This window comes from Solanum dulcamara, chromosome 1 (genome assembly GCF_947179165.1).
Source record: "Solanum dulcamara chromosome 1, daSolDulc1.2, whole genome shotgun sequence".
Classification (NCBI taxonomy): Eukaryota; Viridiplantae; Streptophyta; class Magnoliopsida; order Solanales; family Solanaceae; genus Solanum; species Solanum dulcamara.
Window position 1 is genome coordinate 8871511 of NC_077237.1, and position 72089 is coordinate 8943599.

The following is a 72089-nucleotide window of genomic DNA, read 5'->3' on the forward strand; positions in this document are numbered from 1 at the left end:
TTTTAAAAAAATACATTTTTATAGATTTTTTATCAAATAAGTAGAGCTCAACTGTTGATAGCATTATTAAATGATTATCAAATAAAAAAATATTCTTTTCCAAATTAATTTTTAAAAAATGAATCGTATAATTTGGAACAACAAAAAGTATGCCGTATACTCCCTAAGTAGATAATTTATCTTTTCCATCTAAGTAATGTTGTAAAAGTCCCATTTTTATATGCACTTTAGACCACACATTTAATTGCTTGGACTATAGTTGGACTCCAACCAAACAAATACAAACTCATTGCTAATGTCAAATCAACCATGTCTCAATCCCAAAATTAAACATCAAATGCCAACCAATTTAAATTCAATCCAATCAAATCAAATACTTAAAACTTTACCATCTTTACATCAAATCAACCAAATACCTCCATTTCACTTCAAATCCAAAAAGATCTATCCACAAAAAATATGAGGCTATTTTTTTCTTAATTAGAAGTCTCGAATTTGAATTTTTAAGTACGAAAAAATCATTGATTGGGAGCATTTTTCTACACAGCTCGAATTTGAATTAGTTGGACTTCAATGTAGATATCTAACACCGGATATAAATATATATATATATATATATATATATATATATATATATATTCAACCTTCCCTTTCTATATGGGCTCTCTGTTATGTGGGCCAAGATTTGACATTTGGATAAAAGGCTTCTGCTTCTAATGGGCCCATTTTCCTTACTTCTATGAGGCCCAAAAACATTCTAAACCATGCGTTATGATTACATCCTTTTTCACTTTTACCTTTTTATATCTTTTAATGTTTTTAATTATCACCCCTTTAATTTCTCATGATGTTTTACATTATGATTTGTTACTGTTAATTGTTAATACTTTTCTACCATCATTTATCTTAATTTATTATTATTACTTAATTTTGTTGGTGATTATGGAAGCAATAATGGATTTGGCGGTGCAATTACTACACACCAATTGAATTTCATTATTCAAGATTTTCTTTCACGCGTAATTTTTTGTTTTTGTTCTTATTTATACTATTAAAATATTCTTTCCAAATAATTGATTGACAAGAATATTGTCAATCAAATACCTCGTGTGTATGAGCATGTGTGTTTGTTTGTGTGAGTACGAGAAGCTTGTCAAGTGCATCTGCGAACCTAGTAGTTCACATGCAAATTCGATCAAATCTAGTAGTTTTTCTTTCGATAGTATATTTGTATTATTAGATTTATTAAATATATATAAATATTAAATTTACAATTTAATTATTATTACTTAAAATTCAGTACTTATAAAATTAAAATTCTAATTTTTCTTTTATTGTCAACAATCAAAAATTTAGAAAAAAAGAAAACCATATGTACAAACAAAATTGACCTTTAACCTAACATTTAAAAATGTTCAACAGGGACCAAAGTTTGAATCCAATTGATTTCTTTTATTCACCAATATCAAATGCTACTAATTAGAACAATACCATAAATGGTTTCACTTAAAAATAAATAAATGGTTTCACTTAGATGGTTTTCAAAACAACTTAAACTTATGGTTAAAGTTAAATACAAGTAGAAGCTTCAATACAAGGGGTCGCATAGTTTGGGTCCAATGAAATTCTATTTTTTTAGATTCAACTTTTATCTCTGTAAATTAATAAGTTTGATATATCATTTGTAATATGCACATGCAAAACAAATCATGCATAGGGTATTTATGAATATAATCAAGGCCGGAGTCAGATAAGAATACTTATTCATATATTTATCTTTTCATATTTTAGAATTTCTCGTTAGAAATTACGACTCCGCTATCATATATATATATATATCAAACTACTTGAGAGGGGGGGAATTATAGCTTGATTTAAGTCATTAAAAGTAAAGTTGGTAGTGTGGGAATAATAATGATGATGGTAAATTATCAAAAAGAGGAAAAGTTCTATTTCTTACTTTAAGAGAGTGTTTAATTTAAACTAAGAACTTTCCCAAAAGTATCTACTTATTGTTTAATTTTCACCCCATCCCATCATTTATTCCTCCACAAATAGTTGCATAATATCAATCACCATGATTTTAGGGCTTGAAAATATGCAACTTTACATTAGAATCTATTTGGTTTAAGGTTAAGGACAGGTTACTACACCTTTTCATTTCTTTTTCTTGTTATATATGTTACCACTTTATACTAAAAAGTTAAGGTCTTGGCCATAATAAATAAATAAAAATCAGGTTATGTAACTTAACATTAGAAATTTAGGATTTAGAATTTAAATTACAAAATTAGGGTCTAGGGTTTATAGAATTTTGCATTAGAAAGTTTAGGGTTCTTTTACTTTAGATTACATTCAGGTTTTAGAAGTTTGGCTTTGGGGCTTGTACAATTTTACATTAGAAAGTTTTAGTAGCGCTATTAGTGGCCCTTTTTGTAAAATATAGCGAGATTGTTTTCCTTTCAAAATGTAGCAACATTTTCTTTCAAAACGTAGCAAAATACACTATATGTGCGCATAAAAAAAACTAATCCTAACTGAAATCACGCGGATACAGTTGCTGATTAACGACTTTATCATCTAGCATTTCATCTGCAAGATCAAGACCATGGAATATCCTTGGCTTAATCACAACTACCTAATTGCCAAAAGCGCTCTCTCTATATATACACTATAATTTAGATTTCACTATTATGTTTTAATAGTTAGTAACCTTTGAGAGGCTTCCAAGTGATGTCTATGACAATATCACTAATTTTTACATGGTAATGTAACAAACAGGCAATTAGGTTAATGGCCTAAACCTCACTTTTTTAATAAGACGCCTTTAACATTTTTAAGAGAATTTATGTATATACAAATATATGCAAAAAAATAGTTTTATTCTTACTCGTACTTCTTATTTATAATATAATGCAATACTTTAATAATATATAATGTCCTTAAGCTTACAACAAACACCTGATAGTAGTTACTTATAACGATGAGATCTAATTCAAGTTAATAAGATGTTACTTAGAAGGTGTATCCGTATAACTTAAATCCTTCTGCAGCAAGGCTTCAGATGGCAACACTTGACTCCTTCCACTGATAAATGAATTGTATTATCTTCAATGTGCCCCCTCGATGAACCACTTCTTGAACTAGATGCCCACGCAGCAGACAAACTTTCAGCCAGCTGTTTCGTGAACCCGTTATTACTAAGATCTAACAGTTGCAAGTTCTTTGCCATTTGAGTAGCAACCGAAAGCTCTTGAATGTACTCAGATTCTGAGTCAAAATGATTCTTTATACAACTCTGATTTGTAGCTCGCGCTATAGCATCTCCCTCCACTTGCTCATCTTCACTATCAGGAGCTTCAAGCAGATTATTATCTGTATTAATTGTACATAAATCTTCTTGACAACCTTCTTTTGCATTAGCTGCAGATACCTCAGACGTATGGTCTAAAAGGTTGATATCTGTTTGGAAGACATTTGAGCATTTATTGAGAGAGCATGAATCATGTAGTAAAGCATGAATTTCTTCTCGATCTGCATTTTCAGCCACGTTGAGCTCTTCCAGATAATAGTTGTCTGATAATCCCTTTAGTATCCAAAGAATGCCAAGAAGTCCCAGTTGACATTTCTGTAATAGTAGGACTCGAAAACAACACTGAGGATTACTCACTGCTGCTGCCAATGCCCTGCCACCCTGCATTCATACACAGTTTACACATTTTCAAATTGCAAAAATCAGAGTATTGTAGTTGACTATTCCAAGTTAACTAATCCAAGTTTAAATATTGAGAACTCTACCATACCGGGGTCGGGTGAGGGAGCATAAAGCTTTCCACAACATACATATTTTCAGAAGTCGAGAATTAATCCAGCTATACATTAGAATGTTATAGATCTATCCTCTGTTTTAAGGTTTAAGTATAGCATATTTCTTCTAATTCTGTCATAATTAAGCAATTTTTCTTACTCAATAATTCTCCTTATTTACGATAGTCTAAACTCATGTAGAAGGAGCCTCTTGTACATAGAGACCTAAGTAGTTTTTGTCTACAAACAAAATAGCCTTATACTGCTTCCCAACCAATGGTCTTCCGTCTTTATAATTTACTAATCTCTTTTTTGGTGACTCTTTTAGTAGTCCACTCTTCTTTCAGATGAAAATTATGGCATCATTGTTCACTGTTTTGGTCTTCTCCCGCCAGCCTTTGCAATGACTACAATTGTTCAGACACATATTATAATCAGAAGGAAGGGCATCAACTATGTTTCAACTCAACCCTTTTTCTGATAGGTATCATTTTCCAAGAAGCACACACAAGCAAGGAACTGAAGTAATGAATAATAAGAGAGTGAACCAGACCTCTTGCTTGAGCTGATTACCCCCAAGGTCAAGCTCAACTATGCTATTAAATACAGAAACTTCTGCATTTAATCTGACAATGCAATCAGGTGTCAGACCACAAGATGAAACGTCAAGCTTTAGTTCTCGACTTTCTGTGGACAATGATTGCATCAATTTTAACATTCCATCCTGCAGAGACATTCCAGTGTTATCAATTTTACTTGAAGGAAAAAAAAAAGGCAACCCCGTGCACGAGGCATCCCACAATCAGTGTCCAAGGAAGGATCGCACCCTAAGGGGTGTTGTGTAGGCAGCCGACCCTGACACATGTGTAAACTGATTGCACGGCTCAAACCCAACACACAGAGACAACTTTATCGTGCTCCAAAACTTGACTTTGTTTTAATTAAAGACCACATAAAAAAGGTAAAAAGGAATATGAGTCACTTACGGGCCCTATACTAGTGCTTCCAAGCAGTAATCCAGACAAGCAAGAGCTCTTGATAAGTTGGCAAAGACTCTCTATTACAGGCTTGCTTAGCTTTATTCCCTTCAAACTAAGCTCTTGAAATCTACAAAAGGAAATACTAGATCATGCACTTCGTAATACTTGAAGCAATCTTGAGTTTTTACTATGTATAAAGAGGAATAAAGCAATTCAACGAAGTTCAAGGACTTACCTCTTTAAGTTGGTTAGTGTAACCAAAAGATTTATCACGGCATTTGCAGCTATTGGGTGGTTGTGTCCTATACAATGAAAGATTGAGACAAATAAGTAATGCATCGAAAAGGAAACATTCTTTCAAACTATCGTTCAAATAGACAATTATGAGTACCTAAAGAAAGATGTGTAAGCACTGATCCAGAAGTCAGTGAGTCAGCAACCTTTTGAATTGTTCTGGATGTGATTGAACATTGTTCAATATTTAAACTATAAAGAGCTGCAGAAGAAGAGCTATGTGAGAATAAGCTGATGAACACTGCAACTGGAAGAACCTGTAACGAGCCGTTAAATAAGGAGCCTACTCAATATCTTGCCAGTTTTAAGCTAATCAAGCACTCATCCAATTCATGCATAACGGGATACTATAGCATACTCACTTCATGAAAAGCAACTAGATGATAGCTTGAAACTTTTTAAAATATACAAGAGCGGGAATCTCCATACCTTTGCAATTCTGCAAGAGAGTTGAAAGATATGATGCACATGCATCAGTTAAACGGTTCCCAGATAAGTTGAGTACTTCCAATCGGGCATATAGAACATGGCATTCACAAATCTGTAAATTAGTACAATCAGATTCTACTGGATCAATTCAGAATGTTGTCTTTCATTAGCTAAACTGCAAACAAAAGAAAAGATCACAAAAGTCTGGTATGTTGATGATCTCAAATCATGAGTGACTTTACTGTGTCTCCCTCAGGATCCGATTAAATAAAACAGTTTAGGTGCCACCTAAGTTACAAATCTGTCTACACAACTAACATTGTCCGCATTACATATTTTTCTGCCATCTGAAGCATAAAAGACCATACCTGGAATTGCCTAAGAGTTTCTCATGAGAGATAATTCAGAGTCTATTCATATTCTGAAACTTCTACAAATGATTCAGGATCAATTTCATGCCTCAAAAACAAATAATGGCAAAGAATATTTCAATTTTAAATCTTAGGAATTATCTTCTGAAAAGTGGAATTGTTCATCAAAGTTCTAGTGCAATACCCGAATGGAATATCTCTGTGTGGGTGGGTGGGTGGGCGTGGGGGGGGGGGGGATTTTTGAGATAGTTAGATCAATCATGAACCAGTAATGATCCAAATCAGTTATCGAGGGAGGCTATCTTAACAGCAACTTACCAAATCAATAAAGCCCTCAAAAAAACTAGAGATTCAATTCACCAGGCCAGTCGTTCTATAGAAGTTTTCCCCAAATTGAGTCGTTACAAATAATACCCTAAAAGCACTCAGGTGTTTTGCTATTTTCATGTTCACTCCCATCAAGATTCGATCCAATATCAGTCAAATACTCAAATATCTCTTCCTAGATTACTTCCCCTCCAAAAGGATTACAAATAGTACTCTCCTTATGCACGAAGTACTTGCAAAACCATGAATTCAACATTCATAAAGAATGTATCTTTATCCCAAAACTGATCATGGAAAGAAGCCACTGTGTCGAAAAAACCTATAAATTTTGGGATTCCCATCACTCTTGTGACAACACCACCCAAATAATTCTCTACATTTGAGGTTCAAACACGTCTCAAAGGGTGCACAGTAACCGCTCTCGTCCTACTCCTGGTCCTAAGTAACAGAACAAGGAACCTAAAGTTTGCTCCAGACGTCAGAAGGATCCTAATGCAATACACATTTCCATGAAAAGATCTAGAGTCCAACTACGAGGGAAGATATTCGAGGTAACACATATTCTTATTCTCTACCAGTGTTGTCAAAGGCGCACTTAAACCCTGAAGCAAAACTCAAAACATGTTGAGCGTTGTGCTTCGCTTAATGTGCGCTTCAGTGTCGTCATCAAGGCTCTAAGACATAATTTTTCCAACCAATGAGTGCTTCATGAAGAGGCAATACTAAACAATTAATCTTTCACTTAATGTTTTTTTCAGTTTCTTTGTCCATATAGAGTATCTGTTATTCATGCTAATAATTATTAATCCCGGACTAAACATATATATTTGCATTTATTCTCCATTGAGCCTTTTTCATTAAAGCACACACGTTAAATGCATATCAGGCTTAAAGCACCAACGGACCTTAGAGCTTTTTTGCACTTTTCGCTTTTGATAACACTGTTCTCTACAAAAAAATTATTTAATTAATGAGCTTTGTATTCTTATTGCACAAAGAAAGGGAACCGAAGCCTGTACTCGGGACTATATTTTACACTTCGTCACCAATAAGAAGTTGTCCCATCTATAAACTTCGACAACTAATCTGAACAATATAAGATTTTCTTAGCAGATACAAGATCTACAACAGCCTAACAAGAGGGAAATTGTGAATGAAGAATTTCAAGCTACAAAAGAATAGTACTTTTTTTACAGAAGAAAAAAAATAGTAGTACTTGATAACTAACTCAGCCTCCTCAGGGAAAACATCCTGTGGGATGTAAGTCAATCTTCACTTTAAATACAGGATTAGATGGCAATATTTTCCCGCATAAGTCAAGACTAGTAGCAAAATGTTCCACAAAAACTTATGGGAGTGATTATCATGAAACATTTGCTCCTGTTGCAAAATGCCCTATTCTGGTTTTGCTATCCTTGACGGTTAATCTTGACTAGGGTCTGCAGCAACTGGCTATTAAAAATGTTTTTCTCAATAGCTATCTTGAAGGGAAAGACTACATATTACTTTATTTGGATCTGAATCAATATCAGATGAAAGTTGTTTATATGGAACAGCATAGATAAAACAACGGAAAAGAAAATCCTCTTATTGATTGTATGAGAAAAGTAGACGAAGAAATGTCATTATACCCTCCTTTGATCATCTTAATACGTAATAAGCACATTATCCTAATCTTTGTAACATGTAATAAAAAATGATTGTTGGAAATTTGCCTTGAGGAAGGCAAGCTTTAAAATGTCAAAACTCTTACAATATATTCATGGAGTTGGAAGTTAGTATTTTAAGCTACAGAAGATGTCATATTTGTTCTGACTTGAATAACAAGAAAATGCTACATTAACCGCTTCACTCAGAGCATGATATTTTCAGCATGAACATGGCTGTGTTGTGCACAATTCATGAGTATATTGTTCATCACATTTAAGGAAGAGGCAAAGAAAAGTAATATTCAAAGTTCTAAGTTATTTAGTAAAACCTGGAACAAGGCAGTTGAACCAAGTCGATTACAATGCAAATCCAAGGTCAAACCACCATATTTTTGCCCTGATGCAGTGAATACTTGCTTAAGCTTCTCTATTGTTCCATTTCCTGGTATATTGCCAAGATTAGAAAAAGGAATAGCAAAAAGGTGACCTTATATTTCACAGAAATGATAATGGTTAGGAATCAAGCTATTTGATAATCATAAATAGCAAATTGGGGTGCACTTTTCGGGTAGCAGTATGAAGAAAGACCTTGGCCATATGATTGTTACCTAACAGATTGTGTGAAAGGTCTAAGACAGCAAAAGTTTTGTGTACATAGAGGGCATTGATTAATGGTGCTACTGATATATCTTGCAGTTCACAATCAGACACGATGACTTCATCCTCCGACACCTGGTAAACATATATAAAAAGAAGCAATCAGACTAATGATTAGGGGGTTCTGTAAACACATTCATTTTCTTGCTCTGATTAAAATATGATTGCTAAAATTGCGTTTACGTCTCTGCCCAAAAAAATCATGTCCAGCTCCTCACTTTAAGATATTAAGTTTGTCTGGGATATTGAAACAGCTAATTGTCAATAATATTTTTCACTTGTATGACATTGAGTATCCCATTTATTAGCAGAAGAAAACTGCAATGTATGTCATTTCATACTTGAGGTGAGCGGGAGAGCAAAATAGGACCTCATCTTTGGTCCAGCCAAACCAATAAACAAGGTTTCATTCCAATCAAACAAGCTAAAGTACCACCTCCTCTGCATGAACCTCCAACATCTCTCATTTTAAACACATATATTATCTCCCTTTCCTTCCCCATAACCCCACCCACCCACCAGTCAAAACCTAAAGCTTACAGCCTTGCTTTTGAGGTGGAATACACCAGCATTCCATCATCAACAAAAGGAAGACTAGGCCATCCACTAAGATTGTAGCAGGTCAAGCACAAATAACCGAAAGATTAAAAACTGCACAAACAATCTTTTATTCTATAGTTCTACTAACCAAAATTCTAAATCTAAGATGCACCTGTGTGCATATTTACACGGACATACATATATACAGATAGAACACCTATTCCAGTGCTTGACTTAATTATTCTAATTTAGGCATTTCCAATTTACTTCATCATCTCTTATTGGCTAAACTTCTGACCTCCAAAAGTTTAAACTTCAAATGCATGTAAAGGTTTTACTGATTCAGATCACTTAATACTTATGTAAAATCTTGAAGAAAAAAAACAGCTAGCCTGTCCTCGACGAACTTCAGCAACTATTTTAGATATATTTCAAAATAATGTGTTTATTTTTCTCTTTTGGATGAGAGCATGTTCAAATGGAGCGGGATGGGTGAAATGCAAGCTTGCATCTGGGATATTGTGCTATTAAAATGTGTCGTCAAGGCTTAAAAGGTAAATTCTATAGAGTGGTGATTAGACCAACATTGTTATCATGGGACAGAGTGCTTGCTAGTCAAGAACGCTCACATTCAAAAGCTGAATGTAGCAGAGATGAGGATGCTTAGGAGGATGTGCGGCATACTAGGAGAGATGATTATGAACAAAGCTATACAAGACAAGGTGGGAGGGGCCTTCATGGCGGATAAGATGAGGGAAGCGAAACTAAGATAATTCAGGTATGTAAGGAGGAGGTGCGTGGATGCGCCAATAAGGAGGTGTGAAAGGTTGGTTGTAGCAGGAGTTAGGAGACGTAGGGTAGGTCAAAGAAGAATTGGGGAGATATGATTAGACAGGACATGGCACAACTCCATCTTACCGAGGACATGACCCTAGATATAAAGGTATGGAAGTTGAGGATTAGAGTAGAACGTTAGTAGGTGGTTGAGTGTTGTCGCACTTTATATGGGAGAGGTAGGGCTAGCCTCTCCTCCCCTTCTTATTAGTAGTATTATCTCGTAATCGCTTAGCTTCGTATTGTATTACTATCTGTTGCTTCATTTGCTTTTTATCATACTGTCATTTTTTTATGCAACCTAATTCGAAAGTTTTTCTTTTGAGCTAAAGGTCTTTTAGAAACAACTTATCTACCCCATAAAAAGTAGAGGTAAGATTTGTGTACATCATACCCTCTGCAGACCCCTATGGGATTACACTGGTTATGGTGTTGTAACATATAAAGATATGACACTTGGACCTAACTCATCCCCAAAAGCTAGCTCATGGGGCAAGTTAGGCCCAGGTGCCATATCTTTACATGGTATCAGAGTCATGTCCATCCCCGTTTGGTCTCCCGGTCCACGCTCCAGTTGGATCCGGACGTGAAGGGGGATATTATAGTGGGTTAAAGTCCCACATTGGTTGGGGTAATGAACTGGTGGTCTGCTTACATGGTCTTAGGCAATCCTCCCATCTTGAGCGAGCTTTTGGAATTGAGTTAGGCCAAGTGACATATCTTTACATAACACATCCAAATGAAGATTATCAATGCCAAGTGATAAGGAAATTCATAGAATATATGATGCATTCAGTCAACCAATTATGAAAAAGAAATGAAAGTTGAACAGCAGTATAAAAGAGCTTGACAAATAAATCAAGACATTTAAAGATCAATCTAGTTGCTCCTTGCCTGGTTTACAATTTTGACCAAGAGTACTGCATCATGGCTATTAGATAAAGCAGAGGATGGAGAAAAGTGACTGGTAGAAGAGAACTAGGTTTGGTTCTAATTTACAAAATCATGCTAACAGAAGACCCCAACTCAAAAAAAAAATTAGTTCTGAGATGTTTATATCAACTTCTTGACAAGCTAATAACTTGTTAATGAATATGAACGCTCCACAAAAGCTCTGACATCTTAGAAACAAAAGCTAAAGTATTGTTGGAAATGTAATTAAATTTGTATCTTACCTCTTGATTGTACAGCCTCTTAAGAACCTTCAAGATCGGTGGCTGAGACAGCTCCTCGCAGCAATCAATGTACAGTTTCATGAGATGTTTTGGAACCCATACTGCTGATGACAAATTTGAAGCTTAAAATGTAGGGGATATAAATGTCATGGCTTTGTAAATTTCAAAATCTGAAAATAGCCAACAAGTTTTTTCTTGCTTTTTTCTTTCCAAATCAGCTCCCAAAAAGACTTCATCTTTCAAGAGATCAAGTCCCTTTTCTTGTTTTACAAGTTAAATTTATCCTTTAGTTGAATAAATTTCTTAAGACTTGACATAGCCATTATAGTGATTTGCATTAATTCCATAGCAATCTCAAGAGCAGGGAAAGCATATATCTCTATTAGGGAAGAGTACATTCATGTGTTTCAAACCAATATATTATTTCTCCTTTATACATTTCCAGCTACCTAAAAGCGATATTTGGCATCACGAAGACTGCCACAATGAGATGATGACCAAGTCCTTGTCTGTATTGACTGTTTGATGGCACAAACTTCACTATATGGAAGGACAACTAGAGTAATGGTAGCACGGATTACAGTCGCCTATTTATAGGAACGAGTTGTTGCTTAACGCTAACCCATATAACATTGTTGCCCCTAGTTTTCTATTCTTACTATGCTTGATATAGGATGTATATATATATGTAGGATTCTCTATGTAATTACTCCCTCCGTTTGAATTTGTTTGACTATTTTCCTTTTTAGACCGTTTCAAAAAGAATGACTCTTTCACTTTTAGCAACTCTTTAATTTCAACTTTCCACGTGGCTTGTTTAAGACCCCAAGATTAATGGGAATTCTGGTACATTTGACATATCTTTAATTTAAGCCCACAAGATTCAAAAGCCTTCTTTATTTTCTTAAACTCCGTATCAAGTCAAAATAAGCCAAACAAATTAAAATGGAGGGAGTACTAATTACTTTGGTATATTGTGATAAAGGGCCTAGTAGGATGGTATTTATTAGTACACAAAAAAATTACCACTACTATACCACTTCTCCAAAATTTCATCTTGCACTAATTTCAAGTCATCTTCGTTTCCTTAACAAGTTTTTTATTCATGTGAGAAATATAGGAGAAAAATATTACTCCCTCCATTTCAAAAAGAATGGCCTAGTTTGACTTGACACGGAGTTTAAGAAAACAAATTAGACTTTTCCATCTTGTGGTCCTAAATTAAAATTATGTCAAATGCATTAAAATACTCTTTAATCTTGTGGCCTTAAACATGCCACGTGGAAAGTTGAAATTAAAATTTTACCAAAAAAAGAAAGGGGTCATTCTTTTTTAAACAGATTAAAAAGGAAAGGAGGTCATTCTTTTTGAAACGGAGGGAGTATTAAATTGTGTATCTACATTATTACACGGAGATCCTATTTATAGACACTACAATACAATCATTTACTAAGTAGGATACTATTTACTATTTCTATTCCTATTACTATTCATATTCATATTCTTATTCTTATTCTTATTCTAACTAGGATTGTATATACTTATTCCTATTCTTACACTCCCCTCAAGCTAGTGCATACAAGTCATATGTACTTCGCTTGTTACAAATATATTAATACGAGGACGTTGAGAGGCTTGGTGAGCTATCTACAAGTTGATCACTCGACTTCATAATGACAAACAATCTCAATGTGCTCAGTCTTTTCATGAAATGTTGAATTTGATGCATAATGCCAATCAATCTCAATGTGCTTGATCTTCTCATGAAATACTGGATTTGATGCATAATGTCGATAAAACATAGAGTGATAGATTCTTAAATTGCGATGTTGAACTTTCCAAACCAAACTTGAGAAGACTGTTTCAGACCATAGAGTGACTTACACAATCGACATGCAAGGCTACCAGATTCCCCCGAGCAACAAAACTAGGTGGTTGCTCCATGTAGACTTCTTCATAGTGCAGCGGTTGCCAGAAAGTGCTCAAAATCTGGTATAAAATATATGGATCATCTTGGAATCAATAGACGAGTCGACATTAAACAAGAAAGTCACAAAAAACTAGTCGAAACATACTCATGCGTCGGAGTATTAAATTTGATGGTTGAAAGTGGTCATAATCTGAGAAATAAAATCATATGGGTAGGGTCGGAATGGTGTCACGACCCTACTAAAAAATAGAAGTTATATGGGTAAGATCGGATTGATGGCACGACCCTACTAAAAAAGAGCAATTATATAGATTGGATCGGAATGATGGCACGACACTACACAAACAAGATAGTAGTCACTGGAAAAACGGTACGATGCTACACAAATCGGATATGAAAAAGTAGCACTGAAAAAATGATACGGTGCTACACAAATAAGATATGAGAAAGTAGTCACCGGAATGATGCACGGTGCTACACAAATCACATATGAGAAAGTAGTCACCGAAATGATGCACAGTGCTACACAAACACTAATGGATATGAGGTTGACACAAAACAATCCTAGAAAGTCATCGAAAATTGACGCATGGTAACCCTTCTAACTATGTTTTCTTCCCCTAAATTTGGGGTTCATGCATATATCGTTGGCCTACTTTTGTTAACATAACCAATGGCCAGGTGGCATATATGGTCATAGCCGCCCGCCGGCAGCGAAAGCTTTTTTTGATTTTCTACCAAGATCATTGAAGCTCTGATACCATGTGAGAAATATAAGAGAAAGATATTATTGAATTGTGTATCTACATTATTACACAAACATCCTATTTATTGACACTATAATACAATCTTTTACCAAGTAGGATACTATTTACTATTTCTATTCCTATTCTAAGTAGGAGTCCTGGTGCACTAAGCTCCCGCTATACGCAGGGTCCGGGGAAGGGCCCAACCACAAGAGTCTATTGTACGCAATTTTACCTTGCATTTCTATCAGAGGCTAAGTAGGATTGTATATACCTATTCTTATTCTAACAACAGCTTTAGGGAATTAAAAACACAATAGAGTTTACTCTTTCAACCAGGAGGAAGCTAGTAGCGATTTGAAAAGTAGCAATAAGGATATTACATAAACACAAAATTAAAGAACGAGAAAATGAGTATCCAAGAAGGAAAAGATCAGAAGAAACATACCATCAATTGAAACTTCAATGCATGCCTTCCCAGACATATTATCTTTTAGGATATTAACTGCTTCTAATGATTCTATAACTCTTCCTTCATGCATCATATGTTGGATGACTGGCACTAGGCCTATGAAGAAACTAATCTATATCAGATGACTGACATGTGATGCCAAGACAAAAAATAAAACAAACTTATCCGGAGATTGTCTGCAATTCACAGCAATTTTATACAAATACATTCAACAGATAGAGCAGATCATTTGAACACTTTCTGCAACACTGTATCAACCTTTATCAAGGCTCCTTAAACAATTTCTGATAGCAAAGTATATGAAAATCCGACTTTTTCGCTGCTCTATGGCATTTTAGAAAATCTTAGTAGTTCTCATACTGATAATAGGAGCAGCCACAGCAGTAGCATTAAGAGCAATAATAAACCTTAAAATAAAAAAGATATTTGGATGCATTAATGTTGTATTCAAAATGCTCATTTTGCAAAGCAATGGAACATTCATGAGTTTCAGTAGCTATGTCTTCTTGTTCTTTAATGAATACTGGTTGATGCCTCGTGAAAAGTAATAAAACAACAATTTGAGAAGGTGAGAGTGTGAGACTAACTACAAACTGAAACTTAGTCCCTACCTTTAGATCTCTCCTCAGTTGAGAGCTGTAAATAGTACAAGCATGCTACCTCAACCTTCATCTGCTCTAAGCTGCGTGATGTGCCAGCATTACCTGAATCCCATTTTACATGTACTACATTGTTGCCGATTCTGAAGAGAATATGTTGCTGTTAAACACATCAAGTAAGAGAGATAGTCAATTATTGCAGTGTAAATGTGTAATAACAGTATTGCAATAGATATGTTAATGTTTGATAATGTTTCCTAAAATGAACCAAAAAGATCTATTGTTGTACATGTGATGGGTCAATGGCGTAATTACCGAATTGCATCACTAACTATAGGTGAAAACAGAAACATATAAACTGACTTGGGATTTAACTTTTTGTATTAACAATAATGGCCAGTATGTAATATCTTAAGGCTTAAGTTACACTCACACAATGTTCACCACAAGCATGCAGAGTGAGATCAGAAATACTGTCATAGCCAGAAACATCTGCATCCAATTCTCTGCCACAAGCTCCAAAACTAAACTTTGGAGCAGAACTTTTTGTGCTTGAATATGTGAAATCCTTGTCGTCCCTTAAACCTAAGTCAGGGGTCCTACATTTGTCAGAGCAAGTACTTTCTTCAAGATTCATAGGGGTACAAGCACTGAGAACACATCTTGAACCAACTGGTGAAACTTCCTGCCAGACAATCAACTTTCTTGTTAATAAGAAGTACTTGATCAAATTCTATCTTCAAATTCTTGTAAAAATTTGAATACCTTCAGTCCATGAGATGGACTACAGCGATGTTTTATGTCTTTAACTGCAAATTTACCCAAATACTGATCAGTGTTCTATTTCTTTCATGATAAAAACTTTACTAGTAGCTGCAGACCAACTCACACTCATCATAAGTAGCAACAGTTTCTACAGAGCACTTGTGAGAGGTTCTTCTTGAGCAATTACCTATTTCACCCTCTAGAGGAGTAGAAATAATCCTGCTGGAGCTGTATACATCCTCATTATCATCTTCGTCATCAGAGAGAATAAGGCGGACACGTTTGCGGCCAACTGTTTGACTACCAGCAGGTCTTGACATGCTCAGGGAAGAAGAATCAGGTAGCTCAGTAGAAGCAATAGTTGTTTCTACATAAGCTGATTTCAGCTTAGATAGATTCTTCTTGGGACGGATTAGTGATATCAAAGGCAGATCCTCGAATTCATCTTTGCTGCCATGAGATTTTGATTTCTCCAACTTAGTTGTCTTTGGTGAAATGCTATCATATGACGTGATTGGCGATTGGTTGCCAACCTCTGTTTCACTTTCAGAACAGCAGTCCCCTGCAACATATTGTGCTTCAAGATCTCCAATTTTTGACTGCTTCAATTTGTCAATTGACGACTGCAACCTCCTGTAATGTTTCATCCTTATTACTAACAAAAGACCTAATAATCAGTGATATTCAACATGAAGACTATGCACAAGACAAAAAGATCTAGATGTTTACTTTTCAGTAACATGTTACTGATGAACCAAAATCCAAGGATTTCTGGAGTAGAAGCATTTTACCTGGCCTCTTCCACGTTATCAAACCTGATCATCTGACTATAGTGCATATTTTCTAGAGCAGACAACTGAATCGAGGGCTTCTTGGCCTGAATGGCAATCCTGCAAAATGATAACATAGTTGGCAGATATTAGAAGGACAAAGTATTGATGAATTAGGTTGTTAACCATTTTTTGTTCTAGAATCTTTAGCTTTCTTCATTACAGCTTTTCATTTTGTCTGTTTTTCAAGTAAAGCTACTTGTATGCCATCAAGTCAGCACACAGAAATGGAGAATAGGGAAAAGACAGTGCCCATAGAAGTATTAACACACCTGGCATCCCAAATCACAGACTTAGTTTGAGTAGGAAGATATTAAAATTAGAGTTGACATTATATGGTAGTTTAAAGGAAAGTGGACTTGTAGGTTTGAGATACTTCAGGGATGATGTGCAGTTGTGCACACAAATTTTGAAGAAAAATAGTACTATTGACAAAGGAATGTATAACAGAGGAAAGAGGTTTCCATTTGGAGGATACCATTTGGAGTATGAAAAAAATGAACAGAATATATGAACTACTTAAGGATTGCATCATTTTCGTTGGGTATCCATGCAATGATAATCTTTTACTTTATCAAAAAAGAGGAAGAGAGACCACACACAGAGATACATTTTACTGAAAAAGTACATTGAGAACACAACATATCAAGCTTTAGACACCATATAATCCCGCATGAGAAATTTAGTTCCAGTCGGGCATCTAAACTCTTGCAGCCAAGCACATTTGACTTGTGTGCTGGATACCACCCGTTCAGCACAAGATTGAGATAGTGACAATAAATATGGTTACCTGTAACCCTCTTCAAAAGCAGTCAAAGCACCTCCCCAATTACCATTAGAATCCAGTACATTTCCAATATTGATCTTTGCTAGTGCTTGTCCCTGAAATCACTATAAATGTGTTAAAGAAGAGATTACTAAATACCCAAAGAGAGATAAGTCATTTTTTGTAGATATTCCACTTTCCAACAAGTCCCAAGTGCATACATCCCAATATAATCATAGTATCTCAGGCACCTTTCATGAATAATAATGAACGTGAGATTGCGGATATGATTGTTAAGCATAACAAGATTACCTCCAAATTTCCAATTGATATGTATGTATCCAAGCTCTTGTTGTACCATTTAAGAGCTTTGTCAAACTTCCTAAGCTTCTGGTGTGATTCTCCAATGGCTAGAAATGAGTCGCTTAATTTCTCTTTGTCACAGAGCTCACTTGCTATCTGCTTCTTCTTTTTGGCATATATACGATGCTACAAGAATCAAGGTACCAAATTACACAACTTCCAATTTGTTAGATGAATACAACCAGTCAAACAAAAAAACATTATTGTTGTCACATTTCTATCATCGAGAAACTCCTTTGATTAATGATATGCATCCAATGTATAAAATGAAAAGAAAACAGGAAGAAGTAGAAGAAATGAGATATATTGGTTCCACGCATGTGTTGGAACTCTACGCTCCAGTCTTTAAACCATCACAAAAATATTTAGAACCTTTACACTCTGAGGTCCAGAAAAGAGATTAAAAACATAAATGGTGCTTCCAAACTAAACCTCAGTTCCTTCATATACCTCAATCTATTGAGATAGATTTTAAAAGTTACTGTTTGGGATTTTGGAAATTAAATCAGTTCTTTTTGGCCAAAGAAACACATTGAAATGACTGCCACTAACTAATCTTTCTTAGAAATTGATTAAGCAAGAAAAAAGGATATGCGTGTAAAAGAAGGATTAATAGAGCAGAGGAGGTACTGATCGACACAAGCTCGTCAAGCAAAAGATCCATATTTTTTGCCAAGACAGAATCGGGTTTGGAAGCATGATATGGGATGATGAAAACAAATCATGGAAAGAAGCTAGCAAGTTAACTGGTAGTTGAAACAAAAGCAAGAAGGCATGGAGAGAAATACGTACTTTTACCCATGCAAAGATTGCACTAGATTTCTCGATGAGACGATCAAGTGCTGAATTTTGTTGCAGCAGGCACTTCCTCTCACCCTCTGTTCCTCTAACTATTTCCATTTCCCTTGCAAGCTTTTTGAGACTTTGTTCTCCTATTTTTATCTCATCCATTACCTTGCATGCTTCTTTCACTATTTCAATGTTTTGATTGGCTTGACTTATCAAAGCATCTTCATCTTCCATGGACTTTGCCAGTTTGAGAGCCCATTCATAACATTTCATGGCCTCGTCATACTTTTGAATCCTGTAATGCAACTCCCCAAGATTTATATATCCCTTTGCCTCCCCTTGACAGTGCCCTATCCTATGACAAATGGTAATATCTTTCTCAATGTGCTCCCGTGCTTTATTCCAATTTCTTAGCTCAGTGTAAACATTTCCAAGGTTATGATGGAGCCTGCTACGCCCATCATCATCCTCACTTACCTCTTCTGCATCACAGATATCTAATCCTTTACTGAGAATTCTTTCAGCTTCTTCCAAGTTATCAAGATCAACTTCAAGCATACCAATGTTGTTGTAGGCATCAATGTATTCCTTCACAAAAGAATGTTTGCTCGATTGTAAATTCTTCTTCAGAGTTTTAGCAAGATCCAGTGACAATTTGAAATACTTTCTAGCATTCCGAACTGAATCATGGTCATCCTCCGACTTCAGAAAAATTTCATGATATGTTCTTCCCAGTTGAGTGCTGGCTCTTTGCTGCTCAACAAGGTCATTTTCATCCTTGGCAAGCTCTAAATGCTTTTTCTGTACCATACAAATGATAAGTATTGACGACAAACAAATGAAACATTTGCGGTGCAAACATAATTGTTCGAAAATTGATGTTTTATGTGAAGAATAATACAAAACCAGAAATAGGTATTTTCAAAGAAAAGGGGGGCAAAGGTCAAGATGAGAAGAAGAAAACAACTAAACATTTCTTTTCTTGGGAAAATATATAGAAATAGTTTATAGGTCAGTTTAGTTTGATGACAGCACGAAGAAATACAGTGCTTGATCAATGATGAGCTAATTTAACTCTTAAGATTTATCTTTCTCATGAAACGTATTAGATCCGGAATTTGCCATCCAAATAGCAGATTTATAAGAGTGACCATGAGAGGTTCACCAAATATGAATATTAGAGAGGCAGGAGAGAAATCAGTCCAGCATCCGAAAAGCACGAACAAAGCACCATATGCATATCATGAGAACAAAATTGGATGCCTAAGGAGGTGACAAATGACAAATGACAAAGTTGCCCAATCATACACTGAAAAGATTCAAATAATTCCAATAGCATATTGAAATCCAAAAATATGTCAGACATCGAGTGACAGACAATCAAGTTCCGAGTCAACAAGTGAACGTAAATGCTTGAAAATTTAGATTTTAATGCTAAAGTTTAACTTTATAAGGCCAAACTATACAGGAAAAGAACGTGATACAAAATCAGCATCAATCATATGATTTCATATGGTTAACGTAATGATTCCACAGGTAGTTGTACTGAAAAAAGTGAACTCCTCTGTTGGATCTACAGACGCTGGTATAACCATTAACCAATATTAAGGAAACAAGAAAATAATCCTTAACTAAGTAACCGACTATATTGAAAGAAAAAAAAAAGATATTAGAGCTTAAGCCCACTGAAATGTCATTAGCATTACAAACTATAACTTCACAAATGTACAATCCAATGAAGCATAATGCATCACCATTTAGTGCAGCTTTTTAATTCAAGAGTTAGAGAAGTTCCCATGCACAACAAAACTGAAGCAAATTTCAAAACTTTTCTTTTAAGCAGACAATAACTTGTTGCAATCTGACCTACACTCACGCTTTGATGGGATTTGACCCTTAGACCAACTGTACAACCAGCAAATCCATCTTGGGTTCCTCTAGCTATGGCCTTTATTCTCGACCATTTTTCTTCCATTCTTTTTTGATAACCCTGTGTCGTGCAAGATTGTGTGCACCTCGACTAACTCCACGGAAACCTATCACCTACCACCAGCAACAGGTACCTTGTAACTTTGTCCACCAAGGGTAGAACAGATGAGAAGAAATCACCCAGTGTTTTGTCTCTACTAAGATTTGAATCTAAGACCTCGTAGTGTTCAACCCACTTCATTGACTATTCTCAACCAATCGAATTGTGTTTGTCAAAGTAAACTACAGAAATATAATGATTTATGTCCTTAACACTTCATCCCCAGCAACCCAAATATTCTTATGAGGCTTGCAGCTAATGCATTTTTTTCTAATTAATAGGAGTCCCCGAAGCAACCAATTAGACATCTACATAGATAATCAAGCTTGGCAATGTTTCTCCAATAAAAGTTTAACTATGTTTCTAATCAGTTTACATTTTATGTGCCATTAAAATATTGCACAATCAATTCATTGAAAATTCACTTATTGGTAACTGTCCATGTTAGTCAATTGGTTTTGCTACCCATTAAACAGATGTTAAAAATAAAATGCAAGATCTTTTCAGAGTTATTTTCTTCTATTTAAATCATAAAGTTTATGTTCAACATTTCGAATAATTTTATATTGGTAATCTAAAAAAAACAAAATAACTTGCTACAACCAGCTAAGCTAAACTGTTAAAATTCTTTATATTGAGGGTATATATAATCACTAAGCATGTTTACCTGGAAAGTGAGGGCGTGTTTGTAGTCCTGAAGGCGGAGATAGACTTCACCAAGGGATTGACAGGACGGAAGAAGCTGCTTCTCGGGCAAATAGTTAAGCGAGATTTCGTAGTCGATTCGGAGCCAACGAAGCGCTTCTACGTACTCTCCTCGGTTTTTGAGAATGTCGCCGATCAAATTTGCCCATCTCGCCTCCTCCGTTCGGTTTCCCTCTGCTTTGGCACTCTTGTAAGCTCTCTTTGCCTCTATTAATTGGTTCTGGCTATCGTTCTTGCCCATTCAATTGATGATCTATTGCTGTAAAATTTGCAGTTGTGAGGATTTAGGGCTTTTTAACTTTACTCTCTATCTTCGCTGAGCTGCTCTTTTTTTTTTTTGGCTCTGTAATGGCGGGGATGTTTAAAAGAGACTTGTAATTGTTCGCGCCAAAAATGTTTCGTCTTGTTGGGCTTTATAGATCCGAGACTATATACAACTACAAAATAAATGGATTTTATAGATGAATAAAAGACGACTATACTTTTCCTTCCAAAGGCACATTCAAAATTTCGAGGGGATGGGTCCACTATTACAAAAGGTGAATCTAAAATATAAATCTAATCGATTTGACATTTAAATTTTTATTACTAAAAATTGGTTAAATTTAAAATTATAGGTCCAAAACTAATTTTTATTTATTTCAAATAGTAGTTCTTTTTATACAATAAGAACAACATATCCATTATAATTCCACAAGAAGGGTGTGGGGAATAGGATATATGTAGATCTTACGACTACCTCATTGAGATAGAGAGATTGTTTCCATGTCGAAGGTGTTGAGATTAGTTGAGCCCATTGATTGTATATTATATCATAAGTACTGCTAGTTTTAATATACACATTTAGTTTAATTACATACAAATTTTACAGTGCTAAAAATATTAGTAATTTCTAATGTGACAAACTTGAAAATTTTAAAAGATTAAAGCAAAATAAAAAAAAATATTAGTTAAAACTCAAGTGCTACCAATAACTAATTAGAAAAGTGTTACCTAACTTTAGAAAGAAAAATAAAATGAGATATATATATATATATATATATATATATATATATATATATATAAGATTCAAATTTTTAACCTCATTTAGAGAGGTGCATCGAATCTTGCATTATATGATACTTCAAGTGTGGGTTCAAATATCTATATTCAAATATTTTTTAAAAAATATAATATTACTATATATGATCTCGAGAGGGGAGCATGGGTTCACGTAAATCGGGTGACCCCCCTCTGCATATGCCACTGTTTCCTTCTTATGTTGTGAGATTGGAGATGGATGAGAAATATTATGAGCCCGTTTGGATGGGCTTAAAAAAAAGTAATTTTTATGTATGAAGTGCTTTTAGAACTTTGAAGTGCTGAAAGTTATTTTTATAAATAAGCAGTTGAGTGTTTGGATAAAATACTTATGATGTGAATTTTAGGATTAAAAGAATAAAAAAAGGGTAGTTTGGTAATTTGGTTATAATATAAGGGATATAAAAGTAATTTCCATGGTCAAAGAAAATGACTTTAAGCACTTTGGAAAAAAAGTTAGGAATTCTAACTTTTTATTTTTGACTGACTTTAAAAACTTTATGGCTTAAAGTCAGCATTAGACAAACACATCCAAAAGCCAAAAAGAGGCTTTAAGTTGGTTTTGACCAACTTAAAGCCAATCCAAACGGGCTCTATATTGTAGTAAATGAATAAAATATTGTATTGAGTTTATAATTTGAGGTTGATATAATGAAAGAGAGAGTCGAACTAAAGAAAAACATTCCAAGTCAATCAACTAATCTATCATAAAAAGAGAGTAATTTTATGTCTAATGGTGATGTTATTTGATGGAGTTTTGGACTATTTTACTAATCCATAATTGTTTAAGATTATACGATGTTGTCTAAGGGTGATGTTATTATATCATGGAAGAGCAAGTCAAAAGTTATATTGTTAAATCGGTGAAGATTATACCGTAATATGTGTGTTTGAAATTCTTAAAGAAATTGAAATATCAATCCGAATATTTATCTATTATTTTTTTGCTAAAATAATCAACTGTGATTTATGATATTTCACTAACAATTCTCATGTATACATTCTTATTTAGTGGTGTGTATGAGATGTTTCATAAACGGTATCATAATTTAAAGAAGCGAAGAAAGACCAAATTAGTGTAACAACATATTTTGTTTGAATAATTAAATAAATTCAGACCATAATAATAAAACAGAATTCAAGTATATTAGTACATTAACAACTTTTTCATTTTTTTAAAAGGAACAAACCATAGTTTTATTAGAAATAATACCAACATTTCATCATTAGAGCTATAGTTTTATTTGAAATAATACTTACATTTCATCATTAGAGTTAAAAAATAGATTATTATAATTAATTAATACACATCTCACTTTGAGGCGAGTAAAAAGTAGGAGCTTATTCTAGGTTGTAATGACAGATAACCAGCACCCAACTTTTATCAGAAGGTAGCTTGCCAAATACATCTGAGCTCCAATCTTTCCCAAGATGTCCATGCTCTCTACAGGAGCATTCAAAGACTTGCTCTCTCCTAGAGACGTTTTCCATATGGCAATTACTTCAATGTCAGACTACAGACGTGTCAAGCCACACATGATCTCTCATTGATTGCCACAAATGCTTCACCAGTGTTTGTGCAAGCTCTCAAAGATAAAGGACTTGAAACATTTGCCACTAACTTTCTCATGGATGGTGTTTCTGCTGTTGTTTCAAAGACTGTTGCTTCCTCTACTGAGCGTGTGAAACTTTTTATCCAAAACCAAATAAAGATGATTAAGGCTGGTAGACTCCCAAAAACATACAAGGGAATTGGAGATTGTTTAAGGAGGACAATTAAGGATAAAGGATTTGCTTCTTTGTGGAGAGGAAACACCGCTAATTCATTCGCTTCCCCACTCAAGCCTTGAACTTTGCATTTAAGGACTACTTCAAGAGGCTCTTCAACTTCAAGAAGGATCGTGATGGCTACTGGGAGTAGTTTGTGTTAGAATTTAAACTCAATTTGACAACTAACTTCATGGTCAAAGATGACAACTCAATTTTATTTCGAAAACTATCCAACTTGAATTCAACTTGCATTCACATATGCTAGATTGTTCTTATCGACTTAAAGTCATCATCCATGTCAAAATGAATACAACTTCTAGCTTTGACAATATTAGGCAAGTCATGATTCTAGAATCTTTCAAGTGGTGGCTTAACTTTCTTATAAATAGGCGTGAATATATGTAAGTTTCAGAGATATGAAAATTGTAAGAAAGTGTGCAAAAGAAAGTGCATTAAAGAGCAAGAAATAGAGAGAAAAACTCTTATAAAAAAATAAAGTGTCGAAGCACTTATTGTGAGAAAGTTGTGAGAATTTTATTTTGTGTGTGTAATATTTTGCTCCTTGTGTAAAAAAATTATTATTTTGATCCACTATACTTCCAACAAGTGGTATCAGAGCTTTGGTTTTATGCACAATCCAGATGAAAGTCCTACTTGGTGCAATTGATTATTGGGATCTGGTTGAAATCGGTTACGATGTACCGGCAGATAAAGCAGTTAAGGCGACCCTATCAAATGAAGAAAAATGAGTGCTGAGAAAAAATTGAGAAAGAGATAGCAAAGCGTTGGACACAATTCATCAAAGTATTGATGAATCAACCTTTGAAAAAATCTCTCGAGCAAAAAATCAAAGGCGGCGTGGGAGATTTTGAAGAAATATCTTCAAGGAGCAGAAAAGGCAAAAAGAATACGTTTGCAAACCCTTAAAGCTGAATTTGAGACGTTGAAAATAAAAATGTCAGAAAGCGTGGATGATTATGTCACTCGAGTTAAATCGGTGGCAAACAAGATGAAAAGGAATGGAGAAGTTCTTGATGATGTTAGAATCATGGGAAAAAATTGCGGTCATTGGCATGCAAATTCAATTACGTGGTGGTCACCATCGAAGAATTAAAGGAACTATCAAGGATATCCTTTGATGAGTTTGTGGGTTCTCTTCAAGCCATGAGCAAAAGATGAAGCAAAGTGATCATTCTAAAAGTCTGGATCAAACTTTGCAAACCAAGTTATCTGTAACTGAAGGCGGAATGAGCAACAGCTCAGGACAAAGTTCAAATAACCGTGGAGGATATAGAGGTAGCAATAGAGGTGGATGTGAACAACGTGGATGAGGAAATCAATCATATGGCAGAGAATAATCAAGTGAAGACTATCATACCATAAGTCATGAACGAGGAGCTCGAGGCAGAAGCCAAGGTAGAGGCAGATCTCAATAGGGATATAAATCTCAAGTACAATGTTATAATTGTGATAAATATGATCACTATAGCTATTAGTGTAGATCAGCTCCTAAACAAGAAGAAAGAAGCCATGTAGCAGTTAAATAAGATCAAAATAAAGAATTTCGCATATTCCTCAGCTACAAGGCAGATGAAAAATTCAAGAAGAATATTTGATATTTGGATAGTTGTGCCGGCAATCATATGTCTGGCCAAAAGAAATTATTTTTTGAACTGGACGAATTTGTTAATGGTAAAGTAACATTTGATGATGAATTACAAGTTTTTGTCAAAGAAAACGACAAAATCATAATTACTCAGGAAAATAGGGAAAAGAAATTTATTCTTGATGTCTACTATGTACCAGTTTTGAAAAGCCATAGTCAGCCTTGGCCAGCTTTTTGAATTAGGATACGAGTGCAGTTAAATGATTGCTCAATGACCTTGAGAAACAAAAATAAAGAATTTATTTCCAATGTTAATACGATGTAAAATTGCCTATTCACTATTGATATTGAGTCAGACAATGTGAAGTGCATGAAAATATCTATAAAAGATGACTCGTGGCTTTGACACTTGAGATATGGACATTTTGAATTTTTTGATCTAAACTGTCAGCAAAAAAAAAAATAGAAGCTAACAAGTCTGTCAGAAAGACATAGCCTTATTGGAGTCAAATGATTGTACAAGATGAAAACAAACAAAGAAGGAAAAGTGGACAAGTAGAAAGCAAGACTCGTTGCAAAATACTATAAACAAAAATATGAATTAGATTATGATGAAGTGTTTGCTCCGATCGCAAGGATTTATACCGTAAGGCTTCTCACAACAATTGCAACACAAAATCAATGGAAGATTTATCAAATGGATGTGAAGTCAGCATTTCTAAATGGCTACCTGGAAGAAGAAGTTTATATTGAGAATTTGCCTGGATATATAAAGTAGGGTCATGAAGATAAAGTCTATCGTCTGAAGAAAGCTTTGTATTGATTAAAGTAAGCTCCGCGAGCATGGAATCCCATAATTGATGGATATTTTCAGAAGAATGGATTCGTGAAAAGTCCAAACGTGCATGTATTATACACAAAGAAAAATAAGGCCAATGACATCATGATCGTGTGTTTATATGTGGATGATATGATTTTCATCGAAAATAATCCAGGTATGTTCAATGACTTTAAGAAAGTGATGACTAAAGAATTTGAAATAACAGACATTGGTGAAATGTCATATTTTCTTGGAGTCGAAGTAAAACAAATGAGAGATGACATATTTATGTCTCAAAATAAATATGCGAAGCAAATGCTGAAAAAGTTCAGAATGCAAGATTGTAAACCTGTAGCCATGCTAACAAAAACAAGCATGAAGTTAAGTGTTGACTCAACAAGCGAGCTGGCTAATCCAACTTTCTTTAAAAACGTAATTGAAAGTTTAAGGTATTTGACTATCTCGCGGTCAAATTATGTACGCAGTTAGACTGGTTGGCAGATTTATGGAAAAGTCAAAACAAGATCATTGGATTGTCGCAAAGAGAATCTTGAGATACATTAAAGGTACGGTGGATCATGGTCTCTTTTATACACTCTTCAAAAATTTGAAGTTGGTTGGTTACTCAGACAGTGATTATGGGAGAAACTTGAATGATCGAAAAAGCACGTTCGGATATTTATTCCATCTTGGCTCAACATCATTTTCATGGTCATCAAAAAAATAACAAATTGTTGCTTTTTAAACATGTGAAGCAGAATATACAGCCACGACAGCATGTACCTGTCAAGCAATTTGGTTGAAAAATATTTTGGAAGAATTGTCTTTTGCACAAGAAGATCCTATCACAATTTATGTCGACAACAAGTCTACCATATCACTCACGAAGAATCCGGTGTCGCACAGTCAAAGCAAACACATCGATACAAAGTATCATTTTATCCGTGAACAAGTAAAAAATAAGAAAGTGAAATTAGTCTACTGCAGCACTGAAGACTAGTTAGCAGATATATTTACGAAGCCATTGAAAGCGGAGACATTTTATATGCTCAAGAAAAAACTCAGAATTCAAAATTAAATTTGAGGGGGAGTGTTAGAATTCAAACTCAATTTGACAACTAACTTCATGGTCATAGAAGACAACTCAATTTCAATTTAAAAACTATCCAACTTGAATTAACATATGTTAGATTGTTCTTATCAACTTGAAGCCATCATCCTTGTCAAATTGAACACAACGTCTAGTTTTGGCAATATTAGGCAAGCCATGATTCTAGAATCTTCCAAATAGTGGCTTAACTTTTTTATAAATAGGCATGAATATGTAAGTTTTAGAGATATGAAAATTGTAAGAAAGTGTGCAAGAGAAAGTGCATTAGAGAGGAAGAAATAGAGAGCAAAACTCTTATAAAAATAAAAAAAATGAAGTGCCGAAGCACTTATTATGAGAAAGTTGTGAGAATTTTATTTTGTGTGTGTAATATTTTGTTTCTTGTATAGTAAAATTATTATTTTGGTCCACTACGCTTTCAATAGTTTGAAGGCAACCTTGCATCTGGTGCTAGTGCCGGTGCTGGTGCTTCCTCTTTGCTCTTTGTTTACTCCCTTGACTATGCTCGTACTCATCTTGCGAATGATGCCAAGGTTGCGAAGAAGAGAGATGGTGGTAGGCAAGTTGATAGGTTGGTTGATGTCTACAGAAAGACACTTAAATCTGATGGAGTTGTTGGCTTGTATCGTGGGTTTAACATTTCATGTGTTGGTATGAAATGTTAAAAAAGTCATTTAGAAAACATTAACAAAGTCATTTTAGAATTAGATTACGGTGATGAAAATCCTTCTTATTGAAGTTCCAAATGGGGTTAGGATATTTTACGTTTTTTCCCTGCCCCTTTGGAAATAATTTAAAATTTTAGAGTGAGTTAGTGTTAGAGCATACAATTAACATATGTAGCGGAAGCATAATTCTGGATCACGAATTTACAATAACATGATAATATAAATTAAGAAAAAGGAAATCTAGCAAACACTCACATGTTGAAAGTTTTGTAGAACTCGTTCAAGGTTGATGAATCCAGACCTCTGACCTTCTACTAATTTCTCACCAACTCTTTTCCTACCAGTAATTCGTGTAGGCAAATATTTTCACTAAAGATTGATGATTTTTCTCTGAGAAAGTCCATCTATTTATCCTCAGTCTTTCACAAAATAGGAGAAAGGATTAGGGGACATAACGTTCATCAGCCATTAAGGGAAATTAAAACCCATAAAAGGCAAAAACATTTTGATTCTTTTAATTAAAATAATATCACCTTTAAATTAGAAATTTAACTTATTAAAACATCTTATTTTATTCCTTTTAGAAGACCAGTAAAAATACTTCGTTTGGAACGTTTTTTCTATCCATAACTAGTTAATTAGTCAGGTATAGTAGGGACCGTAGACTTATTAACAGAGGCTTTTAATTACAATATTAATTCGCAAATGAATGAATTCATCAGATTGTAACAAATTACAATTTATTCCACTAAAAATCCGTAATTGCACTTCTCAATTTAAATTTAAAAATCCACCATTACATCTTATTTAACTCCTCGTGTTAGAATTACCGACACCAATTAGATAAATTAAATCTTCTGGAAAAAAATTAATTCATTGACTAATTTAATCCTTTATCATTATACTTCACTTATTTCACATGACGAATATAAAATCTACCTGTAGGGTTTTCATGTGAAAACTTATAAGTAACTATAAAGGGGTGCCTCCTATCTCAAGTCCGAGACATGGTTCTATCAACTAATTATTTCTTCGCTAATGTGATTTGTTATTATCCAATCTATTAGGAATATATCGACTCTTAATAGAGTCTCATATTTTAATGGATTAAAATAATAAATCCAACTACATAGATCATAATAATTATCACAAGATTAAGAGTATAAGTACGTGTAATGGACTAGAGAAGTTGTTTATCAATATTTAGAACACAAATGAACATCTATAATTGGTTCGTTCAATGCACATGAAATGTACTAGCACGAGAAGTTAGAATTTTATCATTCTCATAATTAAGATTGAATTATATTTAATCTTGTGCAACAATCATTAAGATATTTGTCCAACTTCATATTTCACTGTGACCATTTAATTTATAACTTATAAAAACCGACAAATTTAATCTTCCGTATATAAGTTAAATATCCACATAAACAATTGTCTACTATATAAGTATTGGACACACATATTAACACAATAATATATTTAAATAAAGATTTTATTATAATAAATAAAATAAAATAAATTATCTCTACAAAGAATTAAATAAAATGCTGCAACAAAACTATATAATTAATAGTATATCCCAACAGATAGAACTTTGGGTGTTTTATCATGCAGACCTTTATATTTACAGCAGAGGTTACAGATTCTCATAATAAAAAAATAAAAAAATAAATTTAAAATAATAATAATAATAATAATAATAATAATAATAATAATAATAAAACAATACAAAGTATATGTAAATTTTACCGTAGCATCAATAACATGATAAAATGGTTGAATTGGCACGAATATATCATTGTTATGAAATGAGTTTATAAGTAGTGATAGTAGACACAAAATATAGAAAACAAAGATCAATATAGAGAGATAATAGAGGAGATTTTTCTTATTCCTTCAAATATCTACAAATATTTCGTAAGTGTGTACAATAAGAAAGATAGTTATGAACATGATATTAATTATGAAGGTTATGAGGGGAAAATGATGCGAGATGTTATGAAAAATATGGAGTTGATATCATAATAGTGTGAAGTGTTGGGTTTAAGTGAACTGTGAATGAGAATTAAGAACTAAGAAATGTGGGGGAACCAAGTGAAGGGAAAATGAAAAGTCATTTATCCCTCATTGGTAGAAGAAAGGAAAAGTCTTATCCTTATATTAGGAAAGACTTCCTTTAATCTCATAATAGTGTCCCTCATTTTGCTCGAACTCCATTAGTGGAGCTTAGACATAAGTGGAAGAGAAAGAAAGAAAAGAAAGAAGAAGAAGAAAAAGAGGTATGTACAGAGGAGGCATAGTATACAGATGAGGAGAAGAGTACAGAGGAAGAGAGAAACTGCAGAGAGGAGAAAAATGTATATTTAGGGAATGAAAAATTAATTTTGTACAACTCATATACTCACACATGTATAGTGTGAGGTATTTATATACTCCAATGTGTAACTACTTCTTAACAACTTATAACCAACTTCTAACATTCTCTAACTAACTCTTAACCATGATAGCTTGCTAACTCTGAGCTATAGTTAACACTCCTCCTCAAGCTCATGGTTTGAATAGATTCATAACTCCGAGGTTGTTCAGCAGTTGTTGATGTTGAGCTTTCCCTAGATCTTTTGTAAGTATATCAACTAGCTAGTCCTTTGTATGTATAAACTCAATTTTCAGCATTCTTTGGCATATTCTTTCCTTTATAAAATGCCAATCTATGTAATATGTTTGGTCCTTTCATGAAAGATAGGATTTGCAGCAATTTGGATCGCAGCCTTGTTGTCACAGATCATACTAACAGGTAATTCAATGTGAACTCCCAACTCTTTGAACAAACTAACTAGCCAAGTGATCTCAACAGCATAGTTGGCCATGCTTCTAAACTCAGATTCTGCTAAGCTTCTGGACACTATTTCTTATTTCTTTTATTTCCAAGAGATTAGTGTTCCACCAAACACCTGTTGAGAAACAAAAAAATAAAAAGTAATGCACAACGTATCTTTAATGTGAGGAATTTGAATACTTCTTCATAACATAAATTGCATAAATTTTTATATAAATCTTTATAAAAAGGTAAATTCTTATATTTTGATAACTAAGCAATAAAATTTAGGGGAAAATGCTCAAATATGTCATCGAGCTTTGAGAAAAGACTCATCTATGCCATCCATTAAAAGTTTGGCTCATTTATATCATTTTCATTTGAGAAAAGACTCATCCATGCCATTATTTGTAAACTAAAAATATTTCTATTTTGCAAAATTATTTTGTACACGTGGTCAATTATGATTCGATCACGTCATTAACTAAATTATTTTTTAAAATAAAAAAGGTTCAAATATGCCATCAAAATTTGAGAAAAGACTCATCTATGCCATTCACTATAAGTTTGGCTCATCTATGCCATTTCAATTAACAAATAATAGCATGAATGAGCCTTTTCTCAAATGAAAATGGTATAAATGAGCCAAACTTTTAACGGATGATATAGATGAGCCATTTCTCAAAGTTCGATTGCATATTTGAGTCTTTCAATATCCTAAGAAATTAAATGAAAAAAAATAAGAAAAATCACCTTTTAATTAAAAACAGATTGTACTTCAAGAATCACTTAAAATTATATTGCAAATAGAAGAAAAAAAGAAGAGAAAAGGTATATATTATCAATATAAAAACATAGAAAGATGAAGAAGAATAAACATGATTGTTCTTCTTTATTTAATTTGTATTATGTTTATTATAGTTAATATTTAATATCATTAAAATAATGGTATAATTATTTAAGGAGAATAGTGAAAAGACGATTTTATCTAAAATGAATATTTTAATAAAAGGCAAAAAGTTCAATCAATATTTTAAGTATTAAAATAAATGACCACTTATATTTGATAGTAATAAATTAAAAACACTCTTTAAATAAACACAAAGTAATTTTGGTCTTTTACTCTGATAGAAACACACATATTTTTAGTCTTTTCAAATAGAAATAATTTATAAATATGCCTTTTAATTTAATTTTAACTGACATCTATGTCCTTCAACTTTGAGTGTATACAAGTAAACACTTTCACTTGTATAAAATTGAACAAACAGACACACGCATCCTACATGACATAATATACATATGACGCTACATCCATGTAGGACGCCACATAAGACGAATGTGTCTATTTGTTTAATTTTATACAAGCTTAAGTATCTATTTGTGCACACCCAAAGTTGGAGAGCATATATACCAGCCGAAGTCAAGTTGAAGTGCACGTTGTATGATACTATCCCACCACGAATTGAATATTCTCAAAGCTCTATTAAGAGAATGAACACTACTTGACTCCGCGCCATCATCAACTGCACTATTACTATAGATAACTTTTCAAATCGCCTACACAGGGCATCTCCGTCTAAATCTCGCGCATGTAGTAGTTATTATAAGAAGCGTTTCCTCATAATTGTTTGTGGAATGTACATCTTAATGCCTTTCGAATATTTATCAAATTCTATATGTTAGATTTGATGAGAACTATGAAAAGAAGTTGTTAAACGGAAATTCATATTTAAAGGTATACTTTTATAATTTCTATTACTTCTCATTTATTTTCTAGAGTCCTAGTTAATTTTTAGGTAACATAATTTGTTAAATATTTGATGGAAACTAAAAACATTAATCTTTAAATATTTTCTCTCGATATTTAACATGGAAAAAAGATCACGTCAATTATGATTACCAAATTACCCTTATCCCTAATATTTATGCATCATTACAATTTAATTTTTTGCTTCTCGTATCTAGGGTTTTCTGGGAGCTTGGCATCTCTTCCAAAACAAAAGCAGCAGCCGCACTGTGACACAGTGAAACCCTAGCCATGGTGTGTATTCAACCGCGCTTATTCCTGTATAAATCTCGCTCTAATGAACTGCAGTTGCGATTTTTGCATACTAATATTTTTTTTTTTGAATTTTGTTGATAAATACGTAGTCTCTGGTCGCAAATGAAGATTTTCAGCACATTCTTCGTGTGCAAAACACAAATGTTGATGGAAAGCAGAAGATCATGTTCGCTATGACCTCTATCAAAGGTATCGGTCGCCGTTTTGCTAACATTGCCTGCAAAAAAGCCGATATCGATATGAATAAGAGGTGATTGTCCTTTTCAGTTTTAAGCATATTATCATTATTGTTTAATTAGATCCAGCTTTTTGATGCTTTCTTTGTAGTTTATTGATTTTTTTTTTTACTCAGATGTACTTGTAGACGGTCAAATCTAGGATTTCTACAAAATGGGTGCTAAACTTAAAAAAGGAGTGTATTAGTTTTCACTCTTGGATTCATTGTCAAACACTGGTTGATTTTACTTTTTTTCATTTGGAATCAGTGTTGCACATCCAGAAAGAAGTAGAAAAAATAATTTAATCCTAATTGTTCAAAAGTGGGTAATTCTGTTGAAGTTAATATAGCTAAAAGTAGTTAATTTGATAATATTAACTCCAACTAGTATGCGATTGAGGCATCCTTTATTGATTGATTTATACTTTTACTTTTCAAGAAATCAGAAGGCCTAGTAGTCAATAAGTGTGTTGAGAACCATGAGATCTCATGTTCAAATCATAGCCTAGGTGATTTCTTTCCATCTGTCCTAGCCTTGATGGTCAGAGGTACCTGGTATTTGAGGCGGTGGGAGGTGACAAGTATCCTAGGTGCGCGCAAGCTTATCAGACAACACTATTATAAAGATATCAGAAGAAATGAAAATGTGATTCAGAGACTAAAATGGGAGATACAAGGAAGTTATGTAGGGACCAATTGTTGTTAGTATAGAATATATTATATGATGGTCTATTATTTATACTGGTTTAGACTATTACTATATATTAACCAAAGTACTTTTAAAAATGAAATAAATAGATAGAATAAGTATCCTTTACTTTCATTATGATGAACACAGATAGAAATGTTGGTCACAATATGAATGTGACTGAGATGTTGGTCTATGATGGGTGGTTGTTTTGTTATGTTAGCGTGGAGCTTAGAAGGGTGACCCATTTTGGGAGGGTTGATAATTTTGTGTTTGTGGATAGGAAATACTTGGCTACTGCTGTTGAGGTTTTCGAATAGAGATCTATGATCGAAGTAGCTCACAGTCAATCTTTTCGGGAATGGGCTCACTGACGCTGCTGTTGAAGTATCCCGGTTTGGATGTTTCACTTTGCTTAAGCTGCACAATAGTGCATGCACCAAGGAGTTAAAGACTTGCCTGTAATATAATATATCAATTGGTGTGGAGATGTCATGGATAAGTATCTTAGTTATTGGTTATAGGAAAAATATGTGCTACTCCATTAACCTCTATTTAATCTGGGTTTCAAAACTTAACCTAGAGCATGTTTGAATGGTCTTATAGGTTTTGGCTTATAAGCCAAAAGCTATAATATAGGAATTCTAACTTATGACTTTTGACTTATTTTTGTCTTTGTGGTTTAAAAAACAGTGCTTAAATGTAGTTTTTTGTTTCGCCCAATCACTATAAAAGTGCTTAAAAACTATTTTAGCTTGAATGCACTTAAAATAAGCCAATCCAAACAGGCTCTTAATTGCCCCTCAATTAAAGACTTGAAGTGTCCTTTTTTGCTTCGATATACTACATATATTTTGTTGTTTTTAATTGACATGTTTTTTTTTTAAATCTGTTGTTTCATATAATCTATATTTGTGTTCTTTGCTTTTAACGCAACATATATATATATATTTTTTTTTTCTTCATTTCGTCTTTCTTCAATAAAGTGGCCACTTGATTGCCAAATTATAATCGACTAAATTGCTTCATTACTAGAAGAATTGGTTTCCTTATTCCTATAAAGATATTTGTGTGTTGGTGCATGGATCTGGTTATACTCTTTTATCACATAAATTTCCAGTTAGCATAATATTCTAATGAGCTGTGTTTTCGGTGTTCTAACGAGAAAGAATAAAACCAACTTACAAAAGTTGTAGTTATTTTATTTGTAGTTTATATCGTGACGAGACCAAGTGATTTCGTAGCAATAGGTGTCGCATTAAGGGTCCGTGTGCTCTTTTTCCAGCTCTATATTTTAGCCTTGTTGTAAGGTTATCTAAATTTGTTTATCTGCCGTCTTCTGTAGGGCCGGTGAGCTGACTGCTGCAGAGCTTGACAGCTTGATGGTGGTTGTGGCTAATCCTCGCCAATTCAAAATCCCAGATTGGTTTTTGAACAGACAGAAGGATTACAAGGATGGCAAGTTTTCCCAAGTTACATCTAATGCCCTTGACATGAAACTTAGGGATGACTTGGAACGGCTGAAGAAGATCAGGTGTGTTATCAAGCCGTGTTTTTTGCTACTAACATCTTTTCATTATACAAGTAGTCGCTCAGCAAGTTAAAGCATTGTGCTTTTGTCTTATATTTATTATGTCTGTTGCTGACAGGAATCACCGTGGTTTACGTCACTATTGGGGCCTCCGTGTCCGTGGTCAGCACACAAAGACCACTGGCCGCAGGGGGAAGACTGTTGGTGTCTCCAAGAAGAGATAAATCATCTACATGCCAATTCCTTCATGTTTTATGCTTCTATTTAGAATGCGGAAGTCTGGACACTTGCAAAAAGTTTGTTAGGGTATTTTTGTATTGTTTGCATTTGAATTTTCTTGTCCTGCGTTTTGGAGATTTAAAGTTCCTATATATCTTCGGATGGCGGTGCAAGCATGTGTTTACTTTTGGATCAAAATTTTGCCGATTGCACTTGGATTAATACATCAAATATGAGTACTTTTATCCTTTGTTCAACTTTTATTTTTTTGGATAATAGTTCTGTGACTGTGTGCGCGTTGGGTTTTTATGTTCTCAATGCGTTTTGGACCTTTTCGGTTTGAGTTTTCTGAAATTACTCTATTTTCCATTTTGATATATGAAAACTTCCATACATGTTTAAACCGAACAGTTGGTTGTGTTGTTCATGGTTATTTGTTTTCTATGCAAGGAAACTTTCCATTAACTCAAACTATGAGCTATAATATACAATTATAGATTTCGAATTCTGCTGGTTTGTTCAGTTTCTCTATGTTTTGCAGTTTTTTCAATTAATATAATCTTTATGGGGCAAAGTTGTCGAAGTATAGTATCGAGAGGTCTGAATCTCTCATACACGAAATAATTACTGTACATAAAAGCTTAGGCCTTGTAAGATGCACGAAAACGAATTTCTTTAGGTAAATATGGCTAACTGCGCAGTTTTCGATAGCTATTTAGCTTACAATGAAGTTGCTAAGTATATAACTCTTGGGATATGTTTTTTGCAATTTGATAATTCTAATTACATCCTTTTTGTGATGAACTAAGATCATTTGAGGTATCACGAATATGCATATCTATGGAGGCTACACTTAGAAAGAGTGTGGCTGCTGATCTATCGGCTACACACACAAAATAATAATAAGAGTATCATCTAGGTACAATAGATTAGAGGCGGATAATGAGTTTCGTACTTACTGCAGTGGCGGAGTCAAGTCGGAGTAAGGGGTTGATTCGAATCCCTTCAAAGCTGATAAAATCAAATGTTTAATTCACAAAGTTCAGGCCGCTTTTCTATTGGAATATATACCAACACAGAGGAAACAAATGCCTTGGATAGAATTTCAGAGTTGCCAATAGAAATTCTTTACCAAATTCTCTCTCTTCTCCCTACTAAAATTGCTGCTCGAACCGCCGTGTTGTCCAAGCCATGGCTTAAAGCATGCTATACCAACTTCAGTCTCTGTTTTAATGAATCTGATTTTGGGGAGCACGGATGAAATAATGGTACGTTTGTAGATTTTCACGGTGAATTCTCGAGGATTGTAGACAATACTTTGGAAAGATATTGCCGTAAAAATCTTCCTATATCGGGCTTTAAACTTCACATCTCTTTTTCCGATCAAACCGATTGTGACGGTCTAGTCGATAAATGGTTAGATATCATAGCATAGAAAAGGGCTTCACAGGTTGCACTTTTGGTGAAAAGCAGATCTGGAATTTATTCAAAAAGATATAGCTTGTTAGCTGATTCTATATTTGCTATACAATAGATAAATCACTGCAGAATACTGAAGTTAAAGGCACTACTTTCTGAAGATAAAATTTAAGTGCAGTAACCTAAAAAAATCTAACCTTATGCTATGTTACTGTTACTGAATCAGCACTTAGTCTAATTTCGTGTTGCTCTCAGATCCTGACGATATCATTTCAACACTGTATGGGTTTCGATTGCATTCGTGTATCAAAAAATCTTCCTAACCTTTTGTCTCTTGGTATCTTATGCTGTCCAATTAAGGAAGTTCATATTGGCGATGCACCAAAACTGTTATCTTTCGAATATGTGAACAACTGTGATTCCAAGCCTTATTTATCTGGTCATAATCTTGACATATGTTTGCGAACGTTAGAGATTGGTACTTGTCAGAATCTCAGAAGGGTAGGAATTGATGATACCAAAACTACACTTCATCAAGGAGTTGATCTTACACTACTGCAAGTACTTGAAGAAAATAAAAATCTCAAGTTCAACAATCGAAGTTTGTGGCATAGAATTCTGTGAGTACTTAGAGCAGGCTACTTTTGATGTGCCCAAGTTGCTCTCCTTAGTTGTCAATCTAATGCAGAATTTCCATAAACATAGACTACCTTGTTTATCTTTTGACAGTGCTTCAAGCCAATGCATAATTTCCATAAAATATGGCAGTCTACCATCTGATGACGAGCAGATCATCGACATACAGAGATCTCTAGTTGAGTTGAATAATAAAGTTGTAGACTTGACATTGGGTAGTATCTATAAAGGCTTGAGAGCAACATGTGGAATTGATCATCTTCCCGCACCTGAAGTTGAGAATTTGATATTAACTTATTGTGACTGCTCAATTACGACCTTTTCATCTTAATTAAATGACATCTTGATTGGAAAATGTTGGCAGCTAACCCTCATATTATTGAAATCCATATAATTCGCTTTTCGCTTCAAGCAAACTCAAAGAAAAGAGAGAAAGAAAGAATCATATATTTTAAGGTAACTTTTAGTTATGTAAAACTATACTATGAATTACGATAGTATTTTCTTTCGTACATGCCATCCCCTTTCCCAAAAATTAACATAGTATATTATTTGTGCAGATGCACTCCGAGATATTGAAGTGATCCATATGGTTTGGGATTAGATCTCCATATATGGAAATTTTGTTTTCTTTCCTTAAGCCTTTCCCACAGTAAAAGAAAATATAACATGACTTTATTTTAAGTTGTTATCTTTCATTTTGGTTGTAGACTTGCTTTGAGGTTTGCCGTTTCATTTTGGTTGTAGACTTGCTTTGAGGTTTGCCGTTTATGTCCATTTAGGCTTATTTTCATTTCTCCATTGGACCTCCAATGTTATGCTGTTGGTATGCTCTCAAATTGATTGGATTTGCTAATTTTGTCGACTTATAAAAAAAAAGTACTACTAAATGAAGTTTTATATCTATCTAAGTTTTTGGGGGCAGATTTACCCGTTAAGTGGATACTTGCATAAGCAATAGCATTTTCATTAATATCCTCTTTTCCATTAATGTGAACAAGTCATACCTGCATTTGAAGAGCAAATAATAGAAAATATAATAAATAATGAAGTAATCAAATCAAAGTATAGATGACACAGATATTGTTATACAAGTTTGGATAATGCAACGGCATGGTGCCTAGTCCAATTTTTTTGGATTACAAGGCTTTCCTTAGAGCTTGAAACCCATACCATCTAATGGTTTCAAGAACCAGGTTTTTGAACCAATAACACGAATGTAAACAATAAAGACAAAACACATAATTTATTGTGAAAAACTTGCTTGCTTAAGGGAAGAAAAAATCACAACCTACACTTCATAGAATTTTCACCAAATTTCACTAATTTTCAAAAAGCGGTTTTAGATTACAACTCTACGATCAAGAAATTAACTCAAGTATCTAACCTCTAATGATTAACTATAATTGTAACTCAAACTCTCCCAGAAGTCAAATTCACTTCTTGTTACAAACCTCACTATCTACCTTAGAAAATTATAACTCAATAATATTTCTAAGTAGAACTCAAACACAAAATTAACCTTGGAAAGAAAAACCTAACTCTAGTTCTTCTTCCTTCAATGTTTTGCTTTTGGAATGATGCCTTGCTTTTTGATTGAGAGATTCGATTTCAGATTTGCAAAGCTTGCTGCAGTTAATGCCGTAGCTTCCCTTTTATAGTGTCTGCAAAAGTAAACCTGATTGAGTCCAATTTAAAAAACTATTTGTCCACCCAATTTTTTTTCTTTTACGAGTCCTCATTATATGAGTACTTATTATATCGCTTTACTTGTCTGCTGCTTTTGACTTTTTATTTTCTTTTTGCTGTAGCCTTTATGTTTTAATCTTTATGCTCTGCAACATGTATGAACCTGGTTCATCTTTGTCATTATCAAAACCTGCTTGAATGTTGTTAACAGAGCTTTGAACGAATCCTGAGTACAGGGTGATTTTGATGGAAACGATTGTTTGTTCCTTAACCTGGACAGATTCCAGTTTTTTCTTGGGCCTTTACTCGTCTAGCTACCTATTCTCCCTTTCTCTTTTCTTTTCACCAGTAAGCTAGAATGAAATCCATGGATACAATTTCAGAGTTACCAATAGAAATCCTTCACCAAATTCTCTCTCTTTTCCCATCTAAAACTGCCGCTCGAACCGTTGTGTTGTCCAAGCCATGGCATAAAGCATGCTATACGAATCCCCGTTTGAATTTTGATGAATTTGATTTTTACACTACTTTTGACGAATCTGAGTTTGAATCTGATTTTGACACTTGAAGCTGAAATTGAAGTTGATTTAGAAGCACGGCGGCATAATGGTAGGTTCGTAGACTCTCATGGTGATTTCTCGAGGATTGTAGACAATATTCTGGAAAGATATCGCGATGAAAATCTACCTATTTCGGATTTTAATCTTCACATCTCTTTTTTCCGATCAAACTGATTGTGAAGGTCTAGTTGATAAATGGTTAGATATCATGAGAGAAACGAGTTTCACAGGTCACATCGGTAAGGTCTGGTCATGAGTTTATGAAAGATGTTTTATCTTCCTTTGGAAAAAATTATTGGAGATGTGATCAATGGTCAAAACTATTTGTTCACATTTTATTGAAATTGACAATCGGTCAAAAAACATCTTCACACATCTTTGTTGAAATGGACAACTGTTCAAATGATATTTTCACACACCTTTGTTAAACCAGCCTAACATAGGAAGTTTTTTTCTCTTCCTATAAATAGGACACTCTTGCTCATTTGTAAAACACACCAAGATACCAAGATAGAGAGAAAAAAATATTAGAGAGCAAAGTGAAGTTTTTCATAGACTATAAGAAGATAGTTTATGAAGAAAAATAGAGTGAGCGATATTTTAATAAGGTAAAAAATCAAAAGAGTGTTATTTCTTTTGAGTGTATTGTGGTCACTTTGAGTATTATACTCGTGACTATCCAGTGTAAAATTCGTTACTATAGTAATATCAGTTGCTCCTCTTGGCCCGTGGTTTTTCTCTTATTTAAAAGAATTTTCACGTAAATTCTTGGTGTCATTATTTTTCCATTTTATTTCCATTATTTTGATCATATATATTTTTATGTTAATCCGCATTTTTCCAACCACACTTTTGGTGAAAAACAAAACCGAAGATTATTCAGAAAGATATAATTTGTTAGCTGATACTATATTTGCAATAGAATCCTTGCAGCAATTGGAGCTAAATCACTGCAAAATACTGAAACGTAAAACATTACTTTCAGAAGATAAAATTAAGTGCAGTAACCTAAAAAATCTAACATTGCAATTTGTTACTGTTTCTAAATCAGCACTTGACACTCTAATTTCAGGTTGCCCTCGGATTTAGACGAAATTTTTTATTATGTGTGAGGCATGCCAACTCATACTTGTGTGAGACATTCTTTTATTGACATGTGGACTCTATTGGGTCTCACTTTTCAAGCCATTTAAAGCCTTGTCTTTTCTTTCTTTCGTAATCCCTTTTTTTTTTTTTCACTCCTCTTTCAAAATATTTGTTTCTCTATTTTCTACAGAAAATGTTCATGTATTATTTTTATGACATAATTTAGAATGCTTTGGAATTCAAAATTTTGATTTTGGAGAATGGTTTTTGATGGTATTAGCTAGCCGATCCAATTAGTTGTAGGCCTTCCTTTTTTTTTTTTATGCAGGAAATTTTGATCGATTTTTTATGTAATTAATATATGAGTTTTGAGTACAATTGTTCATAGCTTGAGTTGGATCAATTTTTTATTAAGATTAAATTAAATTAATTTAATTAATTTAATTAATTTCTAATAATTTAAACTAATTCAAAATGAATATAGTACACATTTTTTTTATCAATTTGATTGTTGTTTTAGTTTGATTTTTTAATTTTTATAATGACATTTATCTCTTTCTGTACTGCCATCAGAAAAGAAATTTTTATTATTTGCTAATTTATAATTATTTACTTTTTCTTTAATTATGCTGACTATAATTTTCTTGAATTATCAAAAATATCTTGAGATCTATAAGTTTTAATTAGGTGAATATAATTTACTACAAAATATATAAAAAAATGTCTAGGTGAAAATCTCATAATTATTTTTTACATAAATTGGTTTTGATTCATGTCCTTTTTTTTTTTGCTTATCAAAATTCACTAACTAATCTTCGAAGTTGATTTCGATTTAAAAAAAAATTAATTTAGATATTAAAATATGAAAAATACTTCAAGTTGTAATTTATCATGTTAATATAATGAATTTGAAATTATTGAATTGTTGAGAGAAGAATAAAATAAAATAATTTTATACAACCTTTAATTTTTTTATACTAGTTATTCACTTTTTTTTACACGTCCCTTAACAAATCATAAATAAAAATGATAATTTTACAGATTTACTCCTTAAGAATTTATTCGCAACTTTATAAATCTTATTTACACTTTCAAGAAAAACTAATTATAAGATACAATGGGAATGATTTGATTTATTAGTTTATCTTAATTTTATAGATTAATAAATAATTTTAAATAATTATTTTTAGTAATGTAAATAACTTATATGGAATAGAGAAAATGACGTCAAAATATTAAAAATAGTATGAGTTAGGCAAGAAATATAGAATTTCCCATTTTTTAGAAATAAAATATTAAGGTGTGGAAAATAGTAAAATTTGAAACAATTACAAAAAGAATAGATGAAAAAGTTGAACCAAAGGATAAAAATACTTTGTTCCTTGCACAACTTTTATCTGCCACATCATATTTATCCCTCATACATAGTAAATTTTTTCGATTCAGACGATATCAATTCCATACTGTATCAGGTTCAGTTGCATTCGTGTTCCAAAAAGTCTTCCTAACCTTTTGTCTCTTAGCATCTTCTCCTGCCTAATTGAGGAAATTCACATTGTTGATGCACCAAAATTGCTGTCTTTCGAATATGAGAACGAGTGGAAAGCCTATTTGTGCACACACAAAGTTAAAATGTATAAATATGAAATAAGACTAAGTTATGTTTATGCTTTATTAGATATCCACACTTGAATCCGAATAACGTAGGTATGAATTACTAAGAGCAGAAATATCGTAGTACTGACAGTAAATATGACACTCGAATTAATGCCTAATATTACGTCTCTTAATTAAGGCATAATACATAAATTTGCCCTTTAACTTAGTCTCATTGTATATTTATGCCCTCTAACTTTGGGTGTGTACAAATAGATACTTAAACTTGTATAAAAATTGAACTAGCAGACATATTAGTCCTATGTGACATAATACATGTAGGATACCACGTAGGATTCAAATTGACATGTAGGATGCCACATATGATGTGTGTATCTATTTGTTCAACTTTATACAAGTTTAAGTGTCTACTTGTGCACACTCAAAGTTGGAGGACATAAATGTGATTTGAGGCCAAGTTAAAAGGCAAATTTATGTATTATGCCTTAAATATACATTACATAACTATGTGTACATCATATATACATGTTTATACACCATTTATAAAATATCGATACACGTTTATACACTATTTATATAATATCGATACCCATGTATACAATATTTATACAATATCGATAAACATTTACATACCATTTACACAATATCAATACATGTTTGTACATTAGTTATACAATATCAGTACATTACATATACACTAGTTATACAATATTGATACATTATATATACTACATAACTATTTATACATCATATATATGTTTACACACCATTTATACATGAAAATAATTGCATCGAAAATGTTTTGGAAAAAAAGGAAAAAAGTTTTTTTTTTTAAATGTAGCAATAGAATAAACGACGAAAAAAGTTCTGGAAAAAAAAGAAACAACGAACGACCTTGGGCCGAATTGAACTTTGTTGAGCCCATATCCATTTTTGGCTATCTTTTCACCCACGGGTTTCTCCCATTCAGCCACGGTTCTCGCGTGGCTAAATTCGCATTTTGGCTATTTTTTGTGTAAAAAAAATTGACTATATTTAATATAAACTAATTATTTTATTTTCCCCTTTTAGGGCTAATTAGACAAAATGACCACTTGGCCATTTTAATTACAAGAAAATTAGCCGAACTAGCCATTCGGCCATACGCTTCTTCTTCCTTTTATTTTAGCCATTAGTGACTTCTTCTTCCTTCCTCCTCCTCCTCTTTCTTCTTGCTTTTATCTTTGCTATTTCCAGTCTTTCTTCCTTCTTCTTCTTCCATTATCAATCAGTCATTAAATTTCAAAGCTTAATTTAAAAATTTAACGTATACCAAACGCGAATTGTTTTGAGCGAATAATATATCAAATGATCGAAACATCGAGGGGATTTCATATCCAAAATTTAGGACTATTTAAAGATGCTTTTGAGTTGGTCGGAATTGAATACAAAGAAGTAAAATTACTTGCAATAAAATCGTTTTTTATTCCAAAATCACCTCCTTCTTCATAATCACTTTTCCCTTTTAACTATTTCTCATCCTTTTCCTTCTTCTTTAATTAGCCTACTAAATTTCAAAAAAAATAGTTCGATAAATAGTCAGTGTATACTTCATGTTTAGTTAAGCTAATAAAAATACAGACTTACTATAACTAGAAATTCATAGAAAATTAAATCAAAGCGGTCTAGTAAAAATAAAATGCATAAATAAATAGAGGAAAAAAAGTACAATACATATCCTTCTTAAGACTCTAATCATAATAATATAGATGAAAAAAATACAAAATCAAGATATTTTTTCCAATTTTTGTCAACACCTTATCACCCAACTAATCAAAATTCAAGAACCCTCCTCATCAATTCAAATCAAAGCATGAATCAAATATCAGAATATTGATACGAGTGTTTTACTACTTTACCTTTAGAATGAAAAAGGTTAACCTTGAGTGGGGTTTTCTTGAAACAAAAAAGTTGAATTTATATAAATAAAAATGGAGGAATATCAAAAGATATCTTAAGGTTATAAATTAAATATTTGTAGGTTATGAATATGAAAAAAATTAGAGTAATAGATATTAAGAACTTTAGATATGAGTTATGAATATGAATATCTAAAAAAAATATTATAAATAAATAAATAAAGGAAAAAAGAAGAGTAGAACTAATAACAATCAATTTTATGAAGCTTTTGAGTTGTTTTATTTGAGGCATATGACGGTTTAGTGATGACTTTTTGCCTTCTAAATATTAAATTGATGAATTGAATCAAAATAATAAGGGAAAATGACAATTAATTAAGGGACTGTACATTGGTTGAAAAATAATTATATAAAGAAGATTTAAAATGTAATTAATTTAGTTTTTAAAAGGATAGAAATGTCTTACAACTCTGTATGGATATTTTTATCTTTCATTTTTTGACTTAACATCTTCCTCTTTTAAGTTTTAATGTAATTTAATTTAATATAATAATATTATGATATGACTATAATTTAATTGGCAAGAAAATGAATACCCATAGTAGGCAAAGAAACTAACTTTAAGTCTTCTTAATTACAACAATTAGGAAATTTATTCTTATAATAATTAGGAAATTCATTATAATAAAAAGATAAGCTTTATGTTATAAATAGATTATGTTTAGTAAATTGAAGAGAAATGAAAATATATATTTTCTAAAAAAGATTAAAGAAACATATAACTAATTTAGTTTTTGAAAGGGTAAAAATGTGGAAAAAAATTTCTATTGATGTTTTTGTCTTTCAACTTTTGACCTAACATCTTCCCACTTGTATTTAGTATAATATGATATAATTACTATTTAATATTTAATTAATAATTAGATATTTTATAATAATTTAATTTGGTATAGGATAAAATGGTAATCCAATTTTGTACTTTTGTAGCTTCCCACTTTTAATAATATATATGATATGATATGATGATAATTCCAACATTACATTGCATAAAATAATCCAACCTTTCACCAAAACATTTTTTCTAATCCAAATTTTACCTTCATTCTAGTTCTTGCTTTGCTACGAGAATTTCTGCACCCGATCTCGACCCCGACTCAAGAACCGACTCTCGACCTAAGACTCGACTCAGACCTTGACTCGATTCCCGATCCTCGACCAGAGCCCCGACTCCCGACACCCAATTCCCGAACCCACCCGAGACCCAACCCCCAACGCCCAACTTGACCCCCACTAGAGATCGGACTACCAAACTTTGATCCAACCTCCACACCCGACTAAAGACCCGACTGCCGAACTTTGATCCAAAACCCAACTCAAAACCCCATCCCAACACCTGATTTGGGACCCGATCCTGTACTCGATCAGAAATTCGACCTCTAATCCTAACTCGAGATTCGACTCTAATTCAATCTGAAATTTAGGATCTCGAATCGAGGTCAAGAGTGGAGTCTCGAATTGAGAATCAAGAGTCGGATCTAACATTAGAATCGAGAATCGATATCCGAAGCTTAAATTAAGATAGAAAGTTGAGGTGTGAGGTTCAAAATGATTTTGAAAAATGTTTTCCTTATTTTTTGAAGAAAAGTCATTTTTCTTAAATTTGAGGAAAATAAATTGATTTGAAAATATTTTCCAAAATATTTAAACTAACCAAACTTGAGAAAATTTGAAAACATTTTCCTTCAAAGTAACTATGATACATTTATTGTTGCACACTCAAACTGCTCTTGTTAAAAAGCATTTAATTGTGAAAAATGTAAAAACAATACAATCTAAAAACTTGGAAAAACATGATGAATCTGAATTCGATTTGACAGATTCCATTCTCAGGAAATTCAATGTGAAATCAAACTGAAAGGAAGAAAAATGAACAAGAAGGGAAAAGTTTCACCGAAATCCCATGCTCGGATAGATTAATCGTCTCTCCGATGACACGATGAAAAAAATATAAGATCTGCATAAAAACTAGGAAAATGGAATTTAATAAGAGATACATGAAAGCAAATACTAACAAAAAACGAAGGTTTTTACCTACGGATCTTTAGTACAAAATTCACTAAAAGCAAGAAATCACTACCAATTTTTGTTCGCTGACAAATTTCATAAACAACTAACAAAATTCAAATATACTTGGTAAGAGGTACGTAATAGAGTACTAATTACCAAATATGGGAAATTATAGCTAATCTAGTTGAGCCCCTTGTTTGTCAAACAATAATCCAAAATGTATCTAAGAAAGCAGAGTTTCTAAATAGTTATTTATGCTTTTCACATGTGCAGTATCAACTTCCTTTCAGATTTGTCTTAGCATCTCTTCTATCTCGTATATAAATTAAACTCAACTTGATGTGGATCTTTTATCGACTTGGCAGTATATATCCTTTCTGTCTGTTTTTTGGGGTTCAATTTGGGTAAAGAGGCAATTAAAAAATCTTCTGGATGAAGGTGGGGAAGACACAAAGGTTTCAATTGTCATACAAAGGGTTGTGACTTATAAAATAACTGGTGAACTTATTTGCGCTTTGCGTCATAATATAAATATCTTATTAAAAGTAGATTTATTCAAAAAGAATAAATGATTTTTAATAAAATTTATATCTTAAGAAGAAAAGTTATATTCACAGTTTACATAATTACCTATCAATTTTATGGTTAAAAAAATACAGACTTACTCCATTTTAGTTTGTTTATCCAATTTTGAAAAATGAGATGTACTTTATCTTAAATTCTTTTCATTATTGATAAGTAAATAAAATAAAGATATCAATCTCTTCATATTAGCTTATAGACATGTTTCTATTAAGAAAATATCCTTTTTATTATATATTAATTTTTTCATATTACCTAAACGACATGTTTCTATTAAGAAAAAGTACTTTTATAAATATTGACAAATGGAACAATAAAAAACGATATGAATAAACTATGTGTTTGCTAGCTTGAAAAATCTCCACATAGTACACCTAAAATAATAGATATTACAAAAAAAAATTACAATCTCATATAGACAAAGTAAAAACAAGGCATAATACATAAATTTGCTCTTTAACTTAACCTCATTTCATATTTATGCCCTCTGACTTTGGGTGTGCACAATAGGTATTTAAACTCATATAGACAAAGTAAAAACAAGGCATAATACATAAATTTGTCCTTTTAACTTAGACTCATTTCACATTTATGCCCTTAGATTTGGGTGTGCACAATAGGTATTTAAACTTGTATAAAGTTGAACTGCTAGACACATTAGTCCTATGTGGCATAATATATGTAAGACACAACGTAGGATTCAAATTGACATGTAGGATGCCACATATAATGTGTGTATCTATTTGTTCAACTTTATACAAGTTTAAGTGTCTATTTGTGCACACTCAAAGTTGGAGGACATAAATATGATTTGAGGCAAATTTAAAGGGAAAATTTATGTATTATGCCCTTAATTAATGTCTTACGTTCCCGAGTTGAGGAGGTTCATGTTGTTGATGCACCAAAATTGCTATCTTACGAATATCTGAACCAAGATAACAAGGTGTAAGAATCAGTCTAGACATTCTGATGTATGCAAGACCAATTGAGCTTAACAAATTAGAGCTGTCTATAGGGTTCTTACAGAGTCGGAGCTAGAAGGTTACATACGAGTTCAGCTGAATCAGTAGTTATTCAAATCATGTATTTGTACTAAGAGATCCACTAAATCTGTATAAAAAATTAAATTGACGACCCAGTTACTAACAACTGATATCAAATGATATTTCCTTTTTATTGGTGCTACAGCAAGCAAAGTTGCTATTTTGATTTAAGGTTGCCTTAGGATATAAAGGAACTTTTCAGTAAGAGTTGCAGAGATCAAAGATTTGCACTGCAGCCTTTGATGTACTGAGGTAAGGTAGAATGCACGCAGATTTTATTCCTACCTTTTGGGGGTAGAGAAGTTGTTTCCATAGACCCTCGACTTAATTAAGGTGGTCCAACTTGCTTTACTGATAACACTAAGGATGGTAATCCGAAACAAACTAGAATATTAACTAAAACAAGTGCGGAAGCAAAATCGGAAACTAATTAAAGAAACTAAACAAGAATTAAAAGATATGGGTTTGACACGATCCAAGTAATAACAAATTGGTTAATAGTTGAATCAAATTCCTTTACTTGACAAACTAATCAAGTTTTAGAATCGAATCTTGACCGCTTTGTGGGTAATGCTAGACAACTATTTCTTCTCCAACTCACTCAATCGATAGGTTGAGGCAATAACTGGAAATCGACCAAAAGGACCTGTCAAGCCTTAGAAGTCAAAGAGTACTTTTTTTACCCTAAACTTTCTATTTATAGAAATTATTTGTACAAAAGAGGGGGACATAGAAACCTTACCTCTTGATCACTTACAAAAGTATGGCGGAGGAGGTATCTAACGGGCAAAAATACAATGTATAGATTTTTTAACCTCTTCTGAGAAAAAACATTTAGCTTAAAAAAAAATTCGATTCTGCATAACGAATCCTCATAGATGGTAATTGCCATTTATCCATAATATAAGGGCCTTTCACATTTTTCAGCAACTGTTGAAATTCTGTGTAGATGATCTCACTATTCATCTCAGTAGCTAACTTGGCAAGTTGATCAGCAACCTGGTTACCTTCTCTATAATTGAAGCTAATGGAAATATTGGCTATCTCCATCATAAGAGTACTAATCGTCTTCTAAAGAATACCAAGAAGAAATCAAAGATATCAAATAAGAAGTTATCTTACTACCTTGAACTATGAACTAGTTAGGTTGAAAGATAAATTCAAAAACAATTTTCCACAAAGATTCAAAGAACTCTCAATAGATTATTCTTTAAAATCTGCCTTTAAAGTAACAAAGCTCCCCTTTATATAGTAGTAAGAAGGAGTTATTCAAGATAAAAAAATAAATAAAAAAAGGGCATTTTCTAGAGTCCTAGATGGTTGCTCACACACACGACACATAATGTTAAAATTAGGGGTGTACATGGATCGGGTTGGTTCGGATTTTTTACAAACCAAACCAAACCATTTGTGTCGGGTTATTAAATCTATAAACCAAACCAATAAAAATCGGGTTTTTCGATATCAATTTTTCTCGGGTTTTTCGGGTTTTTGAGATTTTTTCGGATTTTTTGGGTTTTTTCATAGTATCTAATAAAAAGCACAGAGCAGTGCTTCTTAAAAAGAGTTCTAGTACAAAATATTAACATATAAGATGGAAACAGAACACTGTTTGAAATTTTAACTTTATAATAATTTTATAAGATGAACTTTTTTTGTATATTATTTAGATGGGTTTCTCAAGTCCAAATCTAAATGTAAGAAAGAAAACAAAAATTATGAAAATTTTTTAAAAAATATTTATAAATTACATTTTAATAAATATTTTTATGTATAACATAATTTAAAAGTAGTATATCTATAATCGGGTCGGTTTGGGTTCAGTTTGACTTTTTTTAGTTAAAATCAAACCAACCCTATAATGGTCGGATTTTTTTTCCAAACACCAAATCAAGTCAAACCAAACCATTAGTCAGGTTTTTTTTCCGGTTTGGTTCGGTTTGTCTGTTTGGTGCGGTTTATCGGTTTGCCCTGTACAGCCTAGTTAAAATATAAGAAAAACATGACACCTTCTAAAGTCTTAGTGGGCTGCCCACATATATGACTTACAATGTCAAAATATAAGAAAAAAATGACAACTTCTAAAGTCCAAGAAGGCTGCCCACACACATAGATACCATAAAGTCAACATAGAAGAAAAAATGACATTAAATGCTAGTTCTAGAAACTAGTTAAAAGACTAAATAAATGCTGAAATTTTCTCTTTATTTGTGGGCTGATTTGGGCCATATTTTCTCTCATCTTGGACTTTAATTTGAGCCTAGTTTGCATGAAATTGGGCCCTATTATTCTTCCTCTTGGACTTGAATTTGGGCCACCAAATAGTTATAGCATTTGAACAATTCATTTTTCTTGGGCTTTAGCTATTCTTCCCCAACAAAATACTTTTTAATTGCTAATTTTAGCCCATCAAGATTGTCTTGAAATTTCCTTATTTGGGATCTTGTGATGGGGCCTTTTGGAAACTCCAAAGCTTCCTTAAATATTGTTGAGCTTCCATCGATGCTATCATTTCCAGCAACTCAATAGGTTGAATCCGAAATGGCCCATCAAACAACAACATACCAGTGTAATCCTACAAGTACTGGGGTCACGGGGAGGTGGGGTTAGGGTAGGATGTACACATACCATACCCTTACCTTTGTGGGGTAGAAAAGTTATTTCCATAGACCCTCGATTCAAAAGAAAGGTATCCAATACAGGATTATAAGAAAAATAAAACAACAAAATAGCAAAGTACAAGGCAAATGCAGCAACGGATAGTAATTCACATTGAAGAATAAGAAACTTTGCAAGATATAATATTACTACTAAAAAGAAGAAGAAGAGAGAGGGAGGCTAGTCCTTGTCTCTCTCACACAAAGTGAGACAACACTCAGCTACCTACTAACCTTGTATCCTAATCCTCGACCTTCATCAAATTCTTGGGTAAAGAAAAAGAAGAAAAAATAAAGCAAAGAAGAAAGCTGGAAGAATGCGTTATCCATATCGATCATATCATGATGAGCTATCCTTCTCAGAAGGCATCTGCACAAATAACAAACTCCATTAATTGTTAAGGAAGGGAAAGGGGATGGCAAGTATACATACAAAGGAAAACAAAAGACATGATAGATATCATACTTCATACATTGTGCATAACAAATCGTTACCTTGAGATATATGAATATTTATTTCTCTTTTCTTTTATTTTGCTTAAGGCGGATTATATTCATTTCTTCAATAATACGAGTGTCAGCTGCCAATATTTTCCTATCAAGTCATCCAATCGTCTTGTGTCCTTTTCTTGTACTCTATCTCAGCATTTATCATATACTCTTTCCGAGTGCATTTGGTAAATCTCCATTGTCTCTTCTTCAACAATTGTTGTCGTAGATACTTTCTAAATCTTTGGTCACTGTCCTGAAAAGTTAAACTCTTGGTCCAACAAATTGAGAAGATGACATCAAAGTAACTATTTGAATAGCAAGGACGTAGTATCAAATTCTCAACTTCATGTGTCGGAAGATGATCAATTCCACTTACTGATCTCAAGCCTTTATAGATATTATGCAATCTCAAGTCTACAACTTGATCATGCAACTCAACTAGAGATCTCCTTAAGTAAATGCACTGCTCAGCATCCCATACATCACAATAATCTATGGAAATCCTGCATTGGCTTGAAGCATTTTTAAAAGATAAACAAGGTAGTCTACGTTTATCCAAATCCCGTATTGGGTTGACGATTAAGGAGAGTAACTTGGGCACATCAAAAGTAGCTTGCACTAAGTACTCACAGCATTCTATGCTACAAACCTGAGTGTTGAACTTGATATTTTTATTTTATTCAAGTACTTACAGTAGTGTAAGATCAACTCCTTGATGAAGTGTAGTTTTTGTATAAGCTCGAAGAGAACCGTATCATCAATTTCAGCCTTCACAAATTCTACCCTTCTGAGATTCTGACAAGTACCAATATTTAACATACGCAGACACATTTTATCATATGAATACGGCTCCCACTTACCTTTGTTCACATATTCAAAAGATAACATTTTTGGTGCATCGCAAATATGAACTTCCTTAATTGGGCAGCGAGACAAAAGGTTAGGAAGATCTTTTGAAACACGAATGCAATTGAACCCGATACAGTATTGAAATGATATCGTCAGGATCTGAGGGCAACTTGAAATTAGACTACCAAATACTGATTCAGAAATACTAACATAGCAGAAGGTTAGGTTTTTTAAGTTATTGCACTTAATTTTATCTTCGGCATGTAGTGCTTTTCATTTGAGTATTTTGCAGTGATTTATCTCCAGCTGCTGCAAGGATTCCATGCGCAAATACGGTATCAGCTGATAAACTATATCTTTTCGAATAAACTCCAGATATGCTTTTCCCCAAAAGTGCAACCTGTGAATCCCTTTTCTCTGCTATGATATCTAACCATTTATCGACAATCAGTTTGATCGGAAAAAGAGATGTGAAGTTTAAAAGCCGATATAGGCAGATTTTGACGGCGATATCTTTCCAAAGTATTGTCTACAATACTCGAGAGTTTACCATGAAAATCTACAAATGTAACATTATTCCATCCTTCCTCCCCTAAATCAGATTCATCAAAACAGAGACTGGAGTTGGTATAGCATGCTTTAAGCCATGGCTTCGACAACAGGGCGGTTCGAGCAGCAGTTTTAGTTGGGAGAAGAGAGAGAATTTGGTGAAGAATTTCTATTGGTAACTCTGAAATTCTATCCATGGAAGTAGCAAAAAGATAAAAAGAAAAAACTCGCAAAAGAAAGTTAAAGAAAAATTCTCCTTTAAAATAGGGCTGAATGTGAGTATTTACAGGCAATGTAAGTGGAGAAGATTGAATAAAAGGGTTAAAGTCGGTTAAAAATTTAATCAAGTTAATTTGAGACCAAATTAATATTATCAAACTTCTTAATCTTTTTAAAATACCAAGACATTCCATTTTTCAACTATCCATTTAGTAAAAACATAACCATTTAAAAAATAAAAATCATTCAAACTTTTAAATTTGGAAAAACGATCACCAACAACGGCTCCTCTGCAATCAATAGATTCGCCTCGTCCGTTACTCAACGTCGTCGCCGGCCATAAGTTATTTTTTTTGGAAACAAGAATGTTGTTGTAATGTATAAATATTGTATAATAGAGTATATAGATGTATATATATACAAAGTTATACACTATATATACATGATTATATACTACTTATACAATATCGATATATTGTATGTACATGCAGTTATTTTTGTTGAATTTTTTTTCTGTCAGTTGTACATTTACGTAAGAAACCCTTTTATTTACACTGCAATTTGGCGGTCCAGATTTTGGATTAAGGCGTTTATTTGCTAAACCTCAGAGAAAACACAGCAGTGACATCATAGCCTCTGTGGAAGTAACAATTTTTTTTTCCAGGGATTTTAGCTGTTTGGCCCAAAAGAAAAACTTTTAGTAGTAAGAGAAATAGTTTTTCTGTGGTTAGAAAGCTACAAATTTCTACTTCTTTCAAGAAGCGAAGTAAAATGTTTGTCTCTGAGGTTTTAACTTGACAGAGGTGCGTCTCATGATCTCTTACACATTGCAAAATGTTTGTCTTTCACCTAAATTTGATCGCATGTATCTTTAAATTTTATGTTTTATTTTTTTTTAAAAAAGAAAACAGGTAGATTTCACATTTTCACCCTTTAACTCACACTTCCTCTTCTTCGTCAACATTTTATTCATGATTAAAGGATCTTGATCAAACGATCCCTAAAACACCACATTTCATTTTCCCAAAGCAATTTTAGCTCCCCAAACAAAACCAACGCGCGAGTGAGTGTTAGCTTTACCTGATCATCCAGCCAGCCCCCTTGAGATACAGGTTTCACGCTGGCACATGCACTAGCCGCTAAGCATAATTGACAAGCATTCATTTGAATCCAGTAATTTAATTCAAATCATGTGTTTTTATCAAGAAATTCACAACCCAGTTACTAACACCTCATACTATCAATATTCTAGAATTTAAAACCATAAAATTCAAATCCTCAATCAATCAAATGACATTTCGTTTTTATTGGTGTTAACACGAGCAAAGATTTGCAGTACACTGTTTGGTATTGCTGCCAATATAAATAAAGCAAAGAAGAAAACCAAGAAAAATGAGCTATCACATATCGCGATCACTCCAATCAATAAACTATCCATCTCGGAATGCATCTGCACAAATAACAAACTACATTAACTGTTTGGAAAGGGAAAGGGCAAGGGATGACAAGTATCGATATCGTAATTCATACATTGTACATAACAAATTGTTACCTTGAAATAGATGAATACTTGTTTTTTTCTTTTCTTTGAATTTGCTTGAAGCGGATTGTATAGATCTCTTCAATAATATGAGGATTAATTACCAATATTTTTCTATCAAGAGTCATCCAATCGTCTCCGGTCCTTTTCTTGTACTCTATCTCAGCATTTATGAGATACTTTTTCCAAGTAGTACATTTGATAAATCTATTTTCTCTCTTCTTCAACCATTCTTGAAGTAGAAACTTTCTAAATTTTTCGTCACACTGTAATGTTAAAATCTTGGGCAAACAAATTGAGAAGATGACATCATAATAAGATGAATATGCCGCGGTATTAAACTCACAATAAGATAATACCAAATGCTCAACTTCAAGCGTGGGAAGATGATAAATTCCTCTTGCTGAGATCAAACATTTAGAGATAGTAGACAATGTCAAGTCTACAACCTGATCACGCAACTCAACTAGAGATCTCCGTAAGTTCATGAACTGCTCAACATTCCATAAAATGTCTAAATTTATGGAAACCCTGCATTGGCTTGGAGCCCTTTTAAAAGATAAAGAAGGTAGTCTATATTGATCGGAGAAGGCTAAGGAGAGTAACTTGGGCGTATCAAAAATGGCTTTCTCTACTAAATCACACTTAACTATGCTACAAACCTCGAGGGTCGAACTTGAGATTTTTATTTTTCTCAAGTACCTACAATAGTGTAAGATTAACTCCTTCACGGAGTGTAATTTTTTTATAAGCTTGAAGAGATTCCTATAATCAACTGTCACCTTCACAAATTCTACCCTTCTGAGATACTGAAAAGTACCAATCTCTAACGTTCCCAAACATATGTCAAGATTATGACGAGATGAATAAGGCGCTGAATCACCTTTGTTCACATATTCGAAAGATAGCAATTTTGGTGCAGCAACAATATCAACGTTCACAATTGGGCAGCATAAGATACTAAGAGACAAAAGATTAGGAAGATTTTTTGAAACACGAATGCTATTGAACCCGATACAGTACTGAAATGATATCGTCTGGATCTGAGGGCAACGTGAAATTAGGCTTTCAAGTGCTAGTGGAGAAATAGTAACATAGCACAAGGTTAGATTTTTTAGGTTACGACACTTAATTTTATCATCATAAAATAGTGCTTTTCGTTTCACTAGTAATATATTGCAATGATTTACCTCCAATTGTTGTATGAATTTCATCTTAAATATGTTATTAGCAAACAAACTAAATCTTTCTAAATAACCTTCAGATCTGCTTTTCACAAAAAGTGAAACCTTTGAAGTTCTTTTATGTGTTATGATATCTAACCATTTATCGACTAGACCGTCACAATGAATATGATCATAAAAAGAGATGCAAAGCTCAAAAGCTGTAATAGGTAGATTTTTATCGCGGCGATACCTTTCCAAAGTATTGTCTACAAGCCTCAGGAATTGATGACCACGGAAGTCTACGAAATCAGATACATCAAAACAGAGATGGGGGTTCGTAGAGCATGCTTTAAGCCATGACTTGGACAACACAGCGGTTCGAGCAGCAGTTTTAGTGGAGAGAAGAGAGAGTATTTGGTGAAGAATTTCTGTTGGTAACTCTGAAGTTCTGTCCATGTAGTAGCAGAGTCTGGTTTCCTGTTTGGTTATATAAAGGTTTTACGAAAAGTGATCATATGATAAATCAAACTTAACAAATGATTATTATTATGAGATCTCATTTTTTTTTATCAAATGACGGAGTCTTCCAGCTTTGGTGGAACAGAAAGGGCATTTAGGGTATGATTCATGCAAAATTAATTTATTTTGAAAAGTATATCTTTATTATATATAGTAGTATCTTTATTAGTATTACTTTTTGTTTGGCTAAGCGTTTTTTAATTTTAAGTGGCCTTTTGGTCATAAAATAAAAAATATATATAATTTTATTTAAAATTTCAGAATTGGAGTTGGTGTTGTATTTGGTCATATTTTGAAGAATTGTCATGTAAATTGTAGATACAACTTTTAGATAGAGATTAATGTTGTAAAATTAATTAATTTAGTAACATAAAGCGGAGAAAATAAAGCAGGAGAACGATAAACAGAAGATAGATTAAGAGAAAATGAAAGGACAAAGTATATGTTCGTATTTCCGTGCGTGCAGTTTTTTCTTTCGATGCTAAGGATATATATATACAAATAGATGGCTAAAGGAAGAGGAAAATTAGTGGGTTGCCCACTTTCAGTGGGCCCTACGTGTATAAAATAGTGTTTAGTGGACAATCCACCTTCATAATACTCTCTCTTGGATGTCTACGTGTAAAAAAAATAATTTACAAAACATAATATACATATTTATCATGAATATCCATAAAGCTTGTGTCTACATATCTGGTAATACGCCTTGATTGCTGTCTCATTAAAAACCTTACTAGAAAAACCTAGTGGGACAAAACCTTGATTAATGAAAAAAGAGTGCAACGCGTATTTTTCTCCCCCTGATGAAAACTTCATTTGGTGTTTTGGAAACAACGCATTCCAACCTTATATCTTAATTTCTCAAAAGTTGATATTGGTAATGCCTTTGTGAATAAATCTGCAAGATTATCACTTGAACGAACTTGTTGTACATCAATATCACCATTCTTCTAGAGATCATGTGTGAAGAATAATTTTGGTGAAATATGTTTTGTTCTGTCTCCTTTTATGAAGCCACCTTTTAATTGAGCTATGCACGCGACATTGTCTTCGAATATAATTATGGGTACTTTAACATCATTTTCCAGACCGCATCTTTCTTTGATGAACTGTATCATCGATCTCAATCATACACATTCTCTACTTGCTTCATGAATTGCTATTATTTCAGCATGATTTGAAGAAGTAACAACAATGGACTGCTTTGTAGATCGCCATGATATAGCAGTTTCTCTGTGTGTAAGTGGTAGCCTGTTTGAGATCGAGCTTTATGTGGGTCTGATAAATAACCTGCATCTGCATAACCAATAAGGCCTGCGCAACCTTTGTTTGTATAAAACAAACCCATATTAATAGTACCCTTCAGGTATCTCAAAATATGTTTGATACCGTTTCAATGCCTTCGCGTTGGGGATGAACTATACCTTGCTAGCAAATTAACAGAGAATGTTATATCAGGCCTGGTTGCATTAGCAAGGTACATAAGTGCACCAATAGCACTGAGATATGGTACTTCAGGCCCAATAATTTCTTCATCCTCTTCTGGAGGTCGAAATGGATCTTTTTCCATTTCAAGTGATCGAACAACCATTGGGGTACTTAATGGATGTGCTTTGTCCATGTAAAATCTTTGTAAGAGTTTCTCAGTGTAGGCAGATTGGTGGACAAAACCTCCGTTTGCTAAATGTTCAATTTGCAGACCTAGACAAAGTTTTGTCTTTCCAAGGTCTTTCATCTCAAATTCTTTCTTTAGATACTCAATCGCCTTTTGGACCTCTTCAGGGGTTCCAATGAGATTTATGTCATCAACATCAACAACGAGTATAACAAACTCTGATTCTATTTTCTTAATAAAAACACATGGACAAATAACATCATTAATATAACCTTCATTTATTAAGTACTCACTTAGACGATTATACCACATGCGCCCTGATTGTTTCAGACCATATAATGATCTTTGCAGTTTTATTGAGTACATTTCCCGAGACTTTTTACATGCTTCAGGCAATTTTAATCCTTCTGGAATTTTCATGTAAATGTCATTATCAAGTGAACCATAAAGGTAAGCTGTAACTACATTCATTAGATGTATTTCAAGATTTTTATGTACAGCTAGACTGATGATATATCTAAATGTTATTCCATCCATAACAGGTGAATATGTTTCTTCATAGTTGATCCAAGGTCTTTGAGAGAATTCTTGTACAACACCTTGTATCTTACAATTTCATTTCTCTCATTTCATTTTTGTATAAAAATCCATTTATAGCCAACTGGTTTCATACCTTCAGGGGTCTGGACTACATGTCCAAAAACCTCATGTTTAGCAAGTGAGTCTAATTCTGATTGAATTGCCTTTTGCCATTCTGGCCAATCACATCTACGTCGACATTCTTCGACAGATTTAGGCTCAAGACTTTCACTATCTTGAATGAGGTTAAGTGCAACATTATATGCAAAAATATTATCAACTGTGATTTTCGATCGATCTAAATTTATTTCATCACCGGTAGAACTTATTAAAAGTTCTTCATTCACTTGAGTCTCGGGTTTACTGATTTCTTGATGAATATCAGGATTACTCAAATCTTGACCTCCTTCAAGAGGTTCTTGTGTAGTATCATCTTTATTATTTTTCACGCTTCTCTTTCTATGATTTTTATCCTTTGAACCCAATGGTCTACCATGCTTCTGGCGTGTTTGGGATTCAGAAGCTATGATACTTGTAGATGGTCCTTTTGGAACATCAATCCGGATAGGCACATTAACTGCAGGGATATGTGACTTAGTTATCCGTTTCAAATCAGTAAATGCATCTGGCATTTGATTTGCTATTTTCTATAAGTGGATGATCTTCTGGACCTCCTGCTCATATGTGCGGGTACGTGAATCAAAATGTGATAGTGATGAAATTTTCTACGCAATTTCTTTTTCTTTTTCGGGTTTTTTTTCTCCCTCTCTAATGGAGGGAAAAGTGTTTCATCAAACCGACAATCTGCAAATCGAGCAGTGAATAAGTCTCCAGTCAACGGTTTAAGGTATCGAATTATGGAGGGTGAGTCAAACCCAACATATATGCTCAACCTTCGTTGAGGGCTCATTTTTGTACGTTGTGGTAGTGCTACAGGCACGTATACCGCACAACTAAAAATTCTTAAATGGGCTATATTTGGTTCATGACCAAATACTAATTGTGATGAAGAATATTTATTATAATGTGTCGGTCTGAGACGTACAAGTGCTGCTGCATGTAAGATAGTATGACCCAAACAATAATTGACAATTTTGTTTTCATTAGTAGAGGTCTTGCTATCAATTTTAGACGCTTTATAAATGACTCTGCAAGGACATTTTGAGTATGAACATGAGCAACAAGATGTTCAATTTTTATCTCAATTGATAAGCAATAATCATTAAAAGCTTGGGATGTAAATTCTCCAGCATTATCAAGGCGAATGGTCTTAATTGGATAATCTGAGAATTGCGTTCTCAATCTTATTATTTGTGCCAACAACTTCGCAAACGCCAGATTGCGGGATGATAAGAGGCACACATGAGACCATCTTGGTGATGCCATCTATTAGGACCATAAAATATCTAAACAATCCACTAGGTGGATAAATAAATCCACATATATCTCCATGTATACGCTCTAAAAATCCAGGAGATTCGATGCCAACTTTCAGGATCGATGGTCTGGCAATTAATCTGCCTTGATAACAAGCAGCACATGAAAATTCATCATTTGTAAGAATCTTCTGGTTCTTTAACGGATGTCCAGTTGAATTTTTAAGAATTCGTCTCATCATTATTGATCCAAGATGACCTATTCGATCATGCCATAGCACAAATATATTTGGATCAGTAAACTTCTGATTTACGATCATATGTGCTTCAATTGCACTAATTTTTGCATAATATAGGCTAGATGACAAAGTTGGTAATTATTCCAAAATATATTTCTGGCCTGAGACACTCTTGGTTATACCAAGGTATTTAATATTCATTTCATTTAGTGTCTCAACATGATATCCATTTCTGCGGATATCTTTAAAACTTAACAAGTTTCTTGGGGATTTAGAAAAAAATAGTGCATCTTCTATAATAATATTTTCCCCCTTAGGTAGAACTATAGTAGCTCTTCCGGAGCTTTCAATCATTTTTGAATTACCAGATATTGTAGTAACACTAGCTTTTCTTCTAAGCAAATTGGAAAAATATTTCTCGTCTTTAAAATTAGCATGAGTTGTTCCACTATCAATTACACAAATATTCTCTTGATTTATCATTGATCCAAACAAGATTTGAGGCATTTCTATATTTTCTTTAATAAGAAATAAAATAAGTATTAACACATGGTATATTACACAAATTTTATTTATTTACATTGACTAGGAAAATACAAATATCATATTTAATACAGATAAAAAGAAAAATATTTATATATTATTAGTCTTGTCAATATTCATATTTTCGTCTGGAAAATTAAAGAAATCAACTACATCCAAATGTATAGGCTCAATATTATCTTCAGAGATAAAATTTGTTTCTGGATTATTTTCTGCCCTTTTTAATGATGCCTGATATAGCTGAACCAGACTTTTTGACGACCGGCAAGTCCACGACCAGTGCCCCACACCTCCACATCTATGACATACACTTTCTAAATTATCCTTCGGTAAAGCTTCTGGATTTTTACCTTGCCTCTTATATTGCTGGTCATTTTTCGGTGCCAGCCGAATATCATGATTAAAATTCCTTCTTTGACTACGACCATAAGCACGACCACGACTGGGGCCATGACCTGTTTCTTGTTGGTTATAATTTGTCTGATTCACTTCAGGGAGTGACAAAGAGCCAACGGGCCGACTATCATAAATTTTCATTAATAGTTCATTGTGGCATTCAGCAATCAGAAGGTGAGAAAGTAATTCAGAATATTTTTTAATTTTTTTGCGATATTACTGCTGCATGAGCATATTCGCGGGTGGAAATGTGGAGTATGTCTTTTCAAGTTTATCTTGCTCAGTGATCTCTTGTCCGTATAAATTTAACTGAACTATAATTTTAAATAGAGCAGAATTATATTCAGTTATTTTTTTGAAATTCATTAATCTCAGATTTAGCCAATCATGACGAGCTTGTGGAAGCATGACCAACTTCAGGTGGTCATATCTTTCTTTTAAATTTTTTCACAATTTAAGGGGGTCTTTTAATGTGAGATATTGTAATTTTAGCCCCTTGTAAAGATGATGACGGAGAAATAACATGGCTTTAGCACGGTCTTGATTGGATGTCATATTGTCATCTTTAATGGTGTTTGCCAGACCCATTGATTCTAAATGAATTTCGGCGTCAAGTGCCCATGATGAGTAGCCTTTTCCAAAGATATCAAGAACAGTAAATTCAAGTTTGGAAATATTTGCCATTTTATAAAAATAAAATCAAATAAAACTCTTACCACTTTTGTTACTTTCAATAAATAGCAGAGCTTCGTGCTGATAACGTGTTGTAAAATTAATTAATTCAGTAACATAAAATGGAGAAAATAAAGTAAGAGAACAATAAACAGAAGATAGATTAAGAGAAAATGAAAGGAGAAAGTATATGTTCGTATTTCTGCGCGTGCAGTTTTTCCTTTCGATGCTAAGAATATATATATATATACAAATAGATGGCTAAAGAAAGAGGAAAATTAGTGGGTTGCCCACTTTCAGTGGGTTCCACGTGTATAAATGTAATATCCTCTAAAAACATTGTATACGATGTTTCAATTTTTGCCTAAACATAATACAGCCTATGTATTTTGGTCATAACTTTTCATAGAAATATCCAAATTTAGTGATTCAAATTTCTGAGTAACCACAAGATCATTACCTACAACTTTTATGAGACCATATTTTAAGATTCGGAGGTTAAGTAGGTCAAATAAATTAATCTTTGTAAGGTAGGATGCTGTTACGGAAATGAGTGTTTATAGAAGAAAAATCATATCTCACTGTAGGTTTATCCAAATTGGTTGATTCTTGAACGATATGAAACTAGACTTCTATATCTACAATTCTTATGAGACACCAAATCCTAATAAGGAAGTTATCTTATTCAAACACAGCTCCCAAAAAGAGTATTCTGTCAAAGATAACTCATTTCACCTACCATAGAAAGATCTAGATACATTTGACATCACTCATGACATAAATTGTCCTCCATTTAACATCATCCATGACATCAATATATTCCACTAAATTTTCAGATTTTTATTTATAATTATTTTATTTATTGTTAGGTCATCTTTCCCACCTATAAATACCCACCTTATTTCCTCATTTTATTCATCAAGCTTTCTCAAGCAAATCTTCTCTCTATACACATTCTCAAATATAGTTTTAGTTCTTAGTAGTGAAGAAATACTATTTCGGTGAATCATATATTCCGGGTAGCACACAAAACGTTCTGGCAAGGAGAGAAGCTAGGACTCAAGAGTGTTCATTAAGTCTTCCGGTACCAACTAAAGCTTCGGTTTCCAGGTATGTAAGGTTTCAATGAGAGTATTCCTTCCACTCTCATGTCTAAATTATTTTGATTATATGATAAATTATATTTTTTTTTAAGCTCTACTCTAAGTTATGTGGGTATTTATCCATGAGTTCTTCCACCCATGTAGTCCAAAAACTCTTTCAATTAAGTCTCTTGATTTCAAGTAATATTTTCTTATGGTAATTCTTATTTTTACTTAATAGTATGAATCATGGTTAAACTAATGATTATTGCTCTATTTTGATACAACATAATTTTATATGTATGAATTGATGGTTTACAAGTAATTCCTCTATTTATCTATTTAAAGGTTCTTGAAATTCATAGTGGATTGTTTAAAGCATGATTTTTAATTAATGGATTTCAAAGTATTTATGTATATTTATTTACATACATATTTGCAAGTTGAAGTGATTTGAATCCGCCTAGTTTTACTATGTTTTTAATAAAATTTGACTTTAAAGTTTTGACTCCAAATAAATATTAATGAAAACAATATCTATGATCAAAAAAGGAGTCTTATGAAATGAAAGAATGATGAAATGATATGAATGATGGATTCTTTATGCAATAAGGATAATTCTTGCATATTTGAATTATCAAATGTTTTAATGAGCTATTCTACCGAATATGATGTTTGAATTCTCAAGTTATATGCTATGAATATTTTGAAGTATTAAACTATTCCGTGGGATTGACTTAGCACCGAATGAGGCATTGAGGTGAGATTCGGTAAGGGAATCCTAGTAGCAACCCCTTGTCTCATTAACTATGTGCCAACATAGGAGCCCTTGTAGGCTTAGGCTAATGGATTCATGAAAGCCCATAAAGTTAAAGTTAAAGAAATGAATAAAGTTGACGTAGTTCTACCTGGCAAGTAGTCTCCCCGGCCAACGTAGGGGGTTATGTTGGATTCCATGTAATAGCTATCATGGTCTTAAATGTCGGTTATGGTTAATTTCCCACAAAAAAAATGAATGTTTTAAAGTATATCTATATGATTTATTATGCATACATTAAATTATGTTCCATATTACATAAATGTTTTAATGTTTTCTCAATGTTCATGCATCCTTACATACTTAGTACATTCAAAGTACTAACACATACTCTTTTGCCTACATGATATCACCATGCAGGGACCAGTGCTCCTCCTCGTTCTCCTCCACGTGGCTAGTTGATATTCCATTGAAGACTACTTTTGGTGAGTTCTCATATTCCGGGAACAATACTCCTTTATCTTTCTAGCTTATGATATGTTAAGATATTTTATTATGGCATTTCTTCTATTATGATTGAGGGTGAGCTAGGAACTTGTCTTAGCCCCATTAAATCTAATAGTTAGAGGTATTGTTGGACATATGTAAGTTGAAGATTTATTATTATGATTTCCGCTTGTCTATTTATCATCATTACCTATGAAAGGCTAAAAGAATGCTAAGAGGCTTGTTTGAGGTACTTTCGGGTTCCTCATTCGCCATGTCACGTCTAGGCCCTAGGCTTGGGTCGTGATAATAAAATAGTGTTTAGTGGACAATCCACCTTTATAATACTTCCCCTTAGATGTTGTATTTGGTCATATTTTGAAGAATTGACATGTAAATTGTAGATACAACTTTTAGATAGAAATTACATATTTTTAGCCAAAAAAACTTGTTTAACAAATGAAAGCCTAAAAAAATTGATATTTGATGACAAATTAAATTGCAGGGAGGAGAGTTGTGAAGCATTCAGAATAAATAAGATGGATGTTGATGGCGCTTTGGGAATTCACTTGGCACAAGGAATAATTACGGAAATCTTCAGCAAGCTACTTGTGCGGTCTCTTTTTTGATTCAAATGTGTTTCGAAGTTTTGTATGACATTGATCTCCGAACCTTACTTTGTGATGAAGCATCTCAATCTTGCCAAGAATAACCAAAATTGCCAAAAAATTGTCTTATTAACAGTAACCCTTCCTTCCAATATTGTTATTCTTTGACGTCAACTTCTTTATCGTCAGTTCAACCGGTTGGAGATGTACAACAACTTGATTGGCTTTCTAGCGATAATCCAAGAAGTTGCAAAATATATTGTTGTTACGAGGGCTTGGTTATTATGGGGGTTAATGAATATAATCATCTTGGTCACATCAAACTTTTGCTGTGGAACCCTTCCACAAGAGAATCAACAGTACTTTCTCATATTAGATTTTACTTGCAGATTGGGATATGACTCAACTAGTGATGACTATAAGATCCTTAAAATTGGTCACCAATCATCCAGTGAAATTCTCGTGTTGAAAAGTGGTTTCCAACAGTGGCAGACCCAAAATTTTTATGAAGGGGGTTCAAAAAAATTAAACCCTCTAATCAGAAAAAAAATATATGCTTATTCGGATTCGAACCCGCGAGCTGAGACAAACTAAGGCGAAATATTGAACTCCATTTGTCACTGAGTTAGTCCTTTGGCTTATGCTGAGGGGGTTCAATATTAAATATATACACATAGATTAAAATTTTTATCTTACATATACAATGTAATTTTTTAACGAAGGGGGTTCGGATGAACCCCCTCAACTACACGTGGGTCCGCTCCTGGTTCCCGGAGAAAAATTGATAAACTTCCTGCTGGCATTTACCCCAAGTGGTTGTCTAATATGGACTCTCTAGCATTTGTACATGGGCATTTCATTGGCTTGATTCACTGAATAAGTCTGTGGTTTCGTTTGATATTTCAAATGAGGTGGACGCAGAAATACCATCACTAAGTGGAAGGTTCTGATGTAATGTTTTTTCCTAGATTACAAAATGCAAGCTGGCATTGTAGACAAGTCAAAAGAATTGCATAAATTTTGACTATGGAAAATAAAAAATGATGTGAAGGGAAGAGAAAATAATTTTGATTTTGCATTTGAATAATCAAAGCTCACCTAACTCGTTTCATTTGGCTATAAATAAGCCATTCTCTCTTTGGCTCTAATACATCACAACACAACAACAAGAGTAAGTGAATCATTCTTTGCTTAGAGAGATCGAAGACGTTCTTCGATAAAAGAGAGTTATTTTATATTTCTTTTGAAAGTCTCTTAAAAGAGAAGGTTAGTAATTAAAGAAGTTCTTTGATTATAGTGAGTTGTTGTGAGGTTCTCTTTGTACGCCTACTATTTGTTATAGTGAAAAATTGTTCGGAGTTGGTTTGTGGACGTAGCCCAAAAATTTTGGGTGAACCATAACCAAGTTAAATTTTTGGTGTCTACTTTGCTCTATTTATTCCTCCTAATTTTTTGCCCGCCTGTTTAGTTGCATGCCCCAACAAGTGGTATCAGAGCTTGATTTATATTCATTGAAATGAAGGTAAAGACGAGCAAAATGATCAACCTGAACGTTATAAACTACCGTATCTGGAGAAGCAAGATGAAGGATCTTCTCATGGTTACAAAGATGCACTTGCTAGTGTATTCTATCGTTAAATCGGAAGAGATATCTGACGAAACGTGGGAGTTTTAGCATGAACGGGTTTGTGGCTATATGCGATAATTTGTCGATGACAACATTTACAATCATATTTGTAATGAAATCATGCTATAACTCTGTGGAACAAGCTGGAGCAGTTGTATGCTTCAAAGACTGGCAACAACAAACTATTTTACTGACCCAGTTGATGAAAGAAAAATATCAAGAAAACACTTCTGTACTCGATCATCTAAACAACGTAGAAGGGATTGTGGATCAGCCGTCGACTATGGGCATAAAGTTTGATAATGAGATAATTGCTCTTATGGTTTCAGTTTTTTTACCAAAGTCATGGGTGTTGACACCCAATTTTGGACTTCCACAACATAATTTAAAAAATCATTTTTTTAATTTTAAACAATTTAAAAATAATTAGCTTGCAAAAAAATTAATATATATATATATTTTTATTTTTATTATTTTAAAGTAATTTTGGCATATATATTAATAATTATTGAACAATAATATATATTTTTTTACTTATATAATTATCACTTTTTATCATTATTCAAAAATCGTCTCAAAAAGAATTTTTATTTTTAACTAAATATTTTGCTAATCAGTTTGACTTAATTAATAGACTCATATTTCAAGTTAATTAGTTTAAACTTAAGTTAATTATTTTACTTTGTCAAAATTTAGAAATTTGTTAATTAATTGATGTTTACTCATCTTATTTTAATTTTAGCTTTCTTCAATTTTAAATAAATTGAAATAATTAGCTTTTATAAAACCCTAAATATTTTTCAAGTTATTTTAAATAATTTTGTCATCTTCATTATTTTAAGATAATATATAGAGTTTTTTATATAGTTATTACCTTTTAGGAATATTCAAAATTGATCTAAAAAAATGATTTTTTATTTTTATCAATTATTTCGTAAATTAGTAGCTTTTATTTTTGAATTAATTAGTTTATAATTAGGTTAATTATTTTATTTTTGTTAGAATTAAGAAGCTTGTTAGTGAATTAGTGTTAATTCGTCTATTTAAATTTTAGCCGACCTCACTACTTAATTTTATTTTGATCTACACGTTTTTTATTGACTCCTTTTAAATTCTTGTAGCCATTTTTATAACCATTTTTTTAATACACCTAACCACCCTATACATTATTATATTCCCTACCCCATACTACTAATTTTAACCCATACAATATTCCCATCTCCCTTTTTCAGAACCCCTACACGTGCCCCTCCATATCCCAACACTACTACTATATTAATATATCTATCCCCATCAACAATACACATCACCCTTTGTCCCCTCTTCAATATATATATATATATATATATATATATATATATATTCATCCTCCATATCTATTCAAAAAATATATATATAATAATAATCGTTCCCCAATATATTATTAGTTGACCCATTTTGTATTATTCTATTCGTCCGCCCATTTCGTATTACTTTATTTATCCGGCCATTCCTTATTATCTTATTCATCTGCCCATTCCGCATTATTTTATTTATCTATCATTTTCTATTATTTTATTCATCCACATATCTCTATATCTGTTCTATTGCTCACTCTAAAAAAAGAGGGGTAGGGGGGAGGCAGAAGGAGTATGGAACAAGGACAAGAATCTTGAACAAAAAAGAGGCTTGAACACTCATAGAAAGTCCTTACAATCTGATTTTAAAATATTTCTTGCAAAGAATTTTTGAGTTTTCTCTCTACTGCATCGTGTTATGTCGAAAAATGGACAAAGTGTAAAATTAATTTTATCCTTATAAGAAAAAATCAATTTTAGTAAAAGAGGAGTCGCCACTTAATTTTTAAAGAAATTAAGAAAACTTAATTTAAAAGACTCTAACAGATTTTAATCTTGAAAATTTAGAGAAAAAGGGTACGAGGTTCATATTACTATTTTAAGAAGATTTTAGCACTTAAAATAGCCGCTAACATGTGGTTATCCAACGATTTAAAAATTATTTGATTAACTTTGAAAAATATTAATTTAAAAGGAAACAAAAACTTTGAAATTATTTTTTAGAAAAAATAAATAAATAACAAAATTGATAAAACTTAAACATTTGATTATAACATATATGCATATATATATATATATATATATATATATATATATATATATATATATATAAGTAAAAGTTTATCAATGACTAAGTAAATATAGAAAATTATTTTAAAAATAAATTAACATAAATTGGTTTATCTTTAGGGGAATCTAATTAGGTCAAAACAAATTAAAATTAATAGCTAAGAAAATCATGAACGACATAAATAAATTAATTATTACAAACTGAATCAATAAAATAATAAATAAAAATAAGTAATGAACACATAAATATATGGCCCGACACTTAGTTTCTGTACACCTGGACTAAGCTGTTGGGCCACCTGCGTTTTGGGCTTTTGGGCCAATTCTGATGTATATCACAACTGTATATACACTGTATATTAGTGCATACAACCAACAATTTTCTTGTATATCAGATATACATAAAATTGCATATCAGTCAATTTTGCTCCAGCGACTGTAGAAATACTTAGTAAACATGTTAATAATAAATAATATGAATAGTAATAATAAGAATAAAAATAATAACAATAATAATAATACTAATACAAAAATAAAACCCGTCTTATGAACATGGAAGGCCTTGGAAAGCAACGGTAATTTTTTCATCGGCCAATTTCAACTTGTAATATATAATATATAATTTAAACTTAAATTAAAATTTCCGTCTTTAAAATGGAGAGGCCTCAAAACCCGACGGAGAGATTTTTCATTGGCCAAAATAAAGTCTGTTAAATAAGTAGTAGACATGTAATCATTCCTCCAAATAATAAAAAAACTATTTAAAACTTATTTTAAAGAAGTGGGTACTAACTTTATTTAAAGTAGTAGGTAATAACTTTATTTAAAGTAGTGGTGAAATAACTTTATTTAAAGTAGTAGGGTAATAACTTTATTTAAAGTTGTGGGTAATAATTTTATTTCAAATTTAATAAAGGGAGACAAGATTAATTGTGATAAATGCCAAAATAATTACTACATGCTAGCAAATTTTGTAAAAAAAATACTATAATTATTTCCTAACAGTCAAATATTTCAATCAACAAATTATGCCTGATTAGCAAAATATTAAACATTTCCCAAATCTAAATCAAGAAAATAAAATATCGGTTAATAATTAGCTAATCAAATAGATACCCAAATTAAAAAATATGCATTTAGACAATAGCAAATAATAACAATCTCACCGTAAAAAAATTAATTAAATACAAAAATATAAACAAGAACATAATTAAAATGTAAGAACATGAATATGAACACGAAACCTTAATTAAATACAAGAATATAAACATGAACATAACTAAAATGTAAGAACATGAAACCTTAATTAAATACAAGAATATAAACATGAACATAATTAAAGTGTAAGAACATGAACATGAACGTGAACATGAACATGAACATGAACATGAACATAAACATGAACATAAAAATGAACATGAACATGAACATAAACAACAACAACAACAACAACAAAAATAACATAAATATGCTTTGCAATCTTAATCAATTATGAATAAACAAAAAATCTTTGAATCTCGAGTTTATCAAATCATTTGGAGCAAAAAATAAAGAACTAAAGTGATGTAGTAACATGTGAACAATATGAATCTTATAAGCAAGAAAATAACAATAATGGTTAGAGTAATTGATCAGCCCAACATTTGTTATGAAAACAAAATCAGTAAAAGGAGTCTAACATGAGAAAGATCTAAATCTTCTAAGCAAGAAAACTTATCAAGAACATCAAATACAAGATGTAATCAACCCAACATATACATAATAATAAAAAAATAAATGAACTTTTAGATCAAAAAGAACACAACATATATAGTAAAATAAAGTTAAACGAAACCATACCAAGACGGATTTGTAAAAAATTCGTCTTAGACCTCTCGTCTTGTTAGTCTAGCGGCGGCTTGGTGGCTTTTCCTGCGTGGTTCGTCGAAGCTCTCACCAGAGACGAGTGGAAGAGAAGTATTCGATGGTGTGTAAGAGAAGAGAGATTGAGAGATGAGGGGAGAGAATGGTGAGGATGGTAACTTGTCTTGTTTTCTCTTTTTGAGAAGATGAAGAGAGTGTAGAGAGAGAGATAGTAAAGAAGAGAGTTTAGAGAGAGAGAGATAGTGAAGAAGAGAGTTTAGAGAGAGGGATAGTTGTTTGATAATGAAAAGAGAAAAGAAAAGATATTTTTTATTTATTTATTTTTATTTTTAGAAAAAAACTAAAAATTTCAAAAATACAAACCATAATTAAACTAACCTAACTAAAATTTATTTAGTAAAAAATAAAATCTTTTGAGATAATTTTCGAATAATCACATAAATAGTAATCAAAGATATAGTTATATAGAAATATGTATGTTATACTAAAATTTATATAAAGATAAAAATAGTTAAGAATAATATGAAAATATATATATATATATATATATACATATATACATATATTATTATTATTTTTTTATAAAAGCTAATTATTTCAAAATGTTCGAATTCAAAGAAACTCGATAGCTAATTTGCGTTGTGGATGGTCAAAATTAGGTGTCAACACATCGGACTTTACTTGAAGAAAAAAGTAGATTCGTGACCAAAGCATTTCCGTTAACTACCCTGCAACAGGTAATATTCACTCCATATTCCTCTGTTTTTGTTGTCATTATGATAAAGTGTTATCTCTTTACACTTTAGCTATAAAAATGATGTTTTAAAAAAATATGTATGATTTTCGTTTGAGATCCGTATAGATCTAAAGCATGTTCCGTTCACGTTTTAGCCATCATGAATTTAAAATTGATGATTTAGTCTTAGGCTTAGGTATTGGTTAATGACTTCAATTATGAAGCTTTAAATGCCTTTCATGTTCTGTTAGCATATATGTATATATATGAATAAGTTATCTTTTAAACTTTAAATAATTGGTAGGTAAAAAATCTGAATGGGTTTTTATTTTAATTTCATTCATGTCTAAAAAATGATTTCCTTAGTCAAAAATGGGTATTCGCTAGTTTATGCTCAAGAGATATATATTGTTATTTATTTATTTTTTATTGGTCCGTAGGCCATGCATTTCAATATGGGTGTTTTGTCCAACGCTTAACTTTTGCATATTTTGTATTCTTGTAGTTTGTGTTCGTAACTTTACATGACTCTATATAGTTGATTTATTTAATATCATGAAAGTTGAATCGTTTTACTAATTTCTTTACTCTCTTTTACATGTACACTCGGGAGCGCATGTGGAGTTATGATATGACTCCATATCTCTCCAAATCAGAGAAGCGGTCAGTATATGCGTTTTGACTCAAGTCTATAGTGATTTATTCACTCCAAAAAAAAATCCAATCACTTCCTCCTCACTTCAAAGCTCTATATTTTTATTTTCTGCATACATATGTTGTTATCCCTTGATTAATGTTTTTACATATTTTACACTTATATTGATGTTTGCCTTTATTTGTGTTTGGATTTGTATAAACCAACTAAGAACAATAGTAAGATGTAGTCACTCGCCTATTTATCCTTTAGATATTGGGTTTAGTATATTTATTCAGAATGATGCTTTTAATTGAGTTTTTATTTACTTAACTTATTTTTTTTAATTTCGAAAGCATAAGAATGTGAACTTTTTTCCCAGGTAAATATATATCTGCCTTTTAATTTATTTTTGATAAATTATTAGCTTTTAAACTATATATATATATATATATATATATATATATTTTATAATTTTATTTTTATAAAAAAAGCAACTTTGAGAAACA

The 72089-nt window shown here is 32.6% G+C and overlaps 3 protein-coding genes and 3 pseudogenes across 5 annotated transcripts; 3 read left to right on the top strand and 3 right to left on the bottom strand.

The window, feature by feature from the left end:
* Nucleotides 1-2875: 2875 nt before the first annotated feature.
* On the bottom strand, nt 2876-21449 carry LOC129901026 (protein TONSOKU). 3 transcript variants are annotated; one of them, XM_055976151.1, is made up of 19 exons: nt 21020-21449; nt 18327-19124; nt 17484-17660; nt 17196-17287; nt 16367-16465; nt 15763-16208; nt 15576-15619; nt 15244-15495; nt 14823-14970; nt 14188-14307; nt 11064-11167; nt 8466-8589; nt 8187-8299; nt 5511-5622; nt 5179-5283; nt 5023-5089; nt 4794-4914; nt 4361-4531; nt 2876-3694 (listed from the first exon to the last, which is right to left on the bottom strand). In XM_055976151.1, exons 1-19 carry the CDS (start codon nt 21296-21298, stop codon nt 3038-3040), a joined length of 4029 nt encoding a protein of 1342 aa, XP_055832126.1. In that variant the 5' UTR covers nt 21299-21449; the 3' UTR covers nt 2876-3037. The 3 variants fall into 3 exon arrangements, with proteins under 3 accessions (XP_055832126.1, XP_055832118.1, XP_055832110.1); XM_055976143.1 differs by having other exon boundaries at nt 11064-11164; nt 15700-16208; XM_055976135.1 differs by having other exon boundaries at nt 15700-16208.
* Nucleotides 21450-23493: 2044 nt separating this feature from the next.
* Nucleotides 23494-28109, top strand: LOC129891247 (ADP,ATP carrier protein, mitochondrial-like; annotated as a pseudogene).
* Nucleotides 28110-32869: 4760 nt separating this feature from the next.
* LOC129901045 (40S ribosomal protein S18) lies at nt 32870-35910 on the top strand. The gene is made up of 4 exons (XM_055976162.1): nt 32870-32977; nt 33088-33248; nt 35249-35437; nt 35553-35910. The coding sequence occupies exons 1-4, from the start codon at nt 32975-32977 to the stop codon at nt 35656-35658; spliced, it is 459 nt and encodes a 152-aa protein (XP_055832137.1). The 5' UTR covers nt 32870-32974; the 3' UTR covers nt 35659-35910.
* Nucleotides 35911-36677: 767 nt separating this feature from the next.
* LOC129891255 (putative F-box/LRR-repeat protein At5g41840) lies at nt 36678-38039 on the top strand (annotated as a pseudogene).
* An 11045-nt stretch (nt 38040-49084) lies between these two features.
* On the bottom strand, nt 49085-53016 carry LOC129891262 (uncharacterized; annotated as a pseudogene).
* Nucleotides 53017-54438: 1422 nt separating this feature from the next.
* Nucleotides 54439-56178, bottom strand: LOC129886867 (F-box/LRR-repeat protein At3g58900-like). Its single transcript, XM_055961753.1, has 2 exons — nt 54569-56178; nt 54439-54466 (listed from the first exon to the last, which is right to left on the bottom strand). The coding sequence occupies exons 1-2, from the start codon at nt 56176-56178 to the stop codon at nt 54439-54441; spliced, it is 1638 nt and encodes a 545-aa protein (XP_055817728.1).
* Between the last annotated feature and the right edge of the window lie 15911 nt (nt 56179-72089).

Coding starts and splice junctions, on each gene's coding strand:
- LOC129901026 (XM_055976135.1), bottom strand. CDS start 21,298: ATGGGCAAGAACGATAGCCAGAACCAATTAATAGAGGCAAAGAGAGCT. Junction 8,300..8,465: donor CCTTTCACACAATCTGTTAG/GTAACAATCATA, acceptor GCAATATACCAG/GAAATGGAACAATAGAGAAG. Junction 5,623..8,186: donor GTTCAACTGCCTTGTTCCAG/GTTTTACTAAAT, acceptor ACTAATTTACAG/ATTTGTGAATGCCATGTTCT.
- LOC129901045 (XM_055976162.1), top strand. Junction 33,249..35,248: donor GATATCGATATGAATAAGAG/GTGATTGTCCTT, acceptor CGTCTTCTGTAG/GGCCGGTGAGCTGACTGCTG. Junction 35,438..35,552: donor GAACGGCTGAAGAAGATCAG/GTGTGTTATCAA, acceptor TGTTGCTGACAG/GAATCACCGTGGTTTACGTC.
- LOC129886867 (XM_055961753.1), bottom strand. CDS start 56,178: ATGGACAGAACTTCAGAGTTACCAACAGAAATTCTTCACCAAATACTC. Junction 54,467..54,568: donor AAGTATTCATCTATTTCAAG/GTAACAATTTGT, acceptor TTATTTGTGCAG/ATGCATTCCGAGATGGATAG.